Below are 62,651 nucleotides of genomic sequence, written 5' to 3'. Positions count from 1 at the left end.
CACACGAAGCGTGATGTGCATCTGAGGTGAGCTCGACCAAAGGGGGTGTAAGATGAGCAAAGAGGTGAAGCATTTTTAGCTCCTTCCTAATGTTCTTTGCACTGCTTTTGTCTTCTGGCCCACTCTCCCTCGCTGCACTCCCCGGTGTGGAATTTATTAAGTGCCAAAGCTGCCAGCTCAGCCAAAAATCTCCACATCACAGCGCAGTGAGGGGGGGAGCCTGAGAAAAAAATCTATGACATGGCTTTTAACCAAATCTCCTAAATTTGTTGGGGCTGGCCTAATAGCCTAACTGGAGCAGAATCTGATCAGAATCATCTTGTTATTGTGTGCATCCTCCCTAATGGCTAAAGTTAATTATGGGGATATTTCATCACTTTTAATAACACAGGGACACCATTCACATTGCTGCCGCGGGATGGAGGAAGTGACAGCAAGCGGCAAGAACAGACAGATTGCCGAAATGACAGTAGAAGTCACCCGTGATCCATCTGTCCTCATTTGTGTATGTCCTCAAAATGTTGCAAAATATGACTAAATAGGTATAAAACAGCACAAATGTGTGCTCCTTAATCAACCGATTGTCAGGTCAATTAAAGGAAAAGGAAATCATCTTTGCTGCTGAGGGATATATTTAACAATGACGCACACGGTACATCCAAAAGTAATTACAGCAGCACATACAGTATAGGCCTTTATGCGCTACATGCAGCCTGTGAATCAATTCATTACAGTGCAAAACTGTGCCTGCCCAGACTGTATCTGTCTGGTGTTCATCAAGTGACATCGACCAGAACCGATGGCATGCCCGTGTGTGTGTGTGTGTGTTTGTATGTTAGATGTATTGCCCTCTACAGGGCCTCATTTAAAGTGATCACACACACACATCTCCGAAGATCAGCTCATCCGGCTGCCTGTCTATGCATGAATAAATGAAGGAGGGAGAAACTGAGGGATGAAAGAATGAGAGCAGCGAATACGAAGAGAGAGAGAGAGGGAGAGGCCAAAACTGGGGTGTATGAGAGTGAAGAGCTACGACTGTACTGTACGCCTGTGTTTGTCTGTGTGTGTGTGTGTCTGTGTTTATCTATCATCTTTGACCCAGATCAGCTAACATAGATCCATGAGACTTTAAGGTGGTGGTGAGGGGGACAACTAAAGATGTGTTTGAAGTCATTCAATTAATGCACACTACACACATGAAGGACCATCTGTGTACACACACACACACACACACACACACACACACACACCCATGAACAGAAACAACGGCCCCATCCCCTAACAGCCTGTCCTCATTAGACAATCCCTCTCTCTCCCTCTCTCTCTCTCTGGAGTACCTTCTCTATTAATAGCCCTTGCCCTGCCACCCTCCCCACAGGGCACACACACAGAGACCTGTCAAGGTGGGACCCCTGGCTCACAAGGATAACACCCATATCAACACACACACCCATACTCACAGACACACACACACACACACACAAGGCTCTGAGGGGACTGTGAGGGAATGGGACAGCATGTTACACTAAAAGGAAATATGCCCAGTGCGCCTCGAGCCTTGCCAGAGGTGATGTGTGTGTGTGTGTGTGTGTGTGTGTGTGTGTGTGTGTGTGTGTGTGTGTGTGTGTCTGTGTGTGTGTGTGTGTGTGTGTGTGTGTGTGTGTGTGTGTGTGTCTGTGTGTGTGTGTGTGTGTGTTTGAGCATGCATGAATGCATACATGCATGTGTGCATATAGAAATGGCTCCAGTCTTCACACACTCATTGATATGTTTAAAAGATCACTACTTGCAAATGACAAATATCAACTTTACACCTCAAGATGTTACTTATAATAGGGACTACTTTCTAAACGTGAGCCAAGGGAGCCGAGGACTATGCTAGGTTGCTATTTGAATATATAAACTATCAAACTGGTTTGGCACATTGGCACTCTGTCCGATATATGTCATTTGGCAGCCAGATTATCCCTGTGCTCTGTACTGTATTATGCCCACATAAATAAATTATGCTGACTAATCATATGACAGGCAATACCCTTAAAGTGACAAGTGTAGCAACTTGGGCTGAATGGTCTGTTGTTTAAGAGATGAAGACAAAATTAGCAACAGTACTCCACTTCTGTGACAAACAACAACAAGCATGGCTTTAGGTGTATGTCTTTGATAAGTCTGATCTAAACTGTCTTCTCTCTTGTCTTTATGACTCAAGAAATAGGTGAAAAAATGTTTTGTTTTATTCTTTACATTTTTTCACTCACCTCTCAGGGCTTCCATAGTAAAGGATCTTGAGTTCCCTGAATTGACTGACTTCCTTCACAGTGTCACTGCCTACTGATGTCGCATTTAAAATACAATCATTATTATCAAAAGAGCATTTTTACCTCACAAAGTACTGCAGTGTAAACAGTGAATCAAGTTTGAGACCAAGTTTGGCCTGCAGGCCCTCCTTTTGGAAGCCCTTCTTTGAAAAATGGTGAAAACATGCAGTTAATTCCAGTTTGTGTATCACTATATACTCAAAGCTCAGTGATCATTTAAGTGCCAATACAGTCATCGTCATCATCATCATCATCATCATCCACTGAGTTTAGAGTTTTATTAAGAGCACCAGCGAAACCAGATGCATTCAATTCTACCTTTATGACGCTTATGTTATTTTTCAATGGACAAAGGTGTTGACTCAACTCGCTTCTTTTTCACTCCATACAGTTTGACTCGTCACACCAGGAGAAGCGCAGGTGTAACTAATGACATTAACAATGTAGCTATTCCATTTGAGTAAACCAGTGGGCCATGTCAGTTAGCCAGCATGCACATTAGCAGGGCCCTGACACTGGGAGGGCTAAGTGGAAACACAGCCATGCTTAATGGTATTAGTCACACCTGCGTTTGACACATCAGAATATCCACCATGGGGAAGGCATTGGATTGCAATATAATGAAAAATATTTCTGATGTACTCCTGCATCCAATGAACAGTGATTTCATTATCTCTCTTTTCTGACTTTTATTTACATTGGTTAATCATATAATCTTTATGTAAAAGATTACAAGACATGTGCTTTTAGGACTTTTTGCAGTTTTTACCATGTGTGCTTAATTCACAAAACAACCTCAGTCATCACAATACTTCACCATATTTCCCATATTGTCCCTGCTCAAATGCTATACAGTCTTTCATGCATTTAATTGATCATTAAAGGTGTAATATGTAAAAAGTTGCCACCTATCAATTCATAATCAAAACAAAAGAGGGGCAGCATATCACCAGATATTACTGTAGCTGCTGTTATTTAGCTCAGGTAGCTCAGGTAGCCATGCAGCTAGCAGTCCAGCTTTGAACCCGGATGGGGCAGAACTAGCTAGTTTGGATCAACCTCACTGTCCTGCATCCAGCCTTGACACTCATTTTAGATTTCTAGGAAATCAACAGAGATATTAGGCCTACCCTACTCTCTATACAAGCCTCCATGTGTATATTTTAATAGCTGTTAGCAATTTAGGCTATTAGCAAACAACATTAAAAGTTCAGTATGTAACTGGCAGGTTGTCCAATTCACACTCAAAACAAATATGGGGCAGCACCAGAATATCCGCTAACTGCTGCTGTTAGCTAGTTAGCTCAGTTAGCCTTGCAGCTAGCTGTCCGCACAGAGAGCTTGGAACACCTCATATTCTATACGATGGAATATTTCTGTCATAAGACCGGGGCTAGCTGGTTAGCATGCTAAGTTTAGATGTACATCATAATGTGAAAACTGTGATTTTTTATCATATTCTGTTGCTACTTTGTTTTTCATGTTTTCAACTAAAGTTATTACATACATTTAAGTCCAAATTGTGCATGCCCAAGACACCTTGGGGTTGAGTACTGATACAAAGAGACTGTCATGATGTCTCTTCTCTGTGTTACTGATGATAAATGAATAGATTAATCCAGTGTCGCACTGTTGTAGAAACAGTAGCAGGTTTGTTCTAATCTAGATGGCCTTACTATGTACAATATACAAAGCATTATTTGACGCTGACCACTTTAAAGTTATTTAACTAAACTTTGAAGCAAGAGTCACATTCTCACATTGTGGCTCTGGAGCCTGCCAGTTTTTCACACAGGCACAGACGACTTTGCATGACAAGTGAATCAAAAAGGGTGCAAGAAGTCCATTGGTTAAGTCAGAGAGGATGATGTCCTGCCACTCGACAGTGTGAAACACTACTCTTGTTTTCTCTCTCTCTCTCTCTCTCTCTCTCTCTCTCTCTTCATCTATCCCTCTGTGCCTCTCTTCTTCTCTCGCTCCAGCTACTTCACCTCCTCTTTGACCTTGTCACATTCTCTCCTTCCCTCTCTCCCTCACCTCGCCCCCACACTCTCTGCCTCTCTGTCCGATCCTCTCCGTATATGCTTTGTCCTTTAGCTCCATCTCTGTGCACTTCCCTCTGCCGAATATCACTAAAATCCATAATGTGGGGGAACTACCGGGCGCAGCAGTCCATCCGCCACAAGTGACGTTTCTTTGACTGATGCCCCCATCCCTCTCCAGCTTCACACACTCTGAATCATTCTCACCTGACTGATGAATTGCTGTGTTGTGTTGTTGCGTGTTTGTAAGAGAGGGTGCATTTGTGCATGTGTGTGTGTGTGTGTACGTGATGGATGATGCATGTGTAGGCCTGCTTAGTTTGTTCCAGTGTAGAGGCAGCTGAGCTCTGGTGTGCCCAGCTGCATTACAGCACACATGCGAACAGAAATGTAGATGTAAAAATACACATGCACACATGAAGGGGAGCAAGTGATGTGGGGGAAAAGGCAGATGGATGTGTGTGTGTGTGGGGGGGGGGGGGGGGGGGGGGGGGGGGCTGATGTTAATTTAGTCTCATTATTTCATGGGATCCAGATTTCCTCACAACGCCCCTGCAGAACTGCACCCATGTAGACACACGGACAGCCATACTGTAGGCATATGCACGTGCAGTCTTTGAAGTCCTACGTGCAAAAACTGCAAGAGCCCGCACGCCCCCAGCCCATCCCACCCCCCCTCCCGAGCACGACGCGCGCACGGAATACCGGGGCATGCCCGAGCGACGCATCCAACTGTCAGCTCCGCTTCTTCCGGCAGAGAGACCTTGAGAGTTTATTAAGGGGAGCCAGTGGGAGAGACGGTCAGCTAGCCAGGCTCCGTTTCATGTGACAGGCTGCGTGCGTGAAAGCGCCGCTGCCACGCCAGCCTTATAGTGACCCGATAAGCACGACAATCTGTGCAGGCTCCGCGGATCGTAACCCGAGCGGAGCCCCTCCTCGTCCCCCCATAGCCGCCCACGCGTAAAGCGGGAACAGACCCTCTCATAAACACATTAAATATTCCATAATCCAGTGATGCAATTGTACCATTAGGGCGGGATGCACGAGCATCGTCGCAGCATCCCTAAACCCAATTTTGCCTCCGATTGGACACAAGAAGGGGAAAGCCAGGGAGACCTTTACGGAGACGTGGAGGCGCGGTACGCACGGGAGAAGCACGATCACCCGCTGACATTTAGGCCTGACTGGGAAAACGTCGCCTTTAAAACGACTCGCAAATCCATCTAGTGCACTCGTGTTTATTTTTAAACGTCACATCAGCAGAAACACCAGGCTGAGTCCATCCTACAGGCCCGTGTGATTAAACCCAAACTCACTGAGATGGAGGTGCGCACTCGGCCTGTCAAACTTCTCATCCTACCTGCCGTCTTAACCGTACGGTTACCTGATTCTGGCTCAGATTTGGTGAGACAAAATTAAAAAAAAAAAAAAAACACACACACACATACACACACAACTAGATCGCGAATGTAGGCCAACCCGAAGAGGCAAGTCGGCACGTCCAACACCGGGGCGCCACTAGGACGTGCAGCTACAGATACACAGGACACGGACACCAAGACAGAAAGCTGAAAAATCCTTGAGTCTCCGAGTGGCAAGTGCCCCATAGCATCTTACCCTCCCTCTCTCCCCCCTCTCCCTCTCCTTACATCGCCGCTTACATGCAACATCATCCCGTGACAGCCGCCACATCCACAGCAGAGCCACAACACCAAAGATCGCAGGTTATGCGTAACATTTATTTACCTTTATGTCTGCCTTTCGCTGTCATCGTCACACCGCTTGATGTTTCATTGGAACAAGATGCTCATCTCCCTCTCTCCCTCCCTGCTTTTCCTCTCTCTATCACTCTCTCAGTTGTGTCTCTGTAGGGTATTATTCAGTAACGCGAAACCACCGCTAGGAGTGGAGCGCGTAAATGGAGCTCATGCAGCACGGGGTGTCGCACAATAGCTCTGGCTATACATAGAGGGAGAGACATCCCCCCGTTAGAAAATGGGGTAATGCCTCGGTGAGGGGGTGAATTCTAATAGAATAACGAGGGAAGACCCTGATTATGGCGTATCGTACTGGATGGATACCCCCCACCCCCCTTCCCCATCATCACCACCACCACCACCTCCCTCCCCCTGAAAGGTTCCAGAGGCACATGCATGGTGACTCGCCAGCCAAAATGGACTTATTTTATTATGAGGTGATAGTAAAAAAAATAAAAAAATAAAATGTCATGACGTGAAAGCAAAGGGGAAAAAAAATAAACGTGCGAACAATGATGAGAAGACGCTGGTGCAACAACAGCGATGCAAGCGGAAAATAAAGCACGAGTTACAGCAGAATTGGCACAGAGGTAGCGCTCACTGGCCGTGCAGGATTCTGGCATGCCTACATTTGATCACCCGGTCGGTGGGACTTGCGTTGCTGTCGGACATCCTGGAGTCGGGACGGGAGCGGAGCCGAGGGGGGTGAGGGGAGGGGGGCACTCTCTTCTGTCAAGGGCCGAGACTGTGGTGTCGGGTCCTCCGGCAAGCGTCGAGAATGTGCGCGGTTGCTGGGTGCTTTTCTTGCTGCAGTAGTGGCATCACTCGGTGGAGTCTCCGCGCTCTCTCGGACGGGGGAAGCCTGCTGCTGCGCCTGCGGTGACTTTGGGGGAGGATAGGCGGATACCTAGCTGCTGTTGTGGCATGCTTGGATCCCAGATATGTTTTTTTTTTTTTTTTTTTTTTTTTTTTCTTCTCTTTTCTTTTTTTTCTTTCTTTTTTAGAAGACGATGGTGTGGGGGTGCTGCCGTAGCAGTGGCGGAGCAGGGAGTGGGGGTTGCAGGGGGCGGAGGAGGTAGACTCTGGAGGTTAGAGGGCGAGGAGACGCCTTGGAGAGAAGAGAGACGCGCAGGCTCTGCCCCTCCAGGACGCCTCTGCAAGCGGTGCCGTACTGCTGGCAACACCCCGGAATGGCGAAAGAAGGAACTCCCACGCAAATTCACGCACACGCGGGAAGACTCACACGCACACACACTTATATATATACACACACACACACACACACAGTCAGACTCATACTGCCATCCTGTGGAGGCATTGATTACAGGGCTTCCCCCTTAACAACAACTCTGTGGAGTGTGTGTTTTTGTGCGTGTGGTTGCGTGCACGTGCGAGTGAAACTGTACACTAGGCTGTTTGACAGCAGATGACGTGAGCCTATGGGATGGTGTTTTCTTTTTATAAGACAGGCTGGAACCAACCAAACCAAAGGATGAAGGTGATGTAAGAGTTGACCAGAAGTCACTTTGGTCTATTTGACATAATATTGATCTGTGTGACAGAATGGACAGACAACACATTATGTCATTAACCTATGATCAAAGAGTAATACTGATAGATGTTTCCAAAAAGACAGTTAGATAACAATACTAAGTCCACCGAGCACGCTGTGAGGCTGTGATGCTGTGATGCTCAGTACCCCTGAAGACAAATAGTTGGGAGGATAATTGTCTGGCAAAAATATGAAGTGTGGCCAGAAGATGGCCCCAAAGGAATGGCCATGTTGTTACCAGTGATGGTCCAGTTTGTGCATCTGACTCAGGTTGTCAGGCTCAGCTGTGCACTGTCAGATTTGGATCACCTGACAGGCGATGCAAAGGTATGACATTTTCACGATACGATTACCATCTCAGAAACTATCATGGTTTCATGGTTTCATGGCTCACAGTATTACAAAATTACCTTTATCAGTAACACTGACCTTTTATAGGGTGAAGACAGTAAGGATTTTTGTTGGCCTTTTTAAATTGATTAATCGATAGGACAGCTTAGCAGTGTCAGGAATCAGGATGAGAGAGGGGGCTGACATGCAGCAAAGGAACACAGGTTGAACCATGGGCCCCTGCAGTGTGGACACAGCCTCTGTACATGTGGCGCATGCTCTAGCAACTGGGCTGCGCGGGCAGTCCCCAGAGGTGTCTTTTTTAATTAAAATCATGCTTTATAATAATTTAGTAAAATGTTCCATCATCATGTCGGATTTGAAGATTTCTGACTTTTACACCTAATGATAGTATAAGGAAGGCCCCTTAGGAGGCTCATGCCAACTATGAAATGCAAGGTCCCGCTTAAAATCACATGTCTAAGACCATTTATAAAGTTTCATCTGTGCCCCTGTGTCCCCACCACTTATCACAAAGTGTTGTTAGGTAGGTTATGTATTTGACCAACAATAAATTGAGAGGACAACTTTTGGACAATGAACTCGTTCATTGTCCAAAAGACAAATTTGAGAGTATAATTTATTCATTTATATCCTGGTTTCCATCCCTCACTATCATAAACAGAAACATTTAATGTATGTCATATAGTTGGTTTTGCAGTGAGGTGAATTTAATTTTAGTTCATCATCGTCAAAATCATGCGACGCTACAAACCATTCCTGTTGTCATCGTTGTATAGCAGTTGAAATGTCACAGCAGGAAAAACAAAGTTGTAATGAATATGATTAAGGCTACGTATCGTTTATGTGTCTGCTCTAGGGTCCATGTATGGAACAGAGCCATCGTGTATTTCCTGCCAAGATAATCAGGAGCAAAAAGCTTTTTTAACAGAAAATTTGAGTCTAACGCTGAACCAAAGAGTTGCTACAATTTAAAAACCTCCATGAACTTTCTCAAGATGTTATAATTGTCTTTAAAGACATATTCAAGTCCCCAATCTCAATTAGGGACAACAATAGGGCAAAAACAGGGGCCTAAAGGGAACTGTCTTGTGTCACTGTCAACTATTTAACTGTTCAAATGTGTGATAAATTCAAAAGATTGAGATACTTCCTGTGGGTATTCATGAATCTGAACCTGAGGTCTTTTTACATTTTCTGTCTGCGAGTGTTACAGGCAAAAGTACTTTTTCCCTGAACTGTGGAAAAAAAGACAGTGTTTATGTGAAGATATAACGCATTGCATGGGTTTGGAAAAGATAGCACACTTCGTGTTTACTCTTCATTATCTTAACTTGGTGTTTTTTTAAATATACTGTATAAACACTTACTTTCTTCGCACATGTCTCTGTACAGTACTATGCCGCACCATTCACCCTTCTTCATTCTTTACCTTATTTGTTTAGTTTCTGTTGTCCATGTTCTTAGCTGTATGTCTATCAATGTAAAACCAGAGTCAAATTCCTTTTACCCGAACACATACTTGACTAATAAAGCCAATTCTGATTCTGATTCTTTGAGAGGTCAATTTAGTGAAATCTGGACATCATTTAAAAAAGAAGTCCTTAGATATGGTAGTAAAAAATGTCACCTTAAATGTACAGTGGGCACGGAAAGTATTCAGACCCCTTTAAATGTGTCACTCTTTGTTTCATTGCAGCCATTTGCACCCCATCTTGACAGAAAAAAACAGAAATGTAGAAATTTTTGCAAATTTATTAAAATTGAAAAACTGAAATATCACATGGTCATAAGTATTCAGACCCTTTGCTCAGTATTGAGTAGAAGCACCCTTTTGAGCTAGTACATGAGTCTTCTTGGGAATGATGCAACAAGTTTTTCACACCTGGATTTGGGGATCCTCTGCCATTCGTCCTTGCAGATCCTCTCCAGTTCTGTCAGGTTGGATGGTGAACGTTGGTGGACAGCAATTTTCAGGTCTCTCCAGAGATGCTCAATTGGGTTTAGATCAGGGCTCTGGCTGGGCCAGTCAAGAATGGTCACAGAGTTGTTCCAAAGCCACTCCTTTGTTATTTTAGCTGTGTGCTTAGGGTCATTGTCTTGTTGGAAGGTGAACCTTCGGCCCAGTCTGAGGTCCTGAGCACTCTGGAAGAGGTTTTCTTCCAGGATATCTCTGTACTTGGCCGCATTCATCTTTCCTTCAATTGCAACCAGTTGTCCTGTCCCTGCAGCTGAAAAACACCCCCATAGCATGATGCTGCCACCACCATGTTGCACTGTTGGGATTGTATTGGGCAGGTGATGAGCAGTGCCTGGTTTTCGCCACACATACCGCTTAGAATTAACGCCAGAAAGTTCAATCTTGGTCTCATCAGACCAGAGAATCTTATTTCTCATAGTCTGGGAGTCCTTCATGTGTTTTTTGGCAAACTCTACGCGGGCTTTCATGTCTTGCATTGAGGAGAGGCTTCCGTCGGGCCACTCTGCCATAAAGCCCCAACTGGTGGAGGGCTGCAGTGATAGTTGACCTTGTGGAACTTTCTCCCATCTTCCCTACTGCATCTCTGGAGCTCAGCCACAGTGATCTGTGGGTTCTTCTTTACCTCTCTCACCAAGGCTCTTCTCCCACGATTGCTCAGTTTGGCTGGACGGCCAGGTCTAGGAAGAGTTCTGGTCGTCCCAAACTTCTTCCATTTAAGGATTATGGAGGCCACTGTGCTCTTAGGAACCTTGAGTGCTGCAGAAATTCTTTTGTAACCTTGGCCAGATCTGTGCCTTGCCACAATTCTGTCTCTGCGCTCCTTGGGCAGTTCCTTCGACCTCATGATTCTCATTTGCTCTGACATGCACTGTGAGCTGTAAGGTCTTATATAGACAGGTGTGTGCCTTTCCTAATCAAGTCCAATCAGTTTAATTAAACACAGCTGGACTCCAATGAAGGAGCAGAACCATCTCAAGGAGGATCAGAAGAAATGGACAGCATGTGAGTTAAACATGAGTGTCACAGCAAAGGGTCTGAATACTTATGACCATGTGATATTTCAGTTTTTCTTTTTTAATAAATTTGCAAAAATGTCTACATTTCTTTTTATTTTTTTCTGTCAAGATGGGGTGCTGAGTGTATATTAATGAGAAATAAAATGAACTTTTTTGATTTTAGCAAATGCCTGCACTGAAACAAAGAGTGAAAAATTTAAAGGGGTCTGAATACTTTCCGTACCCACTGTAAATGTAATGTTTTTTTAATGCTTTTGGGTTTATGTTAATGCTTTTAGGGGAAGGGATTTTGCCTCCTGTGGTTTAAATACTTGAAAGATAAATGATGGAAAATTGCCTGCACAGTATGTTTGTTGATTCCCATGAGTCAAACAAACACTGTGGAAATGCTTTTAATGCTATTGTGGTATAATGGATGTATTGTAAAATAACCAGTGACAAATGACAAACGTATTTTTATCATTTGTCCTTTGTAGAGATTAAAGCTGATATTCATTAGGAATGGTTTACTACTTTTGTTATAAGTGGCTCGATCTTTTGCTCGAAAACACAGGGAAACTGTTTTCGGGACTTAATATACATGACTTCATATGAATTTAAATATATTCCTAAATAAATTCATAATATATTTGCTGCTTTCTGTGCACATTACGTGCTTGCTGGCTTTATTTATTTATATCTCAAGTTTATTTGACAAATGCTATAATGGAAATTGACACGAGTTTTTCTGATTCAGAGTTGTAATAAGCTTTGGTGGATTTTATCAGTTTCAGTGTATTCCTATGTAGCAAATGTTATGTTCAGGACTTTTTAAAAAATAAATACTGTTATTATGTACTGCAGCGACTTGTTTTCTTAAGCGTTATTTGCAAAGATAGTTGCTTCACACTTTGTATTGTTGCTTGTGACGTTTGCTGAGGTTATCAGAGGTGGAGGTTGGACGTTGAGATATCATTTTTCAGTTACTAGGATCCGCACACCTTTTAACACACACCTTTACCTGAAATAGTCTGGTACAAAACCTCTAGTAACATACAAATACATAGAAACAGCAGTTAAGTCGGTCTAGCTGGATACCTTCTTATGTGCTATGCTGTGCTCACGATCTCAAACCAGTCTCTGTAGTCGTATCACTCCGGGCCGAGCTAACGCCGACTGTAGTTCATCTACCAGCCTACATGTTTGATAATGTCGATAAGTATCTCCAACGGATTGAAACATTCATAACCACAACCATTTCACTGTGCGTTAAATAATGTCGGTGAAACTGTAACTGCGGTAATAAACCGTTTTAGCACAGGTTCACAGTAGTTCACCTCATGCAAAATACGTGCTGGGTGGACATTTTGGCTCCGTACAGACCATGTGAACACAGCCGTGCCGCCGCATGCTCGGAGCCACAATGATGCCAGTTGCAGTTCTACGTCGCCAGCGTGCACTGTGCCCTTTACGTGCGCATGTCGGAGGAAGGCTTTTCAGTGGTAGCGCAGTGACAGATGCGTTCCAACAATAAGACTTCCGGTTCTGGCGGTTCTCCTTCAGAATAAAAGAGTGGTGCTGCGATATACAGAAAATTAATTACACATATTTATCATTTTTTAAGCAAGTGCTCTCTGTTTCAGTTTATCGGATGCAGTTTTAGTTGTATGTTCATTATTGCAAAATGAATATGTGTATTTGGACTTTTGGTGATGGAAAAAAGCATTTTGAAAACGTGCTTTCAGGTTCACTAAATATTGTGATTTGGCATTTTTCAGGAATTCTGACATGTCATTAACCAAACCTACATAATACTTACTAAGATGAACATTTTAAGGTAGCCTTTCTTGGTTGTACAAAGAAGAGGATAGATTAATTGTACAGTGTGAGCTTTTGTTTTTTGAGTCTCTGAATTATTATTTAAAAAAGCGTTGTTTGATTTATAGAGAAAGGATAAATTGCATCTAAACCGAGTCGTTTTTGACGTTTAGGGTAAAATTGATGATTTCGTTAGATTATTAGCGATCAGGCTTTTGTTGTGTAGAGTTGAAATCGGAAGTGTTGTCGTTGTTGCTGCTGGCTGAACACAGGCCGCAGTGATTTGGTAGCAGCCGCAGTAGGAGGAAGGACCGCGGTTCTACCCCTTCTATATTTCAGTAACGCCTCGAAATTTTATTGGTGGTTTATCCTGGTAGCGATCAGTAAATTGAGTGTACAGTAACGGTGTTCTATGTTAACTAAATCCTAGTATTTCTAACGGACAGTGACATCAATCGCCATTTTAATTGCACGTTTTCCCTGACAGAACCGCTAGCACAACAATGGCTCTGAAAAGAATTCACAAGGTAAGGAAGTGAACGGCGAGGCCAGGATTTCGCAGTTTCGCAGGGGATTTAGCTCAAATTTTGCCCATCTAACGTTTGTTGTGGGGTCTATTGATCTGGGAACGTTTATTGACTAAATATATCGGGCTTGGTTTTAACAAGCAGCTAACGGTCACTGAAAAGCGAGTGACGACAGTGAGAGCAGCAATGCGCCGCCTGAGCAGTGCTGCTTGAAATGGGCCAACTGAACCGTTAGACTCAGAAGTAGCATTTAGGGTTAGATGTTCGTGGTTACGGTATGTCAAATATGTCCACCATCGACATGTTTAATGTATTATACTTTCTATTTGTGATTCTGGGTATAAAGGAATGTTAGCTATGCCGGTTACTAGTTAATGATATTAGCCGTGTGTTAGCTAATTCAGGCTAACATTATCTGTCCCGGTGGTTGGCTAACTCGGAGACCGTTAACATTAAAGGGTTCTTCTGAGCAAGCTAGCTTACTACAGTACTGCTATATCTTTACAGTGAATAAACTGTAGTTTGTTTTCCTAAGTGTCTTGTGCTTTCACATATCTCCCCGGTAGGTCCTACGTACGATAGTGAAGGTAGCTAACAATTATTTATTGCAGTTACCCAAGCTAAGCTTGATTTGACAGATAAGTTGTCGAGCTAGCGGCAACGTTAGCTTATTTTAAGAGGACACTCGCGCTTATTTTGTCAAACGACTTGCCATTTCTCACTATTCAGTGTAGTTGACTATATGAATTTCCGAATATGTATGGATTTAATTCAATTGTTACTACCCAGACCTAAGGATGGATGTGACCTAAGATAGCGTATATGTGCATCCCTTAAATTTTTCACAAGGTTGTATTGTCTTCATAATGCACAGCCTGTAGGTATTTTAAGTAGTCATGACATTATAGACGCGTTATTATTTGTACTTGACATTGTACATGTTTGTACTCGACTAACGAGCAATAAATGGATACATAGGGAAATGCTAGCGACACTAGCAGTGAGTCGCTGTGGTAAAAACAGGCCCCACGCGTTGTTTCGCCTTTGATGCCATGTTGCTGTCAGCAGGCGAGCAGCTCACGTTATTATGCCGTTTGTTAGATGGATTTAGCTGAATGTTGTGCTTTGTCTCGTTGATAATGATCCCTCGAGTAACGTTTGGTCACGTCAAAATGTGGCTGAACAGTCAGCATAATGTTTATGTCACTTGACATCCTGTGCTGTAGTCGGTCCGGAGCACCTAGTATTTACGCTAAGCTAACGTTTGCAACGTAACGCTGCAATGGTAGCTGGTACACACAGCTAGCTTACATCCAGATTACCATCCTGTCTTGGTTATAGTAAAACCATTGCCGTCGTGTTGACGTGATCTCAGTTTGGCTGTCACATGTACTACCTGTTGTACCTGGAGAAATGCCATTACGTAATAGCGGCCACTCCAGTAATCAAAGCTCAGGGTGTCACTGACTGTAGTGTTGTTGTGTCGGTAGGATTTGCTTTTTGAGTTATTACACATGCGATGAGGCTGTATAGCAATTGCAGTGCCTACCGCCATCGGATCTATTTGCAAACAGTGATTTAGTCAACTATGCAGAGGTCTTTTGTTGGCCTTGTCATGGCTAAAATTAGTTGGTTTTTTGTTTTTTTTCCAAAGACCATTACATTATTGGTCTCTATTAGTATAAGACTACTAATGATCTTTTTTTTTTCCAGATGTATGCTTATTGTGAAGTTTGGTGTTCTCATTTCCATTTTTAGCATAGGTTATTGTGTGTAAATAATTGGTAAAACTGCACCATGCTACATGACTTGATCAACTGATTTGTTGTGTGTTTGTTTCAGGAGTTGAATGACTTGGCACGGGACCCACCAGCCCAGTGTTCTGCAGGACCAGTAGGAGATGACAGTAGGTTCCTCATCTAAAGCAACACTGTCCTGGTAGCTGTGTGTGACAGGGACTCAAAACTGAACAGTACTCCAACAGAAAGAGAACACAAGATTCGTTGTTTACCCTTCCCTTATTTTGTCCACATTGTTTAAGAACTTAATCAGCAGAAATTACTATCTATTGGTCAAAATACTCATTCTTATTTATCACACACAGTTTATTTAGCCTTTCACCTGTAAGATAGATAAGACTTGCCTCCAGATACGCTCTCTCAGGTTACATGTTCTGATTATTGTGTTAAGTTTGGATGAGGAAAACTGTCCTCAATATTTCTATTACAGCCAACTGCATCTGACATATATTCAGTGTTTTCAAGCCTAAGTCTCGTAACCTGCAAAGGAAATCACAAGCACCATTTAAGTTGCTGGCATATGATCCATGGAGCTCAATGCATTTTACTACATGAAGGAAGTACTTCTGTTTTTTGAGCAAGCGATCCAGGAAATGCCTGGACTACCTCTTTCATTTTAAAACCATAATATTCCCGTCTATTGCTGCACGTCAATTTCACTTTTGCTTTCAATGCATGTTTAAGGGGAATTCTCGTCTGGCTATTATGTTATTGTTTTGAAATATGGGAGTAAGCAGAGAATGTCATTTGTTATTTATTTTCTATTTCAGATTCTTTGTCATATAAAAGTCTAAAGGGATTCAGGATTCAATCCTAAGAAATAGAAATAGAAGTAAATAGAATTACATGTATTTCATACATGCTGTAGGTGTTTCCTTGGAAGGAAATATCGATTTTACAGTTAGAACTACAAAGGTCAGACCAGGTCGGCCCAAAGAAAATTCATTTTCAACTAATTTGATAGTCATCAATTTCAACTTCTTCAGTGTGAGGATTTGCTGCTTTTCTTGTCATTTGTGAGATTGAATAAAGAGTCTTTGGGTTTTGAACCGTTGGTTGAAAAATAAAGCAACTTTCAGATTGGGAATGTGTGCAATTAGATGATTAAACGTTGCTACACTCCCTAAACTGCACCAAAAATACTAGTCATTTAAACACATTTTTAGCATCCTTTCATTAATGTACACATTTATCTTGCATATACAAATCATTTGAAACGAAATGTCATGTCTTCCTCTTTAAATGTGCCTTTTTGATAAAAAAAAAAAAAAAAAAAAGAGCATCCGTTGCTAAAATTAATAATGCTGGTTGCTTCTGAGATGTAGTATACATACATTTTTTTGGACAATGTTTAATCTTACAGTTTTGCCTTTTTTCTAAGCGTTTTCTTACTTTTTAGAGTGGTCGATGCATCTATTTTGAAACATACCTTTTAAATGTCAAAGAAATTAGTCATTAGGAACATCCTTATTGAAGGTATCAGTATGGGCTTTTTGCGAAATTGTGAGGAGCATTTTTCAGTTTTTTTTGCCATCTTAATGACCAAATGAGTTACAGATAAATTGTGGAATTTATCAATAAAAAAAATCATTAGTTGCAGCTCTGTAAGAAATATCTTTAGTAAAACACAATACATTTAAATTGTTTGAATAAATGTACTCATTGCATCCTAATTTAATTTTAACGCCAATCAAAAAGGGGCGATCTTTAATATTGACTGGTTAGTTTAAAGATTTGTGATTGTAATTTATGAGGATTATCCTGAAAGGCATTATCATAAAACAATCACCTTGAACATAGTTACACCGTAGAGTTTGAATTAAGCGTTTTACTTTAGGCAGCTATTGAGGATAATGGATATTGATATTGTGTTAATAATTCACATTTGATGGTATCCTATGAACAATCCAGCACCTCTTGAATCATCTGTTGCTTTCAACCCGCACATTGTCACAGCAAGAGGCAGGAATACACCGTAACGCTGGTTGCCACCAGCCATAATACAGAAAAAGAAGAGGACGCAGCAACTAGTTAGCCGGTTGTGTTGCTACGACTCCTGAACAAAATAATGCCGGGGGAGATGACAGACGGGTAGATGTCATGATAGTGGTGGCAAAGTGAATTTTTTGGGCCACGATAATTGTGTGATGAGAATCTGATATTGAGCCAGCCCTAGTTGAAATACAAAAAATATATATATTATTATTATTAATCTGAGATTATCTCATGTCACCAGCAATTCAAATCTCTCTCTTCAACATCCCAGCCACCTGCCTCTGCTTCAATGTCCTTGTTGGTCAGTCATATCACAATAGATAGTTACATTCAAAGGCCATTATAATGTAAATTAAGTTATTATGTAAGTATATACGTTTTTTAGCGTATCTTAAATGGTATAAACTGTTGTGAACAAATTACTTTGGACAGGCCAGTCAGACACTCAAAACTGTGCGTCAAATTATAAAAAAAAGCTCAGGTTAACTGGTATATTTACTAAATTACCAAAATGTCACACTCTTTTGGTGGTCTGTGTGGTGGTGTTTTTTGTTTTGTTTTATTCCATGTTAAGTGTAAGAGTTAGAGTTGGGCCGATGGACGATAACAGTGATTTCAACGGCTCTCCACCAGAGAGCACAGTGAGGTGGCGTGTCCCCTCAGAGTTGCCGTAGGGCAAGAGTTGTTGTTGTTTGTGATATGTGGGTAGAGGAAATTGAATGAGTATGTTGCTGCTCAGTTTTCAAACATTACGTCTCCATGTCCCGTTTATTATTTTCTTATTAAACCAGCTCAGTTGGGCGAACCCAAGACACTCGGTTAAATTTGTGGCAGCAGTGTTTCATTCCCGCAGGCAGCTGTTTCTCTTAGTCATGCTGTTTTTCTGCACAACTTTCTTAGCCTAGCTCCCTTGGCTAGTCGACCAACATTGTTTTATGAAAACAGTAAGGGGCTGAACAAAGCTAAGTAACGGACATGTAGTGTGGAGACAAGGGCGCTTTTAAACCTGGAACAGGGATGCATGTCGGTGGTAAACAGGAGATAGTTTCCTCTGCATGGTGAGACAGTTGAAGGTTCATGTCAGAGCAACGGTGGGAAACGGCGGCGGCTTCAGCCTTACAACAACACTGAGGGGACACACTGCCTCAAATACAACGATGTCATCGTCTATCACAATGTTTCACTGTAGACATCACCCAACCTCATTAAGAGTTGTACCTTCATAAAGAGGAAATTACAATGATGTATAATTCCACCTGATATTCAAGATAAAACCTGCCATAAAGGTATTAGTTTCATGCTTGGTGTAAATAGTGGACACTAATATGTTGATTTAGTAGCCAAATTATTGTTAGTCAGATGTTTCTCATGTATCTGCAGGATGCATGTCAGGATGGCACTTGACATATTTTCATCTGCTATCTTGCTGTAAACACAGCATCCACGTGCGGCAGGAACTTGTTTACACCATTCGTGTCATTTGATAAAGGTTATTTACTACACTTGCATTGCACAAGCTAAGCAAGATCAATATACATATGTTCCGATGTAATGTAGGTCATGCAAAGTGTGTTATGTAAGTTTGTGTTATTGTTTCAAAATGATCAAGCAACAACCAATTTGGGACATATTTTTCCATAGAGTTTATAAACACACCACAGTTTGGAAGTGTAGGTTACGTTTACCTGTAAAATCAAATGAAAATCATTGTAATAGCCTGATGATAAATACCACATTCATTAGTAAATCTTATGATAATTTTGTTTTAATATCCTCCAACTTCACATTACCTCCCATCTCTTTCACTGTATATGAGGACAACACAATGTCAGTTTCACTAGTTGTGTATCATCCCTTCCACACCGTAGGACTTGAAAAGCCTGAAATTCTTATGAATTTTGATAATACGCTGCAAAGTACAGACAAGGAGAAATCTGGAACTGGTTCTTAGAATTTGTCTTTTGATCATTCAATCAAGTAGATTTGTTTTTTTTAATTAATAGATATATTTTACAACAGTTCTGCTGTTGAGCCACGACAAACAACCACAGGCCTGTTTATATTGACAGATGTGTGACTGTTCTCAGCTGTTTTTTTTTACCGTTCATCATACACAAGAACGAAGGTACAGTATCTTGCTGCTATTAGAATAACAGTAGTGACGGTAACGCAGATGTGTCCCCACTCGCCTGATGTAGGTATAGTGATAACACATTGCCAGAATCAAAAGAATGCCCTTAATCATCACAATCTGCAGTTGTTCTGCCATATTCTGTGTATTTAAGTCATTTTCAAGCCATTCCAAGTTTCATCCTTGTCGGTTTTGCTAATATGTTGGTAAAAACTCCATATAAAAGGCGCCTTTATTGTGACAGTGATTCCAATGGTGATGAAAAAACTAATGTCAAATGTACACACAGGTTGATTTGAACATAAGCTTCATGGACAAATAATATGACATGCTATAGTGGTAGTTTTTAAAAGGTTAACATAAACTAAATGAGGAACGGTAACGCTGCAGCTGCCTGTACAGGGGATGAGCTGATGCGTATCACTACTGAAACACCTGGGTTCCACAGGGGACAAACACCCACACCATTGTCTCATAGTTAAGGTTTATGGCATATGCAGGTAGGATCTTATACATTTTCATGGATCATCTGGGCATCTCATGTTGAGCCCAACACAAGAATTCCTGCAGTTACCTGTGCATTGTACGGCTTGAAAAACTTAAAAATAGAATGTTTATTCACAGATCTTTGCATATTCATTAAGGATGTTTTTATGCCTCTGACCTGGCTACAGCCTTGGCCGCAGTAACTATGTTTTCAGGTTGTCCGACTGTCCTTGCCTACGATTCTGAGCGTTCAGACACGCCTTGAGGGAATTTGTTCCAATTTTTGGTACAAACATCCATTTTGACTCATGGATGAACTGATTTTCTATTTGTTGGTCAAAGGTCAAGCCTTCACACTGTAATTAGGACACAGTTTCACACAAATATGAAAGGATGACATGATGACATTTAAAAGTCACAAGGTCAACTTTACTTTGACATCATTATGTTGTGCAAAATGCATTTCTGGCCATTATTTAACGGCGTAGCTTAGAAACAGAAGGGGAAGATGCGATAATATTTCACGCTTGATTAGTTTATGTTGCTGGGTTTAAGAAGTATGTGAAGCATCCGTCTTGTAGAGTTTGTAGCTTCTCTGCAGCAACATCCATATTTGAAGTATCGTCTACTGTCAGGGCTACAACTTTTTTGTTTTATCAGAATCAGCTTTATTGGCCAAACACAAGGAATTTGACTTTTATTTTTTGTTTCTCTTAATAAACTTAACATACTAACAGACATACATTAGTCCTCTGTACTCCTCCGTAGATATTGTAATACATGATTAAAATAAAGGCAGTGTGCTGGAAAGTATTTACTGGAATCATAACATGTATGATATTTGTATTTGTCAGAATTGACAATAAGTTAACACTGCCGCTTCTTCTAAACTGAGTCTGACATGTTCCAAATAGATGAAACCTGTGAATATTAATGTCAGGGATATATATTTAATTTAGTTATTTCCATTCCTGTAAAAATGAACTCTTGTGCTCACATTTGATCATGCACATTAAAATAGTAGATTTTACCTGAGGGCACTAGCTTGAGGGGATGCAGCACTTGCTTTGAAAGCTATCTTGAACACAGCTTTTTGTGTCCCAAATCATTACCAACAATTGTTTAACCACATGAGTGCTATGAGCGTCCTTCGTTGAAATCGTGTTGAGAAAATGTGCAGGCATGTTTCAACAGCGTTTTCTCTATGCCATAAAAATACCTTTGCATGACATCAAAGCAAACAGGCATTCTGTAGAGCATGTTTCCAGTGATCAGATCGTTGCAGCCCGCAGGCACTGAAAAGAGGAAGTAGTGTCTGAAATTGTACATTTTAGAGCTCAGTCTTTTTTTAATCATCATCTTAACTCTTGATTAATTCATGATATGTATTTCAGTTGTGTCACATTCAACGTAATTGTGCATCTCTACACTCATACAGCACTGTGGGAAAAATCAATAGCAGCGATGTTTCTGTTTGCGTGACGCTTCCTGTCATCCAACATCAAATAAACCACTCTACAGTAAAAAGGAAGTGTTTCTTATGATACATAAATGCTGTGTTTTACTTTCTTCTTTATGTGACGTCTGTCCTCAGACCTCAACAGGATGCTCGCATTAGAAAAGTTTAAATGCTGCCAAATAACATTTTTAATTGTTGTTGTTGTTGTTTATAATGACACCTCATATAAGGGTGGCAATTCCCTCTCAAGCAGTAACATTTCCAAGAATATCAGCACTGAGTAAAGGCTGTTCTTCAACTGTACAAATAAAAATGCATACTTCATGTTATGTCATTATTTAATCTAACACTTATCAGCCACACATTGTGTTCTTAATGTCTCATTACCAGTTTCTCTGTTTTTCTGTTTCAGTGTTTCACTGGCAAGCCACAATAATGGGACCTGTAAGTATTCACTTGGCCACATCCTGAGTTGTACCGCTGTAGTTTTTTTTTTTTTATGTATTTGGGAATAGTATCATTCACATATACATTTGATAGAATGGTCTTGTCATGTTTTACTCTCAAGACCTAAACTCTCGACTTTGAATTATGTTCTTCAGACTACTTGACCAATACAGGTCCTGATGGCAATAGTAATCTGAACTTACTGCTTTCTAAATCAGTTTAGTCAGAGAGGCTGACAGCATTTAATTTCTATCTTCAATTTTGTGTGCGTTCATTTGGCTTCCTTGCACGTGCTTAAAGAGATGACTGGGTTTCTGTCCCCGCATTAGAATGACAGTCCTTACCAGAGCGGGGTTTTCTTCTTGACCATACACTTCCCCACAGACTACCCCTTCAAACCGCCAAAGGTAAGAAAGACATAATACACAAATTACAAAGAAGCAGTGTACCTAAACTAAGTGACAGTGCGCAACAGAGAGTGCCTCTTGTCTGCTAAAACATACCACAGCTTCATATGATTCAGTTTCCTGTTGTTCCTCTCACCTGTCCCCCTTTCTCCCCCCTCCCCCCAAATGTCTTTTGTCTCCGTCTGTTTTCAGGTTGCATTTACCACAAGAATCTACCACCCAAATATCAACAGCAACGGCAGCATTTGTCTTGACATTCTGCGATCACAGTGGTCTCCAGCCCTCACCATCTCCAAAGGTAGGCAGTTTCTGACTGGTCTCCAGACGTTTAACTGCACATATGGTTGCAGATAAATGGCAGATGCTGTTGCCTCTATAAACAGGATGTTAAAGAATAAGGAACAGTGGAAACATGTTAGTTTCCTTTTTAAATTAAAATCCTTCCCACATATAACACATAACAATGTTTGTAATGCAGGGGTCCTTTTTGTATTTGTCTCTGTAAATGTCAGCTTTCACCCTTTTTTATCCAGTGCTGGGTTGTTTCCAGACATGCTTATAAATCTGTCCCTCATGCATAACAGTTTCTATTTAAAATCCCAATTACGTGATCAACACTTCTGTGGCCGTGACAAATACTCAAAGTGCCATCAGAGGGAAATGAAAAAATATATCTTTTTATTTGTGAATACTGATTGGTCAAAACTTTGCCCTGGTCCACTCCAGTCCTCCTGTCCATCTGCTCTCTGCTGTGCGACCCAAATCCGGATGACCCCTTAGTACCCGAGATCGCCCGCATCTACAAGACGGACAGGGAAAAGTGAGTTATTAGTTTAATTTTTGTTCTCTGGGTGTATTCTGATTTGTTTCTGTGCTTCATGCCTCTTGTCATGCTTTGGGCCACCAGCCTTTATTTTTTAGATGATCTACAACCCAAACTGATGAAGACTTTGTTCAGACTGCAGGCAATTAAAGCTAAGCTCAGACTAAAGGATTTAAGCACTGATTTTCCAGTCACTGTTTTTGGAGAACATTGATAGGGCTGCACAATTATTTATAAAATGGCAAAGTTAGATATCCTAATTGCGAGAAGATACAATTTTTTGATAAAAGTAGAATGTGCAACATTAAAGTACTTGCATGAAGTCCTGCGGAGGTTGCTCTGGCCTACAAGTCTTGTTCTCTAGATGTAAGAAAACAAACAAATGTCTAGTCAGCATGATTAGATTTTTTGTGTGTGTGTGAACATTTTGATGCAAAATTGTTCATTCCCAATTACCGTGACTCAATAGCAATAATTGCAAAATAATTTTTTGATGTTATCGTTCAGCCCAAAATTCGGAGGCAAATTGGTGCTCGGTCCTGTAACAATCACCATCTGTGAACTGTTCAAAGGCGCGATCATGGACATGCCACCAATGCCTGCTGGATATCTAGCAGCCGAAAAAATCTGGCTGAGTCGTAAACAGGATCGGCAGCTCAAAACGAGCTACAGCCAATGAGAGCAGACACACCTCTCCCCTCCTTCTCCACCTATGTGTATTGACTGGTCCTAACAACAGTCTATCATTTCTAGTACATAGAAACAAGCTTTCCACTTATTTGTAACTATGTCCCCTTGTTCAAGCACAATACGAGCAGGCAGTGTCACGTCACAAAAAGAATCCTTGCTGCCCACATATCCTCTCACCCGTATTCTTGTCTTTTTCTCCTTGTTTTTTTGCAGCAAGTCAGTGCACAAACAGCTTGGGCTGCTCGGACCGGGTCATTCCTGTGTCACATCTCATGTGTCTGATCTTATAACATGTGACCCGCTGTCGCTGATCTGTCTTGTAGTTTACAAACCACATCGACCACAAGACAGAAAGCTGCATAGTGTAAACAGTACAGTGATCTGACTACTTTGAAAGTTGTGTAGTGTGACCAAAGCATTAGATTTGTTTCTCAAATCAGATCATTGAGACAGACGGTACACACTGTTATTTGTTAGTAATCAGATTTGTGTGTTCAGACATCACCTATCTGCATTTGTTGCTGCAGTAACAACAAAACTGACAGTAATTACGTACTCTGGTAACATGGCTTTCCAACACGGAAATCTCCTCAAAATAACAGTGGACAATTTATTTCAATCTGTCCACGGACTGTTGTTCTGTTATCATCCATACCATCTGCCACTAGCAGCATGGATTCTGCTGGTCTGATGCAATTGCATCACTCTGGACTCAACCGGTTCTCCTCCAAAATTGTGTATATTGGCCCATGAAATGGGAACACACATCTAATAACATGTGGCTAGTAGTCAATTTTTTTTACTTGATCGTTTTTTCACTAGCGCATTTTAGTTGTTTGTCAGTTTCATGGGGATCACCCCAAAAATTCAGGACAAACTCCACATGGGAGCAGGGCCAGCAAGCCCTAGGCTAAAGTCAGGGTTAGCCCACTTTGGAGTGTGCCAGCGTTTAAGGATGCTTTTAGCCTGAGGCTAAGTGCAATATGAAAAGCCCAACCGATGGACTGAAACTCCATCTTGCTGCTCACTGATTATCAAAACATGGTTTACGTAACTATTTTGGTAGTGTTCATTACGCTGCTGTTTATCAATCACGAGTGATTATTTTCCGCTGCATGTATACCTCTCAGCTCACATGACATGATAAACAGAAATAAGGAGATTCGTTGTGTTGTCCCATTTGTTGGTATCTCCTGGCACAACATGCCACACCAATATGTTAATAAACAGAATAAGTACATAGAGGATGAGTGAAGTTTTGGTTGCAATTTATCTGTTCAGCAACAACACAGTTTCTGCTGTTGCTGAAAGGCCAGCAACATTGACTCCTAGCAGTTTGCTGCAGTGGGAAAAGGTGGTAAAATCCACCCTGCTGAATTTCAGTGCTAGATGGCAGAGTGGTATGTACCCCTGTAGAGGGCCAGCCACCTGGTGTCTGCATCTGCAAGTATGGCAGAAAACTTATGATGTGTACATATGAACTAATGGATATGACAGTTCTGCAGCTTCCTACAGATTTTTTGTTAAGGATGTCGCAAAATAATAGCATGTTGGTCTTTACAGTTCTAAACAACTAATAACCCCTCCTCTCTGTCTCTCTGCTTCTTCACAGGTACAACAAAATAGCTCGGGAATGGACACAAAAGTATGCAATGTAGTGTTGGGGTAGAATCATGGCCAACCACCTCTACGACATAAGGTTAGGGGAGCTTCAGACGTAAAGAGAAAACAAACAAAAAACCATTCAAACAAATGAAAAGTTTAAAACAAGATCTTGTTGGTTTCCATTGGAGTGCTTTCTTTGAGCCACGCCTCCCCTTCACCAGAGTACCTGTAAAAACTCCCTCTGCCCCACCTCTTACGTTCTCTCTCTATCTCTCTCTCTTCCTTCCCCCTCCTCTGCCCTCCCACCTCTCAGCTCACCTGCCCACCCTCCAGTGTACATATTGTCAACTGCAATGGTAAAACCATCTCTCCCTGCTCCTCTTTCATCTCCTCCCTACCCTCGAGACCTCTGACCCTGTCTTCTCACCCCTGTATTCCATTACATTTTGTCACCATGCAGGTTGAACGCCCCCTCCCTACCCCCCCTTTTTCCTACATACGCCTGCATCCTCACCCACCTTCCCCAGACGTCAATCACTAAAAGCATTCCTTTGAATATCAGTAAAACTTTAAGGGGACCCCTTTTTCTTTATTTCCCTGATTTTATTATTTTTTTTTTTTTTTTAGGGGGGTGGGAGACGATAAGATGGAGGGATTTTTACACTGCACCCTTTCTTGTTTTGTTGTCCTTATAATTCCCATCTGTAGAGGTGACAATTCAAGAAAGCAGTTTTCGCACGCGAGCCGAAGGGCACTCTGTATTTTATACAATAAATATGTAAAAGACATCATTGCAGGCTATGTAAAATGAAAAAAATGCACATGGCCTATTTTGGTCTTCTGTTGGATTCTATGAAAGGACTTGAATTTATCCCCGCACCACCTGCTCCTGACCCCGCCCTCATCCCACCCCCACCTAACCCAAGTTGCCCCCTTTGTACACACACATAGACACACATGCACGCACAAATGTAACCCCATGTCACCCCCACCACTATCACCAACTTTTCTTTATTCACAAAGTGGAGGTTCTGGACCAGGTATTTAAGCAATTTATTTTTCTTAGTTTAACCTGTGTTTTTATTCCCCTCCCCTCCCCATAACTCTTTAGGTTGCATTTTTTTCTTTTCTTTTTTGTTTTCTTTTTTGTTTTTTTGCTATTGTTAAATTAGAGGCTAACATCTTAAATGGCTATGGGACTGGCTTGGGCTCTGGGTGCGAGGAGAACCCACTCTTCTTGCACAAAACCTCTGTATATTGAATTACCTGAGAGGCTCGTTGAGCTTTGTGTGTTGATTAAACTGTGTAATAAAAACCCATGACTCCTGTGTTGACTCATTCTCAGGTCCTTTGGAGGACATAATAGAGGTAGGAATGGGACTTGTGAAGCCAGGTCACATTCATGACCTAGTTTTACATGAGTTTGACAGGAGAAGTAATACCTGCAATTACCAAATGGTATCACTGTTATTTGATAGTCAAGTCCCTTTACATTTTTCTGTGCATGATGGGTAATATCTGACTAATGAGTAAAAATACCTTGATGCTTAAAAGGTTTTGACATTGTTGAGAATGAATGATTACAAGTGTGATGTAGCTCAACATGTTTTCTGTTGCTGAAAACTTAAAATATATGGGATTAAAATTATTACCTTTTTATTTAATAATAACATATATTTACTAAAAGTAGCATTCCCATGAGCCTTACCTCAAGTCACTGCACTAGAAATTCCAGGGATTGTTTATATTGTTCATAGTGGTAGGTCGTTTTGTCGCCCTCTGGTGGTGCCCCTCTCTGAGGGGAATGGATACTTAATTTAAGGTGACTCCGTGTCTGCATTAACGTTCAGCTTTTAAAAATCAACACTGAGATTTTTCTTTTAATATGTGTTTATCAAAATAAAACCTGAAATAGTTTATTTTGCAGCATCATCGCTTGAGAAGAAGCTTCTTGAAGAGGAAATGGGACCCATCAAAGGTGGCTGCAGCAATCAAGATGAATCTCCTTGGGAAACATTGAGTGTCAACCGGCGGGCAATATGAAATGAAAGTCATTAAGTAATAATGGACAAGATCACAAAGTATCTAATAGCTGCTACATGAAAGTGTACGCTTTCTATCATGTATATCAAGGGAAGGTAAATTTAAGGATCATATTGCATATTATCGCTGCATTTCAGCCATCGACCAGCACTGGAGCGAAGCCGGAAGTGCTCGGGGGTTTGTGATCTTGCTCTAGCAGAATATTGCTCTCCCTCCTCAGACCTCATTGGCAGCTACACGGTGACGTAGTCGCCCGAGCACAGCCGTTTTGGAGCTTTAACAGAGTTAGGACAGGCTCCCCGGTTGACCTTGCTCTTGAACGGTGAACGTAAACTTACATACCGTCCAGGGAAAACATGACAACTCCAAGTTTTCCAATGCCTCCCATGTCCGCATTAGGCAGCTCGGGATTCAAGTTATCCAAAGGTAAAGTATTAAAGCTAGCTAATAGCGTGCTAGCCATTAGCGTTACTCAAGTGTTGCCGCTCAGTGTAAACTTAACATGTCTACGACCTGACGTTACTCAGGCGAAGCAACAAGCAACCTTCGAAGTGTCTGTCGGTTTCAGCTCGGTTATATGATGATTTCCTCTGTAAAGTTGACTGAATGGACCTTTAAATGATAATTTCTTGTGTAAAGGAAGTTACTTATTTGCTACAATGTCAACAACATATCCATAGCTGGCTAACAGCCATTTAGCTAGATAACTGGAGTGGCCAGTCAGACAGCCACATGTGTTTCCAACTTTAGATGGTCGCTCAGATAGTTTTGGCTCGAAAGATGAGGCCATAGCTGGAGGCGATACTACCACTCGTAGTTGTAATATCTTTGTGTATCATTGCTCCGAGCCGCTGTAGCGTTGCAGCTAATCACTGAACCTGCTGATCCACACTGAAAGCAGGGCCCCTGTTCCTCTTGTCTCTACATCATGTGACGCTCAGTGGACCTGGATAATCCTCAATACTGCCCTACAGAAATGTTCAATTTCAAAGCTCAAAATGCAAAGCTGCTGCACCTAACTGCAAGTTTTCAGAATTCTCTGTGTCCAGCAGACAGGCCCTGTTTATTGGACTTTCTGCCTCTAAAGAGCCTCTGATGATGCAACACAGGGAGGCTCTTTAAGAGAAATCTATTTTGGGTCCTGGATGTCAAACAAGACCAAAGTGTGAGGCTTCAAAAACCTCCAAGCATTCTGAATGATTGGATTGCTATGATGACATGTAATGATTTGCGGCTTTGGATATTTTCTTTTATAGTGACAGAATTGTCTAAAGCCTGAAGTACTGCTAATTTGACTTCCAATGAGAGGAGCTCTGACCAACAGAAACTTACTGAAAACAGTAGTTTAACATAGGCTTTGTGACTAAAAGTCTACATTCAAATCAGCCTTAAATGGGCAGTTGGGTACAAAAAAACCCTGCGAGGCAGTCATATACACATGTTCTATGTAATGGCTAGTTAATCAGGCGTACTTTAGACCATCTTTGTGACCCCTAATGTTCAATTATTATTGACACTATCAGAGAGCTGTTGAGTAATCTGTGGTTATTTTGGAGGGCGTAGTTGATGTTGACATTGGATTGAGCTGCATCAAACCGGGTGGTGTTCTTAATATTTGACCACATAGTCTGTAGTACCCAAGAAAACCCTGGCTACCGACTGGCTTATATGTAAACCGTGCATTGAATAGACAGCGGTGTTAATTTGTTAAATGACTCCTGTTTCTCTCTCTCCAGAGCATCTAGTGGTAGCGGTGCCGGTTGCGGTGTTTGCAGCGGCCGGAGGGTTCCTAGTCGGCCAATACCTGAGCAGGCGGGGCTGTAAAAAGGGCCAGGTGAACTCATCCATCAGTAAAGACAGTCCCAAAGTGGTTCACAGCTTCGACATGGAGGACATCGGCACCAAGGCTGTGTACTGCCGCTGCTGGAAGTCAAAGAAGGTCAGGCTGCTGCTTCAGAGGCCATCATAGTGTAGTGTTTGAGTAACTTGACACTCTAAGCTAGCTAATCAACTTACTCTCACATCTCCACATTTAAAGCTCCCGCTTCTGTTTGTGTGCTCAAACTTTCACACATGTTGCACTTCTCGTCACTTCCCAGTCAGTTGTTTTTTCTTTGACTGCAATTGGGAATCTTAAGCTTTAAGACCCCTTTTAACCTGTAGGGCTCTCTAATCATATCAGAGGACACACTGAGCAGCAGGCTGTCATTAGTGCTGAATGAAGCACTGTGCGGGAGTATATTAAACACTTGTTGACACTGCCCTCTGGCTTTAGTAAGAATCTGTATTTAACTGAGTGGGCAGCTATCATTCTGTGAAAGGGTTAATGTTTTAAATGAGGGACCTCTAACTGAAATAGCTGTACCTAAAGTCTTCTAGAGAGAGAGACGAGACCTCTGAGTGAACACGACCTACTTTATTGACAATACCACTACTTTATTGACAAAGAATAGAAAACAAAGGAAAATCAGTTTTAAATTGCGTTTACAAAGTTTTGATCATTTATAGGCACACAGGATTAGGAGACTTGACATGACCGATTTGTGTATTTCATGTTAATGTGATGTAGTGATGGACAGATGATGCCTGACCGAGTCTTGGGGCTTTCTTTCCATTTGTGCAGAAAAAGATGTGAAGCTCTGCAGCTCAAAGCGTAGCAAACACAGTGACATCTTGTGGCTTGTAAAATCTATGGCAGCCCCCTTATCCATAGTTTTGTAGTATTGTGTGCAGTAGTATTAAATCTGGTAATTTTTTTGACAGTAATGCTGAATTAAATATAGGTATTGTTGTGAAACATGTTATAGGAAAATAACAAAGCACTTTCCAAAAATCCTAAATATAAAATATTGTTGCTGACGCTGAACATTCAAAGGGCGCTATGTAGTTTTGGGTAGTATTAATTATTTGCAATATTAATGAGGTAATAATACAAAGTCAGGAATATTGATTTTTTCCATAACTGATAAACAAGCTGTTCTCAGGGGAAAATAAGGTCCCAGAACACTGTTTGAAACCAGAAAGGTGGCAGGGTCCGCCACATATAAACAAAAACAAAAAAGTATGAAATTGTAATTTAAAGGTCAGTTTGTTAATTCAGTTTATTCAGTCATGAAAATTACACGTATTTTCATTCTGTTTCTTTAGGCAGAAAAAATCAGATCAATGAAGATCTTTCTGTCTTGATCCAAATATCTTTTCTAAAACTACACAGTGCACTTTTTAATTTACCTTTTTTTGATGTTGTTTGTTCCCAGCTGTCATGCTTTAAAACTTCATTGTTGATATTTATGTGACATCTAATCAGAAGCAGTGTGATGTGATCAGAAATGTATATTTAAAAAAGTAGAAATGTTTTCAGACTTGTGTCTCTAATGTAAAACATCATATTTCTTAATTATTCTCCTGTCCTTATCCCACTGATGTGCCAACCACATGGTGTAGCAGTAAAAACTTCTACCACTGTCAGACTGAGTGAAGTGCTTCCAAAGCATCAGTGATATTACAGGGTTCAGGCGCCATCTGTCACATGATATTTTTCATCCCACACAAGCCCCAGCACAATGAAACGGAGCGCTTCACAGGAGCGAAACAAGCCTCGGTTTCATCCGCCCATCTCTGTCACGATCATAAAGACCAAAGCCCGAGGGTAATAGAGCTAACCAAACCTGATCAAAATGATCTTGCGTACCTTTGTCTCTGTGTCACAGTTTCCCGGTGACTACAGGGAAATAAATCAGGATTGGCTGACACTATTCAATCATATCTTAAGTACAAAGGGGGTACACTTGATAAGAGCGACTCCTGTTTACCTCTAACACTCTGTTTTCTCCTCCCAGTTCCCTTACTGTGACGGGGCCCACGCCAAACACAACGAGGAGACCGGGGACAACGTCGGACCGCTCATTGTCAAAAAGAGGGATGCTTAAGCCTGCTGATCCGAGAACTCGGCCCTCCCTTGACTTGTCACGCGCCCGGCCCCAGTTCATCTTATCTTATATCATCATCATTGCAGTTACTTTACATGACACAATTAAACAAGACAGTGGATCTTCTCCAGAGCCCAAGAATAAAATTCAGAAAGTGTTAAAAGAAACATGGATGAATTCAGATTTTACACATTCCACACTGTGACTTTAAATCAAAGGTCATTTGAGGACAGATAAGGAAGGGACTTTGACATTCAGCACAGTCAGACATGGAGGTGCTCTGACAGCATTCTGACCTACTTAAATCAGAGAGTTTTGTGAAAGAAGTCAAGTATTTCATTATGAAGCGATTGTACCTTCTCGTCTGGTGTCACCTTTACTTGTTAAGTCCTCGAGGTGTGGACAAGGTGGTGGTCATAATAAAGTGGCAGCTCTTTGCCTCAGTCAGTCCAATATTTCCTTTTAAATTCAACAAAGCCTTATAATAAATCTACAGTCATCGACACTCAAATCCATATGAATGTTACGCGTTATGATTTTTATATTTCTTTCGTTGCACAAAGAGCTTCTTATTCAGAGGACATAGATGTTTGACTTAAGGAAAAAATCTTCATTCTTTGGAGGTGTTGAAACACTATCTGCTGTTCGTAACCAGTTCCAGTCTGCTTTCTGAGAAAAACTTTTATTTAATCTGTAAAGTGTTCAAATATTTAAATTCTGCTTGTGAAGGATATATTTTGCTTTTAGATTTATTTTCTACTGGCTGCAGTGTGTCTGACTTGATGATTCATTGTTCTGTATATTGTGAATAAAACGTGTTGAGTGATCTGACGCGTCGGCTCCGCATGTTGATTTATGGGAGGCCTCTCTTGCTGCGGGAGCCAGGGGCCAAACTCTACATTTGTTTGTGTTCTTAACCACAGGATCAAATGTACTCACCTCTGTCAGCAGCCAGGCAGAGATGTGTGTTTATGGATTAACAGTGGACAGAGGTAATGAGTAAACAGCCCTGTGTGGTGACTGCAGTGGGACCTGTGTGTGTGTGTGTGTGTGGTTGCAGGTGCGGGGGGCTGCCGTGCTGCAGTGTCCACCAGCACCAGTGGCCATTTTAAGATGTGGCAGTATTAGCGGTGACCGCTAGAAGACGCTGTGTTTACACGGATAGTCCTGGCCAGACAGTGTACGCGAGTACGGTGGGCCCCTGCTCCCATAGTGACACACGCACACACACATAGACACGCACGAGGTATCTGGCTGCGTGCCAGATGCAACGGAGGACTCTCACAAGAGGTGGAGTGGACTCCACCGTCCCTGTGAGGAGTCACCTTTAACAGACAGCTCAGCAGTGAGCTCACACACAGGGCCGACATCTCTGCCCAGAGCACAAGTTTACGTTGTACGTGCTCCAGTGCGACAACAACGTTAGCATGTAGGCTAATCATGCTACACAAGCTAACATGCTCTGAGAGCTAATTGGCTGGACTTAGTTTTATATGAGCGAGTGTGTTTGGTGAAGTGGTGATATTTCAAAAAATAATTGTTCCATAATGAATTTGTTATTAATTTAAATGTGTGTTTTGAATTGTAGGCTTCTTAAAAATGCACAGAAGCCGCATTTTGACTTGAACTGTCCTTATGTATCGAAGACAGTGTAGGTGTGATGGTATATGTCACAGGTGTGGATGAATCTGTTATTAAGCCTAATTATTTAAATGATCATTATCATGTTATTATCATTAGTCTAATTAAGACTAATGATAAGTGTTTCCCTCTGTAAAAGATGTTTTTATGTTTGTTGTCATAAGAACATGTATTTAAGTATTTTATAACATCACCTGCCCAAATGTAAAAAAGCCTTTTGGCACATTTTTATCATTTTGCTGTTTATGAACGTATGTTTTCTTTAATTAAACCAACAGATAAAGCAAATATTCCCCTTTATAAACTCATTATCACTCATTCCCTGCTGTATTCAAGAGTAACTTTTCACACGTGATTTTAATTAAATTAATTATAAATTACAGAGGTGTAATTGTACTTATATACACAGTAAATAATTATTTTTTAAAAACATAGCGCAAAGTTAACATGCTTGACTGTAATATAAGCAATAAAAGACGTCCTTGTCCCAACAAAAACAAAAACATAAGTACTTACTATACACCCCATATGAATAGGTGCTGTCACACACAAACACACACACACATACACATTTAATATATATATATATATATATATATATATATATATATATATATATATATATATATATATATATAATTGTCTTTTGTCTTGGTGATGATTTCCCTTCGTCTTCTCATGATGTTGTGAACAGACTCAGACTGTCTCGGATGAATGGGGCCGATGGATTTTAATACAGGGTTTATTTTGTCATCCAACACTGACAGCTGTCCGTGTGTTGGTCTCTTCCTGTGGAAATTATGGGGTCGCTCTGTCCACGGTCTCGGCTGCAGTCAGAGTCCACTTCGCATTTTGAGCGACGCCCCCAAATTCCGTGCAGAGTGTTTGCAGACCCTCCGGGACGGAGAGGTGGAGGAGGAATCGGCAGCTCCGCCGTCCATATACACTACAATCACCACGCCATTAGTTCATGACTTCATCATATTTTTGACAGGAGAGTTTGGGCCGTATTTAGAAGGTAAGGGAAGACGTTTTACTCATACTTCCTGTTGATTTTCGCGGTTTTGTTTCTGTCGCCTTTTCCTGCGCGCGGCGCCGTGTCGCAGCGACCACTCGGACTGTGGTCAGCTCGCCGTGGCGTCGGTCGAGTACCGTCTTCTTAGGTAACGTTAATTACGGTGAAATGATCGATCGGGATTCCCGATCGATCCATCGATGGGTTCAAACACTCGTCCTGTACCGACATATATGTCCCGTGTTTAATCACTGGAGTAGTTTTCTACAAATGTGGACACGGAATATAGCCTGGTCTTTTTTTATCCACGGCAACCGCATCGTTGCGCACCTCGCTCCTCGTCGTCGATACCAGACAAAAGACAGCCTGTTTTTTTTACCGTCCTCTATATAGTCTTTCTCTGTGGAGCTTAAGCTTTGGCTGGCACACATAACAGCAGTCGTCAAAATGTATTTGAAAAGCGCGCTCCACATTTGACCTGCGCATATGCGCATATCTTTGCATATTGTTGTCGCTCTGTTATTGATTGCATTGATATACCGTGAAATTCTTAAAGGGATACTGCCTCCTGTATGCGGAAATCACTGGCAAGGCATGTAGTCAGCCAGAAACATGGCTCTGTTGATGTCTTTTCAGGCAGTCTTATTTCCACATCTTAGACATTTATGTTACATTTGTCTTTACTCACAGATTCTCCACACTCTGATTCTCCTGCACTGTTCAGAGACTATGGATGAGAGATATCTCCCAGTCTCATGTTTACTCTCTTTCTGTATTTGTCTCTCCAACATTTCTATTCTTAACCTTCCTCTCTTCATCCCCTATTCATTTCTAGCTCTCCAGGACTCTGAGGCTGCTGCAGAGAATGGGAATAGGGACACAGGCCAAGGCTTGCCATTTTGGCTGAAGTAACAGCAGGACGGTTGTCAACCCCGCATAGGCTTCAATCCCCTTCTCCCTCACCTCTCCTCCCACACACACACACACATACACACACACACACACACACACACACACACACACACACAGACAAGGACAGACTCCCACACACAGCCACTGCTATGTCCACCGCCGTAGACATCGCTGGCCCTTCCTCCCCAGATCAGGCTCACAGCAGCGCTAAAATCCCCAATGAGCCACTGAGGCCCAGCCTTAAGCGCTCCAACCACCCCTACAACCTCTCCCATTACATCTCCACCCCTTCCCCGGCCGTGGACGTCAAAGGCCTGATCCAGCCCTCCCCGACCGAGCAGCGGGCCGCTCAGCCTGCGCACGCTAAGCCTCGCCGGGCCCCTTCCTGGCCCGACATGTGGGAGTCACCCAGCGGGCTCCACCTGGCCCACGCCGCAGAGCTGCTGATGCGCGCCGGGCTGCTGGCTCTGACCCCCGCCACCACAGAGCAGGCCGGCCTGGGTGCACAGAGCAGCCAGCCGGCTAAAAGGGAGGCTGCGGAGGCGAAGGGGGGGAAGGGAGATGGGGAGGGAGGTGGATCCGGGCCTGAGGAGGAGGAAGAGGACTCCTCTGGATGTGGCACTGACTTCCAACCCTTCCTAGGTGCCTGGTTCCCCTTCAGCCCTGCTCTGTTCCCCCTGGCAGGCTTCCAGATGGGGGGAGGCCACTGGAGGAGCGCGGCCATGGGAGCTGAGGGCATCGAGGGGCTGGTGGCCGAGGGTTACTCTCCTGGCTCTCTGGGCGGGGGCGGTGGAGGGAGAAGGAAGAGGAAGAGGTGCGGGGAGTGCGTACCTTGTCGGCGTCAGACGAACTGCGAACAGTGCAGCAGCTGCCGCAATCGCAAGAGAGGACACCAGATCTGTAAATACAGGAAGTGCGAGGAGCTGAAGAGGAAGCCGGGAGGTCCGGGGTTTGAGAGCAGGGTGTCTGGGTTTGATCTAAGGGGCTCCGACTTTACTTTGGGTCTGGCACAGGAGAGAAGCAACGGCGCCTTGGATGGATAGTAATGTATTTGTTGGCAGCATTTGTCAAGAAGATCCCGGTTGGATGATTGTTGAGGAGCTGCAGTTGAATGAATACACACAGGACACCATGTTAACTCGCTGGGACTCTGGTTCAAAGATCATCCGATCTTGTGTTTAGCGAGGGGTTGCAGTTCCGTTTAAGAATGTCCACACTCGTTCCCATCCTTTCTTTTGACAATCAGTGAATTGGAGAGGAGAGAAAGAAGGATACCAATGTGTCAATATTTAGACGACGACAAAAATGCTGTAAATAGACTGTAAATATCTGGAAAACATTATGTCTTTTTTTACATCCCTTTCCAGTTTGGATGTATTGTGTTTCAACATAAAAAAGGAGCCAAATGTTTTGTTTCTTATGGGGAGTTTTGTTTTTGTTGTTCTGACGTCACTGCATCACTAAGAAATGAATGAGTTCAGCCTAGGCTAAATTATTTCATGTGCAACTTGTACTGTATAGCTCTGTTTGCCCTTTTGAAATAAAAGAAATTGGCCATGTGCACTTGTCTACAGGCTGGGTTTATACTACGTGTGTGTGTGTGTGTGTGTGTGTGAGAGAGAGAGAGAGAGAGAGCGCTCATTTAATTGGGTGTGTGTGTCTATTAGCCCCCGTGTTTTCTGGTTGTACAAACGTGTGTGTTTGTGTGCGTGTGTCTGTGAGGTTGTGTGGATTATGAGTCACCTAATGGTGTGGCTGAGAGCCTTATCGCAACCCCACAGACACACACACACAAACACACCTACACGCTGCCTTGGCAAGTCCAGCTCATGCACTCGTACACACCTAACCTGACATGCACACACAATCACAAACACCCTCTCCTCTTTTCACATACTGACGCAATTTCCCTTTTTATTCACAAGTATAGATCCTACACACATACAGACGCACACACACACACTCACTCACACACGTTATAAACAAAATACACAGCCAGCTGGACTGAGGCTACAGGGTGGGTTTTTGCTTGTTGCCGTAACGATGGCTGATGTGATAAGACCTTCTTCCTCGGCGCCACACTCCAGGGGACCGCAGGGAAGACGTAACCATGGCAACGGCCGGCCCGAGGTGTCACGCTATAATTGGGCCACGGCTGCACTTCCTGTGTGCCTTCAGTCAGGGGGATCGCAGAGGGACTGTTTGTGTGTGCGTGCGTGTGCATCTGTGGGGGTGTGGGGGTTGTGTGTGCGTGTGTTTGTGCATCTGTGTGTGTGTGTGTGTGCGTGTTTGTCAGGCAGGGGAGAGAGAGAGAGAGGGAGAGGGAGGGAGAAAGCGCAGCACGCCAGCCAACGCAGGACACTGCCAACTCATGGAGAAAAGCAGTGAGCTCCAACATCATGCTAGTGCAACGCTCCCACTGAATGAGAAACACACAGTCTTTTAGTTTAAGTCCACAGTCTAGTGTTTCTTCATCTCCCACACAAAGGGGGAATTTCAAATTCTTGGATCTGCAGCTTTTTTTTCTCTCTCCCCCCTCCACCCTCTCTCTTCGGTGCCTTTCTAGTGATTTGGAGCTTAATCCCCCCTCCCTGTTCTCGTCACGCATGCACACACACACACACACACACACACACACACACACACACACACACACACACACACACACACCGGAAATCTGTGTCACCCGCTGCCCAGCAGGTCCAGTGACTCCCTGAACGCCTGCAGTCTGGCTCCACTGGCCTGCAAGATGGCAGGAGAGAAAGGGAGGAGGAGGGGGGCAGGAGGAGGGATTGAACGGAGGACAGAGAAGAGGAGGAGGAAGAGGAGGACGGGGGTGGGGAGGGCTGAGAGAGTTGGGGGAGTGGGGGGGGGAGGAGGCGGGGGGTGAGGGGTGGAAAGCGGATCTAGGGAGAGGGTGAAGGAGGAGGGGGGAGAAAGAGACGTGGTGAAGGGCAGAGAGGGAGGAGAGGGGGGTGTAAAGGGGGTAAGAGAGAGTGGGTGAAACTGGGAGAGATGAAAAGCAGGCCACAGGGGGAGAGAAGAGAGAAAAAGAGAGATATGCAGGGAGGAGGACAGGGAGATGGACAGCAGGGGATGAAGATAACGCGGGCCAAACAAAGAGAGGAGGATAGATGAGTGCGAGATCCGAGAGCGAGCTGGATTGATGGAGGCCAAGTGAAATGCAGCGAGACGGGGACGCAGGGAGATGGGGGTTAATGACGGATGCATTGTCCAGATAGCCGGTGTGTGCCGTCACAGACCCCCGTGGAGCTTACATATGTTAGCACCAGCGGCCCTGCCCACTCTGGAGAAAAACTCCTCTCACGCACACTGCAGTGGAACAACCTGCCAGCCCAAGGCAACCTGCACTGGAGCTGGGCGGACCCTCACTCACGAGCCAGACCTTTGAAATTTTGGCCACTGCGTCTGCTTGGAGACACTGTGTCTCATTGTGAATTTTTTTTTCTTTTCTTCCCCCCATTGGCCGTTTCCCCAGTGTTAGAAAATGTGTAACAGCTTTGCAGAAACAGCATCTTTCTGAGCGCACTCCTCATTACGCCTCTGTTATCCATTTGTGTTCACATTCGTACGCACGGAAAACAAGTCCCAAACACAAACACAATGGTTTCTTACATCCCTGAAAAGCTCAGGATCATCTGCCCTAAGGTTGTATTTTGGTGACACCAGGGGTCAAAGGGGGCTCTTGACCTTTGACCCTTAAAGCTGTGAAAGGTGGATTCCGAATAGGCCAGCTTCTATAAACAGCACCACGTCTCACTTACCCTACGTATGAAAAACAAGCACAAAGGCTGTTAAATAGCTTTCAAATTAAACATGTAACTCACATATTTCAGTCCTCGTGACGATAAAAAGGTGCTTTTCTAGGTTTCTATCTGTCTGAACACAAACATATTCATGAAATCAGAGACAAAAATTGAGCTCAGGAAACATGCAGACGTTTGGATCCTCAGGCCGTTTCACATGGTGTTCGTTTCAGAGGTAATGTGTACACAAAATTCTGTTAATCTTTAGCTTGCTGCTGATTTTTTTTTTTTTTTTTTTTTTAAAAGGCATAGCGGTTCCAGGAAGTTAGGCCGATGCACAGTGATAAAGTCTGCCTGGCCTCTATTCAAGCTACCTCATGATGTGGGATTGATGTTACGTTTCTCATGAATCTCACCTTTTAATAGAGCAGCACTGCATCATGAGGGGAGCTGTAATGTTATACATCAGGCCGTAACTTAGATTCATGAATATTGCCTAAATTATTAATGAACAAAGTAAATGACAATCAATGGTATTGAATTGCAGCAATGACTCACCACTTGAGAAATGTCATAATGCATTCATTTGCCTCGGAATTTCAGAAACATCCAAAAAGCAGCTGTAATGAAAGTATATCCTGATTCATAACGCTGGCTACAGAGAAAAGCAACAATATATCAGTTAAACATGTCAATATATAGGCCATATTCACACGGCAGCCATTTTCCTCTGACATCACAGGCTCGGGGTAGGAAGTTCAAACATCCTACTGTTGTGATCCAGGTTACAAGTTAAATATTTGTAAAATCATTACCATTTCACCGCTGCCTGATTGATCGGCTGCTGAAAAGACAGTGGGTCATATTTCAAGTCAAAACAAAGTATTTGATAATCCACCAGCTAAGATTAGAGAACACCTCATGTTAGCAGTCATTGCCACTTAAAACCACTCAATGCTGAAGATATTAGGATGCTAAAGGATGTGTAAACATTACACAGGAATATGTGTTCCAGTGAGCATAATATCACATAACATTACTGACTTAAACCATTTTTTTAAGATTGGGTGTGAAGACAGCAAGACTGTTTAAATTACATTGCAGTTTGATCATTTTTAATCCAGTGTGTTTCACTTCCTGGCTTAAATAAATGTGTCCAAAATGTGCACTGATATTTCAGAATGAATGAATTCCTATAATATTGTGTTGTATGAAACTATCGGACAAGTATCGGATAAGTGGTTCAGAACTAACGTTAGCTGTTGTCAAACAGTCCATTGTCGTTTCAGTAGCTGCTCAATGAGAATGCTGTGAAATGATAACAAGTATTTCTGATTCCTTACATTTATAGGACTTGTGACTCAGCAGTACAACATTTGAGCCTCCCATCCTGAGTCAGAGGAAAATGGCTGCCTTGTGAGTTTGGTCTGCAAGTGTTAAGTTTTAAGTGAACAAGGCTAGCATGGCTGTAACAAGAGTTTACAGCCATGCTAGTAGCTACGTGAGGCTGTATTAAGACACATCAGTGCTTTGAGCTAAGTGCTAATGTCAACATGCTAGCATGCTCACGATGACAATGTGACATGCTGATGCTAAACAGGTATGATGTTTACAATGTCCACCATCTTAGTTTACAGTTTTAGCTTGCTAATCGTTCCAAAGTTGCACTAAACTGAGACATTTTCAACAAACTGATATTGAGGATCGATGAAATGTAATGGGTCAATTACAATCACAGTGTGGATGACATGAACCAATTTCAGCACAATCAAATACTGTAGTTGCTGAGTTATTTCTGTCTTGGTCTAGTTTCCATTATTTAAAGGGGAATTCCTCCAATTTTACACATAAAAGACAGTTTATTAGTCATGAGGTACCAGCCTCTGAAAACATTCAGACTGAGAGTTTGGTGTCTCAGGATGAGTTATGTCAAGCTTGAGGAAATAACCCTGATGGTCAAAAGACTAGATGTTTAAAAGAGAGCCTGCAATACAAACTAGTGCATGGATTTTGAAGAACATGGGCAATATTTACAATCAGGGTCTGTCTCAACGATGCTTCTTAGTGCATTATGGGAAATGTAGGATTGGATGGTGACCCATACTCGGCACTACAAATCAGAATATGTCAGTTTGTGGTTCTATTTTGAGCATCATTATGTGTTGTTGATCACACAGAAAAAATCAATTTAAAGGGACAGTTTGCTCCAAAATCTATACCTGTCGTGGTTATCTGTCCATTTAGATTGTTTCTGTGTGAGATGCTGCATTTTGGAGACACCGACTGTTGAGACGTCTGCCTTCTCTGGAACATAATGGAACTAGAGGGCACTCAGCTTATGGTGCTCAAAGCTAAATTATCTTGCAATGTCTTCTTCCAGAAACCATGACTCTGTTCCTCAAGATAATCCGCAGATTTTGTTGTGAGCGGTTTTGTGTTGGCTAGCTTACTAAGCTAGCAAATGTTACAGCTCAGCTGAGGAGGTTGCCATTAATGTTTACATCCTGCGCTGTCACGAGCACAAGTCTCTCGTCCGTATCTCCAAGACTCAATAACTCACACTAAAACAACCTAGATGGATAAATAGCACTACATGTAAGAGGAAAACATACATAAAAATGACATAAAATGTTTGTTTGTGAGGTCAGGTTTGGAACATATATTGCATACAGAGTAGGCTGTGTAATTGTTAATATTGCTTTTCATGCCCAGAAGTTGAACATTTACTAAACTCTGTACACTTGCACAGTAGTACACAATCTCTGATTTGAATATAATGCTCACATTAACAGTTAAACGCTTTAAGCTGTTTACCTTTTTACATTACACATTAACTCTCCAACATCGAGGTTACAAATTACAGAACCATTGTCCTTTTAGTGCCAAAGGTAATGATACCTCCACCACTGTGGTGTTTTTGTGTAGCTCTTCTTCGTTCAGAAAACAAGATTTGCTTTACTGCTCTCAGACATACAGGATCTAATCCTTGATGCGATCTTTGCGGTTTACTATCTTACAGGCTCTTTGTCAACACAAAGATGACAAACTGAAGTGCTTCTCATGTCCTAATTTCTCCTCTCAGGCTGGACAGATAATCAGGAACACCCGTCGCCTGTGTGTAGACCGAGACATTACAAAGCAACAACATGCACTTTCTGCTGGGACAAAGACGACTGGACTCCTACAATGCTTTGCTGGGAAACCCAACACTGTCCTACTATATATAGCGGGGCTTTTCACACTGTGCATGACTGCTCGTGTCAAGTCACATGACTCAAGATATATGGGTGGACAGACACACGCACGCTCGCCCCTCAAAAGCACACACACACACTGAGGCTGCCGGTGTGGAGGCGGCGAGGGAATAAGAAGAACTTTATTGAGTTGGCTCTGACGTGTTGCTTCCCCGTGACCTGACTCCCATTTTCTCTGTCTCCCCGAGCGTCTGGCCCTCTGTCTCAGTCTAAACCACATGCTAATCAGCTTTCTGTGCTTGTGTGTTTGATCTCTGATGGGCTGTTTTGTGACGCATCCCACTGAATAGATAATCGTTGTGTAAGTGACGACCATCAACAAGTTCTCTGTGTGCCCTCCCCCTATCAACAACCCCCCACCCCAACACTGAGTGCTATTTATGCCAACAGGATACATATAAACTCATTAGGCAAATTCAAATACATAAAGAGGGCAGCATAAAAGTCAGCAGAGAGTTTTAGCAGCAGGCAATTAGTGACCAAGTAATGACAATACGTGACCCAATAGGTAGGTAGTAACTGCAGCTCAAACACTCCAAGCCTTAAAAATTTGGTGCTGTTGCATAGCTAATGTAAACACATGATTTGACAAGAATCCGTCCAGATCTACAGTGCAGCCCGTTTGTCCAGATACACCCTTTTATTTCTGTTAGGTTTGTACTCCAGGACACTAGAATCTAAATTAAACAATAACCATGAGGTTAAAGTGCTGACTCAGTGTTGTGGGAGTGTGTGAGGGTGTTCACATCTTCGTGGCTGACCAGCACTGGAGCTCTTTTTACACACAGTCCCCCCAGCTTCATGACAATGCAGCTCAGTCATCCTAAACATAGCAGGTTTTAAGGTCCAAAAAAGTGTGACTTTCCTGCCAAGCCAAGTCAGTCACCTGACCGTGTCCTGTCAACTGACCTCAGTCCAGCTGATCATGTGTTCAGCTCAAGACTGGCCCGAAGGCAAGAAGCCCCCGACACAAACAGCGAGTGAAGATGTTAACAATGGAAGTGTTTGTTGATCTGTGTGTGTCAGAGAATCCAGGGAATGAATGCAAAGGATGTGCAAACAAATACTAAATACGATGTTGGACAAAAATAGTCTCTTCAGGGGTCCACTCGCTTTATTTTCAGAGCTTTCAGTCTTTTATTTTAGTATCAGCAGTATCAATTGTCATGGAGATGGAGTGGCTTTCATCATGTGACTTGGTCTTTCAGTCACATGATAGCAGCTCTGGACCTTGTGACAAGAATTTCAAATGAGTTGTATTAACCTGCGAGGTCAATTAAATATTTTTTTGTTTAAGTATCAGTTCGAGCAAAAGTGAAAATTCATTCATTATCTTTTCACCATTATACCAATAGACAGATGAAGTTTAGTTGGCCAAAAAACAGTTTTCAAGCTTCACAGCCAAACAGCATTAGCAGCATTCCCCTTAACAACTGAGGTTAATGTGGACGCTGAAAAACATTAAATGGCGCCATGTAGCTTGTCTTCGGCTGGTGGAGAGCCTAAATTTGTATGAAAAGATGTTATGTGCACCCTTTTAAAGGCCAAAATATTCACTGCAGCTGCTAAGCTAAAAGCATTAGCATGCATTGCTTATTTATGTTCAGAAGTTGAACATTTACTGAACTCTGTACACTCCTGAGTTACATTTTATGCACACATCTGCTGTCTGCAGGAGCTTGACTGCACTTGTAGGGTATATATATCATCTTTTTGAATCATTTGTGATTTCTTGGCTTCAGGAGACTTGGATTATGCAGGGCGAGCTGTATGGAGCCATATTACATTACTTTTGTTGTTGTTTTTTTACATTTTAAAACAAGTCCCCATAAACTTCAGTTGTTTTGACTATGGAAATGATCAAATGATTTTTGGTCCTCTAAAATACACTACACTAAGTGCATGCTAGCAGTGAGGCTGTATAAGTGCCAAACAATTGAGCTAAATGATAATTTTGCTTGCTAGCATGCTCACAGTGACAGTGCAGATGTGTTGATATCTTGCAGGTGAAGTTTTCTTTTTACCATGTCCACGTCCTTGTTAAGCATGTTGCAATGCTAATTGCTAATAACCAATAAAAACGGAAAGGACGTATTTGGTCCTATACTAAAGCATTGGACTAGAGGGTGGTGCTGTAGCACTCCATAAAGTAAAAGCCGGGGAACAACAAAGTCATTAGGAGTCATCCTCTGGGGACCATGATCGTCTGACCGTGAGGTTTCGTGGTAATCGATCCAGCAGTAGTTGAGATGCATCAGTCTGGACTATATACTCCATGATATAAAAAATAACATAAAATAGAAAGAGCTAAAGTATTTTAGTTCCTGTAAATGTAAAGACCCTTAATATTAATCAGCCATTGAACCCTTTCATGAAGGATGTTATCAGATATTTGGAAGCCTTTTGAAACAGTTTAAGCTCGAGAACCATGTTGTAACAACCAAGCTGCGGACCCCCAAAGCCCTGCTCTTTTCTTTGTATCTCTTTGTTATTAAGAGATACGGCATCATCAGTTCAAAATGGCACAGGGAAGAGGAGATTCATCAAGTACATCTGGAATAACTTTTAAATCCTCTTATTCTCAGAAAACCAGACAGGTTCAAAAATATTTTCAACTGAATAAGGTGTTTAAGAATTCATTTTTTTCTGAAAATACATGAAAATACATCTGTTCGCTCCAGTGAACATCATGCGCCAATGGGCAATTTCTGCCTATTCAGATTTCACCTTATTTTGTGCGTTTTATTTCAAACCATGATAGAATTTACACTTGAATAGTTTAATGAAACAGTCCAAAAGAGCAGATTTCTCACCTGTTTAAGAGTGAAACATTTGTGATTTCATAATTCATGTATGGGTGGTTAACCTCACACTTGCTGTTTCTTATTAACATTATCAAACTGCACTGTAGGTCCGCTCCGTGATTCCCAAAGATCTTGCTAAATCCTTCACATACAAACAGACACTTCTTCTACACATGTGGGGGTCACAGTCGCTCAGTGGTCCTGATGCTCCTGATGAGTCAGTCGGCACTCATCAGCGCTGGTGTGTGCTCACAGATGAAGGATTGCAAATGTTGTTGAAAAGATGGTGTCTTAAGATAAAGGCACTGGATAGACACAGTCTGTTCACCATTTACCATAGAATCAGTCCTTTTATTTTATCCCCTGCACCATTGTGTGATTGCAGCTGATACGCTGGATGAAGATGTTGTTGTCAGATTAGCTACAACAGTACAGTGACACGTTACACGGACTACATTCAAAACAGTTTGAACAGACGCTTTTGAACACAACGGGACAGCACCTGAATATGATTAATATCACATAAATGTTTCAGTTCTCACTCTGCTTATGACTTATGAATGATAAAACCTCATCAACACTCATTGAACAAGTGAACCAGTGTTTTTTTCACCTGTAGTCAACAGTCTGCGTCTCTCTGGACGTCTCTCTCCGCGTCCGTCTGTCAATCACAGGAGCTCTGTGAGCATATTTGAACTACATCAAAGCTGCTTCGTTTTTATCATTCAGGTGGACTTCAGTCGAAAAGCTTTCAAGTCTTTCTCTCTCTCCACCCCCAGACGTTTCTCTGTCTGTCGAGGCCCTAACAAAGTGCAGAGCTCAGGTTCAAGTAAGGATCCTCTTCTTCATACGTGTGAGGCCTCAGCGTCGGACCGAGCCATTATTTTCCGGCATGGCTCATTACACTTAGTTCACTTAGCCTGTTTGGTGTCAAGTAAAGTCTTGCATCAGGGTGGAGGCACCTTCGCTCCTAGTGGATCAAAGGTGTGCTTCCTCTCTGCAGGTGAGCGGGTTTGGCAGGTAAAGGAGGTTTGCTGTAGGGACGTGACGCGCTGTGATGATCATCTGTGAAGGCCTTCCTGATCTGCGCCACGCGGCCTCCATACTCGGACTTCTTCCCTTCACAACACCCAATCTCTGAGGAGAAGAGAAAGGATTCTCATATTTGGTATAAACATAAAACAAACAACTAAACTGCCATGTGATTATTATTATGCATTAAATTAGTTAGGTATATATATTAGTGTATTTATTCATGTTTCTGTAATTGTTTAGTCACGTTTTTATAAGAAAAGTGTAACCCTTTATTATACACTTACTTAATACACAACATACATTTCATTTGAATCTGTCTTTACTTATTCATATTTAGAAATGTAAATGTTAAACTTACATTTAACAGTTTGTCCTGACTTTAAATGAGGTGAAACCATTAAATACTTTTTTCCGCCCACATTTAAGCTAACATTGTTTATACAAGAAAACATGAATGAAAACATAAATGAACAATAAAAATATAAACGTTGAAATAAAGATTTAGATTGGAGATTTATGTTTTTACTAGCTTTTAAAAATACACATTAAACATTACTAAATGTAGGTAGTTGATTTTCTTTTACGCACTGTCTGGGTCCCCGACTGGCAAGGAAGACCTAGACGTGTGCCTCGATCCAGGCTAGTACATCAAGACACTTTTAGGTTGAGCCAGTGTTCTTTCTCAGATGAAATCTGACAGTCTTCTTTGCTCACAACTAAGTCTTAAGAGTACCATTTTTTGTAACATTGTACTACTATAACACTGTCTAAAAGCTGGACAGTGATCAGAAAAGATAAAAAAATAACCTGGTATATAGCCTTTTTTACCTTACCCACAATGCAGCTCCATCTCAACTCAATTCAGGTGTCAAGTGACAAAAAAAAAACCCTTTTCTCAACGATGAACAACATTAAGTCTTATAGTCTGAAAAATAAACTTAATAACTGAATGAAGACATGGTTTCACTGGACCATGTCGATATGCGGGTCGTGATTACAAATCACAAACAATGCAAGAAGTGTTGGAAAGTAGCTCAGTGCATTTTACATTTACTGCTCTGAGTATAAATTCTGAGGTTCTAAAACTTGACTATGCATATTTTCCGCTCAACTACATTTCATTGAGAAATCCTTTACTTTGATGCTACGCTGGAGATTTAACTATCCAGCGGTATATAAAATAGTCCTAATCAGCTCCACCTCGACCAGTAACAAAATTAAATGTTGTTTACAGGTGGAGACATTAGTGATAAAAATTCAATAATAAACTATATCTTATATTATATATTACAACACATTATATCATATTATAACACATGATGTTAAAATGATAGACTCTGTTCTGTATAAAGAACACATGTTGTTGGTGTATATAGTATGTAGTACCTTCATTTTTTTATTTTTTAGCGTTCATCTTTTTAAAGTAACCCACCCACAGTATACATATGTTTTTTATGCCAGTACCTGTAATGCCGTGTATTTTAGTATTTTTCATTAACACGTATCTAATTAGAACCATTCAATAAGTGACAAAACATCTTAAACACACTTATAAACCAGGTTTATTTCTCTCCGCCTCTTGTTTTCTTACCTCTGTCCTCTGGGCCGACCCTCTCTGTGTCTGACAGCTGCTGGGCTTTGAGTGGCGGCTGGTTGCTGTGGTTACTAAGATGGGGCCTGTAGAGAGGAGCCCAGTCGCTGTGGTTGTCCAAGCTACCGCCTGATTCGCAGTCGCTGTCCTCGGCCGGGTCCTTCAGGTCGTCATCAGCGCCGCAGGACTCAATGTCCTCCTCAGATGACTGGCGGTGGAGTGAGGACGGCTCATCCTGTGTATGTGAGCGGGACACAACTCGATGGTGAGACTCTGATATTCATCTTAGCCTTCATCTGAACTTCAAAACACATACAAACACGTGAACTCACGCTAACATCTGCGAGGGACAGCTGGATGTCTTCTTTAAAGCCAAGCTGCTGGGCCTCTCTTCCTGGCACCAAGTCGGATGTCTGGATGCCATTCATATTATCACTGCGCACTCTGGAAGACAAAGACGTCCATTTTCAGTCCCACAGACAGCCGAAACTAACCTTTGAATCAATTCTCCACTTAGTCATAAGGCATATAACCCCTATAATCCAATTGGGATGAGGAGACGTCTCGCTGACTGAAACTCTTTGGTTCACTGTTCATCCTATCAAAGACAGAGTTATGTCATCTGTTGAAGGGACTGAAGGCCTCGTTAAGGTGGCAGAGAAATGAGGATGTTGGCTGAGGAACATGTTTCACTGCTGAATGAGCTCCGGGACTAAGCTGTCAGTCCACAGCTTAAAAAAAGACAAATATTTTTTTTATCTTACAGTGATTCTAAAGTGAATGGAAACCCAGTTAATTGCCTGATAAATTCATCATATTTTTTACATGTATTTGGTTGGAAATGTTAAATGTCAAATATAAGAGACTCCGAATGTTGCTGCTTCCATCGAAGTCTTTCGGAAAAACTGATTCAATTAAAGCACATGATTGAGATTTTGTCTCTGAAATCCACGTGACAGATGGACTCGATGGAGATGCTGAATTTTGTTTATGCTTTGCCTTTTGGGAGACAAATAGTAGTCATTTTGTACATTAATCAAATCAGCTGCACTTTGTTTTCCTCAACCTACTGCTGACAAACTACGTGGCTCAGTGACTATGGATGACAATAACAATAAACTTAAAGAGTCTCCTTTTACACTTCCTCCTCATGTTTAATTCGATGCCAAGAAAGCCAAAATCAGCCATCTCTAATTTTAGGTGATGCTGTTACTTTTTTCCTTATGTTTCTACCTGGTGTTCATGAGGCTCTGGAGGAGTTTGGAGGACCTGAACTCATCCATCTCCCCGATCACACTGACGCTCACGTCTCCGTCCCGTCCGAGCAGCCAGCTCACATGTTTACTGTAAACTGGAGGAGAAAGAAAAGATAGGGGGGAGAAAAAAAAGAAAGAAAATGTTGGGTTAGCTGTGCCGCAGATATATTCTCATCCCTCAGGACAGTCTGATAAAAGCAGTCTTCTCATGAGTTGTTGTTATTCTGGCTTTTATCCAGAAGAGGGTGCTGTCATATCAGTATAGAGCCGGGAAGCTTCACAAAAACCAGCAGTGGAGTTTGTCCTCTCTTACTGATTTGTGCTCATTTGCTCTCTTTTTGTTCTGTTTTTATGGGAGCAAATTCATTGTTTCACTGCAAAACACTAATCAGAGCAGAGTGTTGATTAACTGTGTTTAAATAATGGGAAAGGGGAGGAAAAAAGTAGTGAAGAGTGACCTCGTTCTTCCTGTCTGTTTGGCTACATGAAACTGACCTGAGGCAGTTTGATGGAAACTCCCTTTAAAAGTTTGAATTAGAAACCACCGGACATCTTGCTGTGCCCCCGTTTAGCTTATCAACACGCTGCATGGGCTAAAATGAGCAGCACAAATCTTTTATTCTTTATTAAATGTCTTAATCTAATATAAAAACACTAATATCAATGTATAATTTGTTATAACTATAATTGATTATTAATAAATAAACAACATAACAATGGAACGGATTATTGTGTTTTCTTCAGGTCATAAATTCCAAACACACAACGCCCTCTTATTCCATGACACTTGGGAAATTTTGTATTTTCAGCTGTTACCTCATCGTGACACAGAAGACAGAAATAAACCCCAGCGTGTGATTAGAGGTGTTTTCCATGACAGGACGCTACCTGATAAAGGTGAAAACACCTTCCTGCCATGACATCACTGACGGGGGTGTGGCTGAAACATTCACATCTTCAGAGAGCTGTGCGGGAGTCAACAGAGACAATCGCCTCCTCACAGCGAACAAAGGCAGCTCTGTTTCTGTTTATAAGTCCTGTGAATGTCCTGTGTTTGCATACAGTCACCGGGCACATGAGGGTACGTTATGTGGACGTCTTGGTCTGCTGTCACCTGACCAGAGACCATCGGTCACGCTCTGTCTTACGCTCACCTCACTGGCTTATTGCTGTGATTAATAGACAGACATAGAGCTGATTTCCATTGCAGCACTGAGGTTTATTGTCTTTATTGCCACCACGCCCACAATTACAGTATAATTGCGGCACCATAGAAATCTTTGCTCACAGGTCAATTCACGTGTATTTACGTGACGTTTATAGGCCCTTATGAACGCGCAATGATTGTCTTTCCCGGCAGCAGCCCAGTGGACAAAGACAAAAAGACGCCGAACTGGATTGCACGTTGTGTAAGAGACAAAAACAAACACTCGATCACCTCTCAGGTGACATGGTAGAGATTGGGTAAACAAAGACGGTAACTTAATATGCGGTTTAAAGCGTGGCGACGCCCAAAACCACAGGGCTTACTCAATCTTATTCAGCTTTCGGCCCATAGAACGATTTGCCCGGCGCTGATAGAGGCTGTCCGTCACACACACACTCACACAGTATTACACACACTCTCATTGTGCAGCAGGTGATATAGTGTCTCAGTGAGTCAGGTAAATGAGTAAGACGGACAGAGGAGCAGAGGTTCCCAGACGGGGCAGTGAAAAGATTTGTGTGGGTGTAATTTAAACACATTAATCAGATTGGTAAACTGAGAGGGTGTTACTACACAGTGTGTGTATCATGTGCACTCGGAGTTTAACATTAATGAGTCGTAAAAAGGCTTGAAAGTACAATCATACGGACTCTAAAGTACGTATGTGTGTTGGAGCTGGCAAAAAGTTGCTGCCAGCTCGTCTACATGAAATTAAGTGAAAGAGATAGTAATAATTGTTATCAACTAAAGTTACAGACAAAACAAAGTAATTACTCTCCATACAGACGGTTGTAGGGATTCTTCATTTCAAACAAAGTTTTCCGGGAGTGTCACCGGGGGGAGGTTACAGGGGAAACCATTAAGAACGATACCCCTGGTGCTCAGCTGAGCCATCGTTAGCAACAAAGACAACTATTACCACTTTGAAGCCTTTAGAAACATTAACATACGACTATTAGCACCCTGTTACCATGAGAAACACCAGTTTCGGGCAAAGGTGTCACAGGGCTTGGAATAAGGTGAATATTACTTATTTTTCAGTCATTATTCACTTTTAACTGTTCAATCATATTTCCTCCCCACGACAAGAATGTAATTCCCAGTGGGAGATGAATTAAATGTGTCTAAAAAGGAATTGAATTTAATCTAAAAATGTCACAATCAGCAGACAAAACACTCCATGTGTAATTTGTGTTTCTTCTTTAGGTCACTAAAACCAGATAAAAACTTCCAGACGTATGACACAATGTGTCATAGCTAAAACCCTGACACTAAACATAGTCTCCGATTGTTTTCAGCTCCTGTCACACACGCGACAGAGATAAACACCGGCCTGCTCCAGTTAGTTATAACTCATTCAGGAAGTCTTAACATTAAAGAAACAGTTGAACATAGTAAAACACACTTATTGGCCTTTATTGTTGAGAGTTACATGAGAAGATCGGTTCCACCGTCATATCTGTTTGGTCAATATGAGGCTACGAGCCTGCAGCTGGTTAACTTAGCTTAGCTTAGCATAAAGACTGAAAACAGGGGGAAACAGCTAGCCTGGGTTCATCACAGAAACTCCAGGAAGTCACTGCACCCACTGAAGAAACAATTTGGCAAATACACCCGAAAAACTTCAACTTATCGTTTTTATTAATCTATTTTTGCACAGAACACAGATACAACGGGTTCTTTGGAGAGCTTTAGAGGTGCTGGTGAGATTTCTGGATTTTGTTACCTCAGACTGAGCTAAGCTAGCTGTTTGCCCACTTGCAGTCTTTGCCAAAGACTGCTTTAAAGTTGCCAGATCTAAACGTACTTAAAACTTCAATATTTGCATGTTGAATAAATGTTTGATTCAAGGTAGAGATATCTGTCAATGCAGTCTGTAATTTTGTCATTACATCATTGTCACATTAGTTGTGACATGCTGGTGTTTTAAAGAAATGAGGCCATGTTAGAGAAGCTGGTATGTTTGTCTTCAGATCACAGGTATGTTACTGGGCCACATTTCCCAGAAACCTTGTTCCCTCCTGCTACAAAACTATGTTGCCAATTTACTTGGGCCCCTTTGTTTCACTGGAAGTCATACTCATACTGTTGTGTAATGGAATGACACACATGAGTTCTCTGTGTACAGTACTTCCCCACATAGTATAATACAGCCGCTGTTTCACTCTACCTTTCTTTGGCCTGCTGTCGTCTCTTCCTTCCCTCTCCTCCCTCTCCTCTCGCTCTCTCCAGCGGCGTACCTGCTCCTCTCTCATCTTCAAGAAGAGGATCCTCTTCTGCTCCTCGCTGAGGGCCTCCAGCACCTCGGGGTCCACCCACATGTCTTCAAGGATTTTTGCCAGCATCTTGCCTCTTTCCCTCGGGTTGCCAGAGACGACTGTCAGCCCCTCTGCTTTTCAGTCCAATGGGTCGTGTTTCAGCGGTGGGGTATGCGCGCTCCTTTTTCCTGCTCCAGAGTCAGGTTCCCTTTTCTTTGAGGGATGTGGGATCAGGTGCAGTCTAACTGCTGGAGGTCACTTTAGTGTCCTTTTGTCGAGTCCTTCTCCTCGCTGCAGCAGGAGTGTGTCTGGCTCTCAGGGGGTGAAGGCTCCGTGTGTCCGGATCGACTGAGCTCTGAAGGTTCCTGTTGTGGTTTTTACAGAGAGGGGGAGAGAGAGAGAGAGAGAGAGAGAGAGAGAGAGAGAGAGAGAGAGAGAGAGAGAGAGATTATATCTACTGTATAGTTTTGTTCCCTTTCATTCAATCCTGTTCTGGCTGGCAGAACACAATAGGCCCAAAGCAAATAAGCCACAATGCCAAATGTAGTGTGTGTGTGTGTGTGTGTGGATGTGTGTGCATGCAGTGTGTTTACTCTGCATACAGTAGGCAGCGAGAATGCCACTGTGCTTTCAAACACTGACAGGCAAACAGGGGCAGGTTCAGTATGTCAACACACACACACACACACACACACACACTAACATACACACACACAGGGCGTTAATGACTGCATGCTATCTCGGGGCAACAGACACAGATAGAGAGCAAAAGACCACCATAATCATTTTTGCATTAATCCTGGCTCTCTCTCTCTCACACACACAGACACAAACACATACACACTTCTCCGACTGTTCTCAGCTCCTTATCAACACACGTGACACAGATATACACGAGCCTGTCCAGTTAGTTGTAACTCACTCAGGAAGTCCTCAGGAGCCAAATCTCAAAAACAACCTTCCCCTTAATCTGTGTGTGTAAACACACTGTATGAAAGCGGTCGCCGCCCTGAACAGTAAACACTTTTGAAAGATTTGAAACAGGAAGTCATGGAGTGAGAGCCAATTAGATTTGTTTCTGTGATGACATTCCACCAATCTGTACTTTGGGGCGGTCTGATATTACAAAAACGCTGTAAATGTGACAGAAGTTAAATATCACCTTTTGAGTTAGTGTTTAAGGTGTGGCTGATGTTGAACAATAGAATTACCGAAACCTCAAACACCAGGCATGCACTTGAATAATTCTGTGGTTTCAGCTAAACTGAGTAGAGCAATTATTTTCTACCTATGAGAGCTGATTCAGAGCAGAGGCTTTTCTTTTATCATGCAAAAGTTTGACATTGGGAAAAACACACTGTTTAGGTTTGTTGATGAGTCACAAGTGAAGATTGATACTACTCTCCTGGCTTTATACTAAACATAAAGTGACAGATTAGCTTTGTTTAGCATACTGACTGGAAAACAGCTAGACAAAAGAATGTGACTGCAAGGACACGTCAAAGCTAAGCTAATGGTCAACCTTGTTGTGATGTAATGTTTACCATACAGACATGAACACTTGTAAATAATAAAAATTCTTAGTTTGAATTTCCTCTACAAAACTACATAGCACCCCTTTAATACATGTAAATTGTTACAGATTGTTAAATATGGCCCCTTTGAGAAGAACCTGGAGGGGGCGTCTTGCATTAAATACATAAAAAGAATACTTAGAAAGAATTACGTAGTGGCACTGAAAACACAGCAGCTCATAAATCTCTGAACTAGGCACCAGGTTCTCTGTTTCTAATCTTCTTATGTAAGTAATAAAACTTTAGCCAAACTCTGAGCTTGGTGTATGCTCAATTCATGTGTCTTAGCTGCATCATTAGTCTAAGAAGCACAATCCATTCATTCATTAGTCTGTACTTTCAAGCCTCTTTCAGTAGTTTCTCCCAAGTGAGGCTTTTGTGATCCATGGTATTGTCCGTGTGAGTGACCATTCTCTAAAGACTGACGGAGGGGTGTGTTTCCATTCATTGTTTCATCATGTAGAAGTTGAGAAGCCCTTTAAGACTCTGTGATTAAGAGCATTGCAAATAAACTGGACCCGACCTGAAGATTTACTACCAAAGAGTGAGCTCAAAAAGGCAAATTGCTCAGTTTTTCCCTTAAAAGGATCACATCGGAGCAGTTCTTTGCCTGCATAACAGCTCATAACATCTAATTAACTGTGCACATCTAAATTAATGCACAAAAGAAATATTCAAATCAAGATGTGAGCATGTCAAACTGGTCGGGGACAACAGCAGCCCACACAGACACCTCAGAAAAATCACACAAGGACAAAATGAGAATATAGCGGATTAGCGTCCACACCCTCAGCTCGGTTATTCAAACATAAAGGCATCCAGGCCTGGCTCTGCGCCAACATGCAAATAGGTCCGGGATTTGCTTCTGTCTCCGCTCACATGCAGAGAAAAGAGAGAAAGGCCGGGAGAGGAGAGTAAGGTATGTGCGCGGCATACTGAGAGAAAAGTTTGAAAAGTCTCTCAGTGTGAGGAAACACTGGCCATTTCACAGCGACAGAGGAGAGTGTGAGAGATAAATGAACTCGAGCAGGTCGCAGAATGGCAATCTCGGCGGAGAGAGAGAGAGAGAGAGAAAGAAAGAATGAAAGAAAGAAGAGCACAGAGGAGGGAACTTACTCAGTGGTTGCCAGCCGGTAGCATCTCCCAGAGCTGCTCTGAGCTCCAGCGCATCTGTGAGTGTGGTATGATGAGTGTGTGTGACGTGAGAGTGTGTAAGCCTTTGTGTGTGTGTGTGTGTGTGTGTGTATGTGTGTGGGATCAGGTCAGTCGTCAGCAGCAGTGGTATGCCGGCTCAGCCCTGCTCTGCTGCATTTGTACTGAATAGGAGTGGGATGGGCTGACATCACTGTATTCATCTTTGTCTCCCCTCCTTCCTCCTTCTCTCCCTCACCTCTCCTCTCTCATGTACATTCCAGCCGTACCACAAAGAAATAACATGACAGCAGTGGGTTAAATATTGTCAAGTAAAAATGTTTCCCCCATTGAGACACTGCTATAAATAACTTCATAGTTGAATGTTTCTAATCTGCTCCCCTGTGACATTTAGTAACAGTCAAGGACGCAAGGAATTTAATTTCCCCTGGCAGACGCTGTAACCTTTTCCCATGTAGCAGCACGGGAAATGGGAGCGATTCACGGCCCCCATTTTTTTTTTTTTTCTGGATCAACTGTTTTAATTTGATCTGACAGTCTCTGCATAGCTGTGTTTACCCCGCTTCTTTCTCTTTCTTCCGCCAGGAAGTCCTGCTGGCTTCTGTGTGAAAGCATTAATCACAACACCACATGTGCAGGAAGGAATCGGGATATTTATTCCACACGGGTATTTTTCCGTCAACAGGTTGTTGACACTCTTATCGCGGCTGCTGCACTGTCAGGGTGCCAAGTCAGACGAGTCCAGTCGGGTGGTGTGAATGTCAGTCACATGTCTGTGAGTAATTATAGCTAATACAAGTGTATACAGTTCATGTGTGGATGACTAACCTGTCTACTGGTTATTACTGACCTGTCAGAGCAATAAACAATGAATGAGGCCAACTGCTTACAGTAAATGAACTCTTGCTGTAAATATCAACTCCTCCTTCCTTATTTGCATTGTGTTTTCCTTTGGCTCAATAGGTACTTTATGTTTGCAGTACACATGACAAGTAAAACCAACACTCTGACTTTGAGAAAGACCAAGGTTGTGTCTGAAATCACCCACTCATTCACTACTGCCTTCTCACTGACTAGGGAGTCCTATAGAGGACTATAAAGTGCGCTCATGGGAAAAATATTTAAATAATTTCCCCCTGGGATTATTAAAGTATTTTTGATTCTGATTCTGATATAAAAGCATTTTAGACACATTGTTTTTCCCTCCAGAGAATGCATGAAGGTATGCAATGCTTGATGATGCATTGTGGGATACTTTGAGTCAAGGGTATAAGAACTCTCACCACACATTCGGACAGCACTACAAAGTGGCGAACTCACTTTATAGTGCACAATGTATAGGATAATAACTCTTTATTTTATGGATCTGTAATCAAGCAATAATTTCACAAAGGTTTCCAAAATAGAACTTTGTCATTTAGCACTATTCACCAGAGAAAATGTTTATTTATTTACTATCTATTAGAGCTGGAAGAATGAGTTTCAATCATTTACTGTTTCCAGCTTCTTAAGTGTGAGGATCTGCTGCTTTTCTTTGTCGTTTATTTTTGTAAGGAGAGAATCTTTGGGTTTTGGACTGTTGGTTGGACAAAGTAAGTAATCTGATGACATCATTTTGTGCACTGGGAAATTGTGATGAGGATTTTTAGCATGTATTTTAACTTTCTATAGACTAAATGACTAATGTGTAACCATGGAAAGTATTGGCAGCTAATCAGTAATGAAAAAACCTAATCTCAACATTTATTTGCTGAGTTTTACACATGCCCGTTGACATCATTTTGCATGTTCAGCAGACCTTTCGTGCTTCTGACTACAAGAATCTTCAGGTTTCACTCTTTTTCTGAAAAGGGGAGTTTTTTCTTTATAATTAGTCCCAAGTTGGAGAGTTTTTTCTTAGGAAAAACGTTTCGGTTGGATTGAAACCAACAAGATCCCATCAGTTCCATGATATTTACCTCAAACCTCCACCACACTTACGCAAAATGAAACCACAGCTGTCATCAGTCAACAGTCGGGTTTCCAGCAAAACCAGTGTTTCAGTGATACCAGACACCCGCCTGTTTGTCTCTCGGTTTGTCGCTGGTATCAGGGCACAGAGCTCAAGGTCTGCACACAGACACACAGACATAAATACACACAACTCTGTTCTGCTGGTTTTGTAAGAACCAAGATTGAGTGAGGTTTTTTTTTTTGTTCTTGTCTTTATATTGTGGGCCACAAAACGATGAAAGACATGCAAACACAAGAAAACATATAATCTCTTGTCCATCTCTCTCCCTCTTGGATCAAGGTCAAGTCTGTCAGGGGAAAACACTCACAGTGATCTACTTTAGACTCAAGACCAGGAGGTGAAACATAATCACATTCATCATACCAGCACGAGACTTTCTTGGTTAGCTTAAGATATGCTATCTGGGTGTTTGTGTACACCTGCATGCTCTTGGTTAATTATGCACCTGCTCAGTGAGGTGGATGACTGTGCACTTAAAGCAGGTTTCCCTGCTAGAAAAAACAGCATAGACCAGCACAAAAACACCCCCTGTTGTGTTTTGGTGTTGGTCTTGATGCTGCTCTATGCTGTTTTTTCCAGCAAGGTTCCTGGAGGACTGGGCCACAGCTTTCAAATAAAGTGGCCTACAATTAACGGGAATGATTAAGAACCAGGAAATGTTACATGGAAAATATCCTTGTATGACTCCCTCTTACCTTCGTGGCACACCTTTGGAAAGTCCCAGCAGGTATTTTCAACTCATTGTTATCTGAATCCACGTGGAGAGGATTGGACATGTGGTCACATTCAAATGGTAATTATACAGGGACAGCACCCTCTGCTGGAGGAAGGGGAAATAACACGTCGATAAGGATCTCAATGTTTTTAAGGCAGAAGGCAGAAGATGTTTGGAGTCATACTACAAAATAAAGCAGAAATGTATATTTTTCAATAATTTATTCTCGACATGTAAACAGTCCCAAGCAGCTTGAACAGTCTGGGAAACAGTCATGTTGCACGTATGTCTTGTAAATGACAATATAGTGTGACTGACAGAGTATTAATCTAGATAAAAATTATTACATAGCACATTCAGTGCTCTGTAAGTCCAAAATTCTCACATTGACCTCATTGTTACATTAGCTGATTAAAGTGTAATGCTGCAACTTTTCAACTATTTGGTTTCCCATTCAGTTTTAAATTTAATGTATTATTTAAAAAATGTGTTTTTGTATTTACTTTGATATATATTTATACAACCAGTAACTAAGTACATTTACTCAAACGTTGTACTGAGTTACATTTTGGGGTACTAGTACTTGAGTATTTCCATTTCTTGCTACTTTACACTCCTCTACATTTTGGAGGATATATGGTACTTTTAGCTGAACTACATTCATTTAAATAACTTATGTTACTTGTAACTTTTCAGATTTCATGCGTCAACCGAAATGAAATGAGTGAATATTTTAAAGAACTGTCTTTATTGACTCTAAGATTTAAAAATAATACTGATTTCAATCATCACAAAATGATGATTCATCTAACAATTTGCCAGGCCAGTATTTGATCGACCCATAATATGCAGTATATGCATACATGTAAATATGTATAATACTTGTATTTGTTCTTTTTTGTACTATATAAGTAAAGTTTATACTTAAAGGAGAACTTCGGTCGATTTAAACATGCAGCTTCATTGCTCAAGCTACCCTTGACTTGCCAGTACCGAAGACGCGAACAAATTTGGTCCAACCATTACAGAGCTCCGTGAACGGAGACTTAGCATTGAACGCTAACAGCATGGGGTCAGAACTTTGCACTGTGTTTTAAGCGTCTTAACATGCTCCACATCTCACACCAAATGTTATGCAACATCAGCAGACACCTTAGCACGCAGCACTGTAGCGTGTATGACTCAAACTGAATAAAAAAGTAGTTAAAACAGTGTGTTTGTGCAAGCAGCTATTTACCTGTTTGTTGACATCCGTGTCTTCCGGTAGCTAGACCAAACTAGTCAATCCGTCGAGTGTGCACTTACTCCCTCACTGGCGGAGACGGAAACGTAATCCAGCATTTTCGTATTTATGTTCATAATGTACATGTCCATGTTACAGCCTGTCATAAGCCATGAGCCTTACAATAGCCTGTTAAGCCTGTTAAGTGCACACTCGATGGATATGCTAGTTTGGTCTAGCTACCGGAACACACGGATGTCAACAAACAGGTAAGTAGCTCCTTGCACAAACACACTGTTTTAACTACTTTTTTATTCAGTTTGAGTCATACACGCTACAGTGCTGTGTGCTAAGGTGTCTGCTGATGTTGCATAACTTTTGGTGTGAGATGTGGAGCATGTTAAGACGCTTAAAACACAGTGTAAAGTTCTGACCCCATGCTGTTAGCGTTCAATGCTAAGTCTCCGTTCACGGAGCTCTGTAATGGTTGGACCAAATTTGTTCGCGTCTTCGGTACTGGCAAGTCAAGGGTAGCTTGAGCAATGAAGCTGCATGTTTAAATCGACCGAAGTTCTCCTTTAAGTTAAATTCACATCAGATACTTTTTAGACTTTTATTCAAGTAATATTTGTATAAGTGATATTTTAGAAGACTACTGTTACTTTTACTGAAGTTTGACGTTTAGGTGCTTCATACAACACTGTATTCAACAATATATATTAAGTTTGAACTATTACTTTAAATGCTGTCTTATTTTGCTTATATTGCTCAACTTTAAACCAGCCCTGCTCTAAAGTCCATTACGGGTGTCATTCATCAAAAATGCACAATCAACACCATTTTTAACCTTTGGCCTCAGATATTGAATGTGAATCAAAACACTGAAATCAAGCAGAGGCATCCAATAAGTCTCTGTTGTCTGCTGAGACCAAATCTGCATAATCTATGTTGTTGCAGTGTATCCGTTTGCTGATTTGGACTTACTGTAAATACAACACAAAGATTAGAATAACTCTGTCTTAAGTGACATCAACAGCACTTCGTCTTTTAACTGCAAGATTCCACTTCCCATCATGCATTTGGGTATTATTATTGGTATTCCGTATGTTCTCGCCTCAGCCACCCCATGTTTAATGCATGGGTCCTCCTGCCGACATGGAGCGTGTTCTGTGAGGAGGATGTGCATTAGCATGGATCCACATGATGTATGTGGTTAAACAGACCGCAAAGAAAGTAGTGCTTTAGTCCCCAAAGTGATGTAACTGACGGAACAAGCTGCGCTGCAGCACACACCCTTGGGTGGTCGATGTAATGATACCGTATGTTGACTGCTTTCGCACAATTTGCATAATGAGTTTGAGAGAGCTTTCAGCTGACTTTAACATCATCACTATCATCAGGTAAATTCAGCAAAATAAGAATCCAGTGTCAATATGAATGTGGCAATGTTCCTGAATTACTGTATATTTAAGGAACATTTTGCTGTAATCAGGTTTTATTTGGAATGGAGTTGATGCATTTTGTGTGGGTATCATCACGGGAGCTGGTTGACTGATTACATGGCTGAATAAAGTAAAATTACTGGCAAAGCAAATGAGCAGCCTACAGAAGTTAAAGCAGAATTCATTGATTTTTCTGGCTATGAGGGATAGTGGAAGAAGCTGCAGACTACGGAAGCCAATAACTGCCGTGCTTTATCACGCATTCGCTTGTTTTCTTGTGTAATTAAAGTGTTAACTCAAGATCTCAAGATAGTGGTATTCAAAATATTGTGAGCACAGCTGTTCTCTGCTTCCATAAGTGAAAAACGTACAGATTATTAATGGATACAGTCATGCAGTGAATGCATAAATTATAAACGCTTATTTACACAATCACAGTCACAAACTGGCCACCTGGCAAATGTACATCCAATAATATTTTACACTACTTTTAGCTCTGTTTGGTCTGCAATTGCAAAGGAACAACCTGGCTCTTTAGCGGCTAAATGCTCCACCACGTTCACCAGATAGTCTCTGACGTTAGCTGTCTTCTGTGTTGTGCTGGGCAGGTAGCATACTTTCAGGATTTTAAGTAAAAGCAGCTGCGGAAGAAAACTAGCTTGATGAGAGCTGTGAAGATAAACCAAAATAGCAAAGTTGCAAGCCATGAAATCAAATCAATGAGCTGAAAGATGGTAAAGAGCTCCACAGAGCTGAATTAGGTGACGTTTCTCTGTGGTTTCATCGCTAAGAGCAACCCTTTTCATATTAAGCTCAGTCATTTCAGCTGTTGTTAAAGCTGCTGTAAGCTTTGTTTTCCACGACTCCCTTTTCAAGAAATTTTTTTTTTTTTTGCCTCTTTCTTTTTTTCAAACGTTTATCTTCGCTTGTCCTGCTTTGGAAACATAAGCCTTTACCGAAGATTTGGAAATGGTAGCCTTCCCTGCTCCATCATCGAGGTAAACAGGAGGATCCTGTTCTCTGCCATTCACGAGAGGACAGGAACGCCTCTTTATGGAGTTCTCTGTCCTGATTGGATAGAGTGGACAGGGATACTAGAAAATGTCTTTTCTCTTTCGCTGCATGAGCAAGAGGAGGAGAGACATGGGTTACTGACCAACGCTCTATAAGTGTGATTACTGTTGGAATTCAGAGCAATTTAACACTTATATTAATATGAAAATAACACTTAGAGCAGCTTTAAAACATTGTTTTTTATCAGTGCAGCTTTAATTTGAAGACATTTGATGTCCTTGATACAATATTTGTAAATACTGGAATTCGCAGGAACATGAAGTATTTGAAGCCTTGTACTTCTTGTATATGGCAGGTTTGCACCTTTAGCCCATTTACAGCGATGTTGCACTGACATGAGATGGGGTTTACAGGTGCAATGTGTAGGATTTAGGACAGATCTTTTGGCAGAAATGTGAAACAATATTCATTATTGTGTTTTCATCGGTGCATAGTCACCTGAAACTAAGAATCATTGTATTTTCGTTTCCTTAGAATGAGCCTTTTGCATACATAGAGGGAGTGGGTCATCTTCTGCAGAGTTCGTCATGTTTCTGTAGTAGCCCAGAACGGACAAACCAAACACATTTTCTTGCACTTTTACTGTAGGAGAGGTCGAGGCGAAGGGTGTTTCGTGTTTAATGTTCAGCATACATGAGGACTGCGATAGTATTCTGCTATGAGGTTGTTCACAAACTGGAATAATATCCTTCAGGTGTCATACAGTATGTCAGCTCTTCAGAGGGAAACACTCATGGACCACCTGTGGAACCAGACGCTGATTCCAGAGACATACACATCCGATTTTTTTTGTTCAACCATCATACTTACAGCTTGGCACAGTGTGGGCCTGTTGCTATGGCGACCCTCTGTCTGTTGACCTGGCTGCCCAGCAAACTGATAGTTGGCACACGCGCACACCACACACACTTTAACACACACGCTGCGTTCTGTCACCACGTTGGCAAGGTCGCCAGCGCTTCCTCTTCCCCTCACGCTCTCTGTCACGCACGCACACACGCGTGAACAAACATAAACACACGATGGGGTCCTCATGCAGCCCTTCAAGATGTTTGTGTCCGTACATCTTTCTCTTTTCTCTGGGGAGATTTTGTGCAATTCTAGTGAAAATCAGTCCTTTATCGCCAATTCCATTTTCTTCCGAGCAAATAAGGATAGATTAAAAGTGGTACTCCCTATCACACACACAGACACACTCACACCCTCTCTTCTATTATTTCCTGGCTCAGTATTAAGGACAAGTGGTCACAGGTGGAAGTGACTGATGCTCAAATGAGGTCCCTCCCCCTCTCTATTTGCCTCCGTCACGTGGAGGGATGTGTGTCATTGTAACCCACTTTTTCATGCCTGTGGATATAATGACCCAGATGAAAGCCACACACACACACACACACACACACACACACACACACATACTGGCACGTTTCCACAAACGCACAAGTGCTGACATGTCGTGTCCCCCCTCCTCTTCAGTGTAATGAATGCTGATGAGGTAGTCAAGGGAATCACTGGAGTCCGACACATAGCCATGGAGCTAAATAATGATGTCCATACTGATGG

At 42.0% G+C, this 62,651-nt stretch overlaps 5 protein-coding genes across 8 annotated transcripts in view; 3 read left to right on the top strand and 2 right to left on the bottom strand.

Moving 5' to 3' along the window:
* LOC115569089 (serine/threonine-protein phosphatase 2B catalytic subunit alpha isoform-like) overlaps positions 1 to 7,312 on the bottom strand; it is a 40,176-nt gene extending 32,864 nt beyond the window's left edge. The window contains exon 1 of one of the 3 annotated variants that reach the window (XM_030397007.1): positions 6,750 to 7,312. In XM_030397007.1, coding sequence (XP_030252867.1) covers positions 6,750 to 6,792 — 43 coding nt within the window. In that variant the 5' untranslated portion in view covers positions 6,793 to 7,312. Of the gene's footprint in view, positions 1 to 6,109; positions 6,430 to 6,749 lie in introns of those variants that run through there. The other 2 variants (XM_030397005.1, XM_030397006.1) reach the window with 2 other exon arrangements.
* Positions 7,313 to 13,047: 5,735 nt separating this feature from the next.
* ube2d2 (ubiquitin-conjugating enzyme E2D 2 (UBC4/5 homolog, yeast)) lies at positions 13,048 to 26,501 on the top strand. Of its 2 annotated transcripts, none has more exons than XM_030397008.1 (7): positions 13,048 to 13,344; positions 15,187 to 15,250; positions 21,627 to 21,658; positions 21,991 to 22,068; positions 22,261 to 22,366; positions 22,795 to 22,888; positions 25,194 to 26,501. In XM_030397008.1, exons 1-7 carry the CDS (start codon positions 13,321 to 13,323, stop codon positions 25,237 to 25,239), a joined length of 444 nt encoding a protein of 147 aa, XP_030252868.1. In that variant the 5' UTR covers positions 13,048 to 13,320; the 3' UTR covers positions 25,240 to 26,501. The 2 variants fall into 2 exon arrangements, with proteins under 2 accessions (XP_030252868.1, XP_030252869.1); XM_030397009.1 differs by lacking the exon at positions 13,048 to 13,344 and adding an exon at positions 13,550 to 13,619.
* A 937-nt stretch (positions 26,502 to 27,438) lies between these two features.
* On the top strand, positions 27,439 to 31,989 carry zgc:110843 (CDGSH iron-sulfur domain-containing protein 1). Its single transcript, XM_030397250.1, has 3 exons — positions 27,439 to 27,655; positions 28,966 to 29,168; positions 31,069 to 31,989. Exons 1-3 carry the CDS (start codon positions 27,586 to 27,588, stop codon positions 31,156 to 31,158), a joined length of 363 nt encoding a protein of 120 aa, XP_030253110.1. The 5' UTR covers positions 27,439 to 27,585; the 3' UTR covers positions 31,159 to 31,989.
* Positions 31,990 to 33,512: 1,523 nt separating this feature from the next.
* cxxc5b (CXXC finger protein 5b) lies at positions 33,513 to 36,287 on the top strand. Its single transcript, XM_030397384.1, has 2 exons — positions 33,513 to 33,817; positions 34,650 to 36,287. The coding sequence occupies exon 2, from the start codon at positions 34,876 to 34,878 to the stop codon at positions 35,767 to 35,769; it is 894 nt and encodes a 297-aa protein (XP_030253244.1). The 5' UTR covers positions 33,513 to 33,817; positions 34,650 to 34,875; the 3' UTR covers positions 35,770 to 36,287.
* An 8,135-nt stretch (positions 36,288 to 44,422) lies between these two features.
* LOC115569376 (SH2 domain-containing protein 4A) lies at positions 44,423 to 54,766 on the bottom strand. The gene is made up of 6 exons (XM_030397431.1): positions 54,589 to 54,766; positions 51,811 to 52,263; positions 48,411 to 48,528; positions 47,510 to 47,621; positions 47,178 to 47,412; positions 44,423 to 45,688 (listed from the first exon to the last, which is right to left on the bottom strand). Exons 2-6 carry the CDS (start codon positions 51,983 to 51,985, stop codon positions 45,522 to 45,524), a joined length of 807 nt encoding a protein of 268 aa, XP_030253291.1. The 5' UTR covers positions 51,986 to 52,263; positions 54,589 to 54,766; the 3' UTR covers positions 44,423 to 45,521.
* Positions 54,767 to 62,651: the final 7,885 nt, after the last annotated feature.

This window comes from Sparus aurata, chromosome 18 (assembly GCF_900880675.1).
Source record: "Sparus aurata chromosome 18, fSpaAur1.1, whole genome shotgun sequence".
Classification (NCBI taxonomy): Eukaryota; Metazoa; Chordata; class Actinopteri; order Spariformes; family Sparidae; genus Sparus; species Sparus aurata.
This window is presented reverse-complemented; position numbering and strand designations above follow the sequence as displayed.

What these genes read in the sequence shown, in the direction of transcription:
- ube2d2 (XM_030397008.1), top strand. Translation starts at nt 13,321, where the DNA reads ATGGCTCTGAAAAGAATTCACAAG. An exon ending in CTCTGAAAAGAATTCACAAG is followed by an intron (nt 13,345 to 15,186) that starts GTAAGGAAGTGA and finishes TGTTTGTTTCAG; the next exon opens with GAGTTGAATGACTTGGCACG. An exon ending in ACCCCTTCAAACCGCCAAAG is followed by an intron (nt 22,069 to 22,260) that starts GTAAGAAAGACA and finishes GTCTGTTTTCAG; the next exon opens with GTTGCATTTACCACAAGAAT.
- zgc:110843 (XM_030397250.1), top strand. Translation starts at nt 27,586, where the DNA reads ATGACAACTCCAAGTTTTCCAATGCCTCCCATGTCCGCATTAGGCAGC. An exon ending in GGGATTCAAGTTATCCAAAG is followed by an intron (nt 27,656 to 28,965) that starts GTAAAGTATTAA and finishes CTCTCTCTCCAG; the next exon opens with AGCATCTAGTGGTAGCGGTG. An exon ending in GCTGCTGGAAGTCAAAGAAG is followed by an intron (nt 29,169 to 31,068) that starts GTCAGGCTGCTG and finishes TTCTCCTCCCAG; the next exon opens with TTCCCTTACTGTGACGGGGC.
- cxxc5b (XM_030397384.1), top strand. Translation starts at nt 34,876, where the DNA reads ATGTCCACCGCCGTAGACATCGCTGGCCCTTCCTCCCCAGATCAGGCT.
- LOC115569376 (XM_030397431.1), bottom strand. Translation starts at nt 51,985, where the DNA reads ATGCTGGCAAAAATCCTTGAAGACATGTGGGTGGACCCCGAGGTGCTG. An exon ending in CGACAGCAGGCCAAAGAAAG is followed by an intron (nt 48,529 to 51,810) that starts GTAGAGTGAAAC and finishes TTTCTCCTCCAG; the next exon opens with TTTACAGTAAACATGTGAGC. An exon ending in TGTCCCTCGCAGATGTTAGC is followed by an intron (nt 47,413 to 47,509) that starts GTGAGTTCACGT and finishes TCACATACACAG; the next exon opens with GATGAGCCGTCCTCACTCCA.